Source organism: Anarhichas minor, unplaced genomic scaffold, assembly GCF_050575085.1.
Source record: "Anarhichas minor isolate MPS153535 unplaced genomic scaffold, ASM5057508v1 ptg000082l, whole genome shotgun sequence".
Classification (NCBI taxonomy): Eukaryota; Metazoa; Chordata; class Actinopteri; order Perciformes; family Anarhichadidae; genus Anarhichas; species Anarhichas minor.
In genome coordinates, this window is record NW_027466528.1 from 539,849 (window position 1) to 611,500 (window position 71,652).

The 71,652-nt window shown below is 43.6% G+C and overlaps 4 protein-coding genes across 4 annotated transcripts; 2 read left to right on the plus strand and 2 right to left on the minus strand.

The window, feature by feature from the left end:
- Positions 1-2,161: 2,161 nt before the first annotated feature.
- On the minus strand, positions 2,162-7,799 carry gprc5c (G protein-coupled receptor, class C, group 5, member C). Its single transcript, XM_076081623.1, has 4 exons — positions 6,812-7,799; positions 3,730-3,830; positions 2,741-2,875; positions 2,162-2,194 (listed from the first exon to the last, which is right to left on the minus strand). Exons 1-4 carry the CDS (start codon positions 7,797-7,799, stop codon positions 2,162-2,164), a joined length of 1,257 nt encoding a protein of 418 aa, XP_075937738.1.
- An 8,186-nt stretch (positions 7,800-15,985) lies between these two features.
- On the minus strand, positions 15,986-18,505 carry gpr142 (G protein-coupled receptor 142). Its single transcript, XM_076081622.1, has 2 exons — positions 18,355-18,505; positions 15,986-16,944 (listed from the first exon to the last, which is right to left on the minus strand). The coding sequence occupies exons 1-2, from the start codon at positions 18,491-18,493 to the stop codon at positions 15,986-15,988; spliced, it is 1,098 nt and encodes a 365-aa protein (XP_075937737.1). The 5' UTR covers positions 18,494-18,505.
- Positions 18,506-31,031: 12,526 nt separating this feature from the next.
- On the plus strand, positions 31,032-35,253 carry btbd17a (BTB (POZ) domain containing 17a). Its single transcript, XM_076081587.1, has 3 exons — positions 31,032-31,134; positions 32,818-33,112; positions 34,179-35,253. The coding sequence occupies exons 1-3, from the start codon at positions 31,032-31,034 to the stop codon at positions 35,251-35,253; spliced, it is 1,473 nt and encodes a 490-aa protein (XP_075937702.1).
- Positions 35,254-36,823: 1,570 nt separating this feature from the next.
- Positions 36,824-56,658, plus strand: map2k6 (mitogen-activated protein kinase kinase 6). Its single transcript, XM_076081627.1, has 12 exons — positions 36,824-37,200; positions 47,525-47,588; positions 48,243-48,291; positions 50,063-50,176; positions 50,488-50,607; positions 51,508-51,624; positions 51,712-51,763; positions 53,606-53,733; positions 54,051-54,128; positions 55,224-55,363; positions 55,943-55,988; positions 56,540-56,658. Exons 1-12 carry the CDS (start codon positions 37,110-37,112, stop codon positions 56,615-56,617), a joined length of 1,077 nt encoding a protein of 358 aa, XP_075937742.1. The 5' UTR covers positions 36,824-37,109; the 3' UTR covers positions 56,618-56,658.
- Positions 56,659-71,652: the final 14,994 nt, after the last annotated feature.

Consider the following 71,652-nt stretch of genomic DNA (forward strand, 5'->3'; position numbering starts at 1 on the left):
TTCTTATAGTTTATCCTAAGCAGAGACGTTGCTCTGCGTTAATCCCCTCAGTGTTGGACGCTCTGTGATTGAAAGAGATGCTGAAGATAGCTCGGCATCGTAGGAAACAGATAACTGAAACCATGATGGATTATTTGCGTCTCCTCTGATGACTTTGATGAATTCAGCCATCTGATGTCAGTGAGCCCGGATCGATAAATGTGTTGACGAACATGATTGAATTGCGTGTTCCTGCTGTTATTTAATCTCACCAAACACTGGACCTCCAACTTGTATTTGAAGACAGTCACGATGTGTGTGCAATAAATATAACCGTCTGCAGCTTTATTCAAAGAGATCAAGTGTGAATGTGGTAAATAGTTAAATACATGTCAGAGTGAGTATCAACAGTCAGACTCTTGTTCGTCTGCAGCAGGACGTGCATGGCCATCTTTTGCATGTTTCATAAATGCATCTTTCTCCCATAGAATACAGGACACTTCCTGTTACACCCTCTGGCTGCCCTCATCCCCTCACAAGAACATGAAACATCAATAAGAAAACGCACTATTCACAACATGACAAGTGGATATTTATTCACTGTATTTTAAAGACGTGTCACACAGCGGCTCCACATGAAGTCAAAGGCATCATAAACAGCTGAAGCTGTGAGATCGTTTCTCTTCAAGGGTTTCTCTCATTTGTCTTTCTAACAGTGAGAACATGACACGTTTGTTCTCTCTCGACAATTAAACCAAATGTTGTGTCTACTGTTTCCTGTTTTCTTTCGTTAGAACATATCTTCAGTGTCATAGCAGTTTGTGAAATAGTCCCGAAATGTAATCTATTGGTTTGTGTTCATGGACACAAATTGCCTGTTTTTGTTTTTTTTCGAAAATAATGGCAATGGAACATCAATTAGGAGCCGTGTTCTTGATGGACACACAAATGAAATGCATCAACGTGACGAAGCAACAGTCAGAGCAAGTGACCTACTTTATAATATCCAAAAAGACGACTATCAGGTGGATGATTTGTTTGCAGAAACGTAAACATGCCAACATCTGTCCCTGGCGAGTGGGCTGAGAGAGAAAGGGATCTGAGGAGCAGCAGGGCGCCACCAGGACTGGGCTGATCATCCCGGTCTGGGTTCTCAGGGCTGGAGGGTCTGATGATCCAAGACCATGTTTCCAACAGCACCAGAAGATTCATTCTAGAACGATCCCTGTCTGCACAATGCATGATGGGACTTAGCTTTGAGTAACCAAAGATTGCTCACTCATAAATCTCAGTGTACATTCTGACAACACACTCTAAGACTGCAGAGTGAAGAGTTCATGGTTTCGTGCAAATCCCTTGAGTGTTTTGTCAACATTGAACTACAACTCCCATGAGGCTTTGACGGCGCTTTTCTGGAGCTAAAATGAAAAAGCTTCTCTAATGTTGCTGTCAGTGAACATAGTAGATACATATTTATTTAATATATATATATAATATGGACACAACCTTCTGTGAGAACATATATTGAGCGTTATAAACTGGTGAAAATAATTCATCTCTATTTGCGTGATTGTTTCATTAGAAATAAGATTAAATCATCAAATAGCACACAGTGGTGCTATAAATAGTATTAAATATACATATTCATACAATGCCTTCATGCAGTGTACAACCGTTGACACATTAACAACATATTTACATCAATCCAACACCAGCTGCTCCATTTTATGTGTGACCTTTGTGGTTATTCACAATATTCACAATCCTAAGTGAGTCAATAAAGTTCCACCGGTGCTGCAGGTTTGTTTGTGGTGTGTTTCGGGGGATGGGGGGATGGGGGGGTGCACTGTGTGGATATCATATATTTGTGGCGTCAGCAGCGTCACTCTTCATCTGTGTGATTTGGGTCCAGCAGAGAGTTCACAGTCCGGCGACCGAAGCAGAAAGTCTTTGTTCTGACGTCCAAATGAAGCTTTACACTGTCTGACACCCGGCCGGCACAGACGGAGCCAGTCAATAGAAGGTTTGTTTTCCATCAGTAGGGGGGGGGGGGCCCACTGTTTTAGCTCCACATGTCTGTTCCTCTTAGAACCAGCTTAGACGACCAGCAAACACACAGTCAGCGAGAGCAAACGAAAAGACTAGAAGTTAATGTGACGAGGTGTTGAGAGCGTCAGCGTGTTCACCACTGGGACATCCTATGAAGACCGTTCCCCTGCAGAAGAAGAGAGACGGTTGATCAAACAGCAGTTAATGAGACTTTACATGATAACAGTTTACACTAGAGGGGGGGCTCTGACAGCAGCTTTGATTCACAGTCACAGCAGATTCAAATCTGTAGGCGAACAAGGACGTGTTTGTAACTTCGTAACAATCCAACTGACTACAGGCAGCCTCTTCAGAAACACCTTTAAAGGCTCGAGGGGAGCGTTTCATACTCAAGATCTGACATTTAGAAGAGACATGTTAAGTACAAAGAAATATGGAAAAGAATAAGACTAGAAAGAGACAAATCATGTCAAATCAAACCCTGTCTCACCAACATTTCTTCTCCACTGAAGAGATGGAAGAAGAGAGTGAACTGAGTCCAGACGAGGTGAAACACCAGAGAGCTCCAGCAGGTAAGAAAGAAGAAAAAAAAAACAGACAAAGAAGTGATTCATGGTCAACCTGTAGAAGAAGTTGCCATGGATACAGCAGGAGCCGAGAGGTTGGGGGGGACAGAAGGAGTCGAGGAGCGAGGAGCGAGGAGGCGACCTACGCTGTTCCCGTTGGTCTGAGTGTGAGCGGCGGCGCCGGCCTCGGCGTGTGTCGACGGCGTGCTGCTCCCGCTGTTGGCTGCTGAGTGGGTGGACGCTCTGGGGATGATGATGTCGTAGGAGACCTCCGGAGGGTGCTGCACATCGGCCCCATGACACAAACATCCAATAAATGAGGGGGGGGGGGGGCTCTTTGGAGAGACCTCCACAAACCGTTTACCAGAACTTAAGAACCTCAGAGTCCAAAAACGTGATCTATCTTTGCCCCCTTTTTGCTCACGTGCATGTCCATGATTTGTCTCTTTGCTCCATTTGAAATCACTCCTCAAAGCTTCTTTTAATTCCAATGCTTTTTAAAAAATGGTTTATTTAGTTTTCACTCATATTTTTTACTGTTTTGTCTGCTTGTTTTAATACGTTTTATTGTTCATATTCACATTTGTAAATGTATTCGCTGCTTTGCTAATTGATTTGTCTCTTATTCACATATCTTTTATTACTTCGCTCTACTTTTGAAAAATGCTAATAAATAAAGTTAATTTAATTTATTATTATTATTATTATATTTATAGCGCTCCATGTACACTGCTTCATCATATTCAAAAAGCTTGACAGATCGTCCTTTATTGTATTGTTTTTAACGGACTGGTATCGGATCACTACTCGGTATTGGGAAGGAAAAAAATGAATTGGAACATCTCCAACTATTAAGACAATTAAAACTATAATTTATCATATAATAGATGTCAAAATATAATCTGGTTCTGACCAACATCCTTTTATCTTGTTTTCATTCAAAACAGCACATATAATGCCTGAACCCTGTTCACACAGTTAACCTTCACTGTCACATTTGTTTTGACTGTTTCTTCAAACTGTTCTTTATTTCAATAATCATTTTCCCACCTCCGGACATAAGAGAGTGAACCAGCTCTGTGTATACGCTGTCTATGCCACATTCAAATGTGTGTCTCTGTGAACAAATACTCACGTTTGCCACTGCTTTGCTGATGAGAGCCAGCTCAGTGGGCTGGTAGACGGACCCACGCAGCTGCCCGGTGTAGCCGCTGTACGGAGACACCGGTTTGGACGCTGTGATGGACAGACGGGGACAACACACGTTATTCATTCGTCCCCCTCAACAAGCCTCAGCTTTGATTCACAACAGTCACAGCTGATTACAACCTATAGGCGACCAAGGACGTGTCAAAATAAAATCCCTTAGTTAAACCAAAAAGATGTAGTTTCCATAATATCTGCACAGTTCCAGGAAACAAACCAGCAACACAAAACTGCTAGAGACTAACTCTAACTGACTCTCACGGGCTGGACTTCCTCACTGAAAGGCAGGGGAGCACCACGACTAAAGACACAAGGGACTAATTAACTAATGCGACGAAAGCACACAAAATACAGGAAGTAAAACCAAACATGACACATGGGGAGGGAAACAGGAGACAGGAGAATCAAATCACACAATGTGACCGTGGTCATATTTATTATAATATATAGAATAAATATAATAGATAAAGGGTTCGTTGTGTAAGGAATAGTGGTACAGCATTGATGAGAAAAAAACTGAAAAATGATGGAAATATCCATGTGTATTCTTGCTCTGTTTAAGACAAATATGGCTAAATATGGCTTAGTGTGGTTAGCTTTTTTCACTTGTCACTTTTACAAATGTAGTTGCATTTGATATGATAAAGTGCTAACTGTGCTACAAACAGCAACAAACTGCCTACCAGGCGAAAAAGTCCAGTTCTGAAGAGTGAAGTCAAAGCTTCATGTCTTAAAGCTGCATTCTCTCTAATGTCCACCAGGGGGAGACTCCTCTGGTTGTATAGAAGTCTATGAGAAGATGACTCTACTTCTCTCTTGATCATAAGCCCTCTGAGGGACATCTTTAGGGCCTCGTTCCGTATCTGTACACAACAATCCCTCAAGATACTTAATCAGCAGAATAAACACCCAGAGGAATGGATGTGAGAGACGACTTCGTCGCTCTTGTTGAAGCTCCCGACGTCAAATATTTTCCTCTTGGATGAAACTGTCGCCACGCCTCAGTTGCTGTGGAGACGATGCAAACACAAGGCGTGATGCTTCTGGTGGGAATCAAGAGTGGGAGTGTTGGTGATAGGGACGCTCATTAACAGGAATGATTCAGACGACACGCTGCCTCTGAATAACTCACTGAAACTCTGACGGTCCTACATGTAGTCACACATGCAGAGAGAAGAAGTGAACTATCTGTGGGAGTCAATGATGAAGGATGAAGTCAACATGTTGCTGCACCAGATTTGAGAGTTGTGACATCACACAACAGCTGTGCGTACAGCATTTAGCATTTAGCATTGAATTCAAATGATAATAATCTTAACAAACAAATCTCGAGCTTTGGGGAGTTTGCTTTCAGATTGCATGTTGGAGAATATAAGAACTGGGAGGAAGAAGGGAGGAAAAAAAGAAGAAATAAAAAACAAAGGATGGAAAGAAAGAGAAAGACAATGAAACTCTTGTTTTAAATGAATCTAAACTCTTTAGATGATACGAATGAATCCTAAAACACAGAAATGAGTCAGAATATGTTCACTTCCTGTTCCCTCGTCTCTAAGTCAATGTGTTTCTTACATGTGTTTTTGGTTAGATGTTAGCTTTTCACTTTACACTTCAAACATCATAAAAGTGGAGTTCATTAGTGAAGATTATCTTGATGAACAATACCTGTAAGAATCATTAACGTTTAGAGATTATTTTCTGCAATAATCCAAAATCCAATCGAACTGGACCAGTGTGACACTAACTTCCTGTTGGACTACAGAAATACGTCCTCGCTGCATCTCTCTGTGTCTTCAAGTCATTTGAATGAGTGAAAAAGTGAAGATTGTTCTGCACATCGTCCACATTTATCTCATGTTGAACATCGAAGCTGAATCTTTAAACAAACTCTTCTAGTGTTCCATAAACGTGGCCGGGTACAAAGTGTGATTTCCTTTCTCAAACGTTGCAGAGAAAAAGCTTCAAACGTTCTCCCAGAATGTAAACACTTGAATACAAACAGTTATGTTCCACCGCGGTGACTCGAGCTGACAGACTGGTGAAAGAACTCTCTGTAACCCTCGAGGACATTAGCAGCCACACAACACCGTCCACCTCACTGTCTGTGATTAACCTGAGAGGAGACAGACTCAGTGTTCAGACTCAGTGTTCTTTTTACCGCATCAGATCAGGACTCAGACGAGAGCGTCTCGGGTTCTGTGGGATCATCACATCGATGCAAATCAGCCTTTTGAGGATTCTGCAGGGTAATCGCTCTGTTTTCAGGTTTGTGAGGGCTTTGAACTCAGTGTTCATCGGTGCAAGGTCACTGTGTGTTCTGTGATGAGCACATTGTAACACAATGTCACTGCAGCGACAGAAGACGACACGTACGTTTCAACGTTCTTAGACGAATCAGAAATATGATGCAATATGTCATTTTAAGGAACTTCCAGTGATAGTGAAGTGTAGTCGGGGAGGAGATTGTGTGAAACTGTGCAAAGTGAATGTTTGTGACCTCCACCGAGTCGTTACCTCACAAACTACACAAACTATCTGTTGACCAGGCACATATTTGCTTTACAGGGAATGAAAGGACCTGACAACGCTTTGCATAAGACCAGAGTGATGTCATACCTGAGAGAATACAAAGTTAAAATCATTAACATTTACAAACAGCAGCCCAAATAAACCCGTCACGATAACCACTTATGTTGGGTGATATATTGTTCCTGAAGTAATTGCGATAATCAATGTTATTGCCCTTTTATGCCACTGATATAATGATAATATAATGATAACGATAATATAATAGCACAATAATGCAAGTACACCCTTTCAAAAAGCGGTGAGCTCTCAATTCTTCTTGATATTATTGAAAGGTGAAAAAAACATTTAAAAAATATCCTAAATGAATCAAACATGAATGAAATAAAACCACACAACCGAAACAATGAATGAAATGGAGGCCTGAGCTCTGTTAACAAAAACTGCACTTTAAAACAGATTAAAAGGTGAAATAAGCAGCTACACACCTTGTTTGGGCTCGTCCATAGAGAACGCCTTATTTTCCATGAACATGTTCTGGGAGGTCTGCTCCTTCAGGATCGTCTCGTAGCCGACTCCTCGGTTCGGGTACAGGTCTTCCCCGAAGCTCTGCGGGATCTCGTCATCGCCGCTCAAGGTGCAGATGTCAGGGATCGTGTAGAGGACGAGGAAGGCCCACGCGTTCGCCACCAAGGCGATGGACAAGGTGGGGTCGTCCCACGTGGGCCCCCCTCTCCTCTCGTTCCCGTAGACGTACATGACGATCCACGCCACCCAAATACCCACAGAGACCACGCTGGTCAGAAGGATGAAGGCGCCATCCTTCTTCCACTGGTTGTGTTTGCCCGCCATGATGGCGAGACTCGCCACCACCACGGCCAGGATCAGGGTCATCACGTAGATCAGCGCCATGACGAAGTCCTCGTTGGCGACGTTGCAAGGCGTGGCCGTGGCTCTGCCGGTTTCGGCCGTGGCGTTGAGCGGCCCCCACGGGTGGCGCACCACCGTGATGATCAGCCACTCGGTGTTGATGACCACCTCCACCAGCCACAGACCCGCCGCCGCCAGACACAAGACCCAAGCCCGGGGCCCGCTGTTCTGCCGGGCGAGGACGTTCAGCCTCACGCACTGCACCAGGAGGCAGGCGAAGCAGCCGCCGAACAGCACGCCGAAGAGGAACCTCCGCGAGGCGCACGTGGAGAAGTCCTTTCCCACGATGAAGGCGAAGGTCAGGCAGAAGAGACCGGCGGTGAAGACCAGGAAGCAGGCGTGGAGCGCCACCGAGCTCTTGCGGTTCTTGTCCTGCGTGAAGGGCACGCTGGCCAGCAGCGAGATGAAAAGCACAAAGGAGAAGACGATGCCGGCCGCCGCGAAGGCCTCCAGCACGATGCCCCACGCGGCGTTAAGGTCACACAGGTTGTAATAGAGGGAGTCCAGGTTCGGGCCGCAACCCTGAGGGGTGCCGTTAGTAGCCATGGTGTCTGGGAGAGACCAGAGCTCAGTTTGGACGAGTTGTTCTGGGATCCTGACGGCACCTGTATAGACGGAGGAACAGTGACAGTCTGAGAACCTTTGGATGTGGACAGGTCTTAACAAAGACTTAAATACGTCACCAGTGCTGCATTACGATACTGTTGTCTACACCCAATAAAGCAAATATTACACTTATGTGAGTCAGTACACACACAGAAACACGTGGTATTCAAACCTTCATCATGATGTGTACACGGAGAATGACTTGACTGTTGACTGAGCTGGAAAGAGTCAGAAAAGCTCAGAGACCTCAGCAGCCACCTAAAATATCAGAGGAATGTCAAACTATGGACTCTTCCCAACTCTGACGTTAATCATTAATGGAATCGGTTGACAAATATTGCTTCTGTACATTGTGATTACAACAGAATCGATGTGGTGAAAGTGCATTAACCCTAAAGTAGAGTGAGTCTCTGGGCCAAATCGATGGGAGTGTGGTGGCGGACGTTCGGTCTTTCTAACTTCCTGTGACTCAAAATCTTTTCCGGAACAAAGAAATCCACCTTTTCTGGTTCTACGTGAGTTGGTTTTTCCCTTTGGTTTTGTGGCTGTACTGTCGTTCCCTCCGTAGATTATAATTCACTGCTAATATGTTTGTTTTCATTCGGGGCGTGACCTCCAATCACGCACGCAGTTATCGGTGTTCATCTCTAGAGTTCAGGTCTTCCAAACAAAGTTATTTCCTCATCTGTTTCCATGGAAAGCTCAAGGACCAAATGTTTTATGGCATGTTTGCAATTTCTGCAAGCTGAAGGTAGGAACACACACACAAAAAAACACGACAGCAGTTTGGCTCTCCAAATATCTCACAAGCTTCATGTAGACGACCTAATGAACTAAAGACTTTGATGTCAAACTGAGGAATTTCCTTAAAAGAGATAAAACCTCTGATTCCTCGACTACTTTAGGCCCTGAACTAAACCAAGTTCTCACTCCCAGGCGTCAAATACAGACGTTTGGCCTTTAGTGTCTGTATGAGTCGCACCGGGCTTCATATGTAAATCCATCATTGTTCGACTCTCAGAGTGACGGACGTAGTGATTAAAGAGCGAGAAGTAAAACAGAGGACTTTCACTCGGGGGGCCTGACGACATTATGTCGAGTGACGCCGTGTCACATGACGCTGCTAGAGAACTTATTTAAAACCAGACCAGGATGCTTTTCTAAGTGGTTTTGTGACGGATAAACGCAGGCAGGTACTTCACATTTTCAAAACTATGTTGGACAATAAATTGTCCCAGAAATAATTGCAATAATCAATGTTATTGCAATTTTATGCCACTGATATAATGATCACATAATAGCATATTAATGCGATTACACCCTTTCAAAAAGCAGTGAACTTTTAATTCTTCATGATATTCAGACATTATAATTGAAAAGAAATATCTTGAATAAATAAAACATAAATAAAATAAAACCACACAAACCAAAACAATGAATAAAATGGACTCAAGGCCATTTTTACCCCCTCATGTTAACACTGTTAGCGCTGTTAGCGCTGTTAGCACCGTCAGCTGCAAAACACAATTAGCTTTTTCACCGCTAAATATTTACGTTCTTTGTGAAAGTACGCAAGACAAAAACAACAGCTCGACAAAATGAATCATCCCAAGAAAACAAACAAACATGTAAACAGAATCTCAACAAAACAAAATATGAAAATGTTTTTGACGAAGATTACCAACCCTGCCTTTAATATAGCTGCTGTGGAGCTTTCAATCACGTCACATGGTTTTCATCAGCATGGCTTGTAAAAATGAGAAACACAAACCGGCTGAAAAGATCACGTGATGTGATGGAAAGCTCGTCAACAGTTACTATAATGGAACCTGAGAAACGTGTTTGTGTTCATGCATGTGTTTGTTGTTCTGATCGGTACTTAAACGCAACATGGTAACGGAGGATATAGAGACGTCACGGCTCATTTCTGCCCTTTAGGGTCTTCTAGAACACTTAAGACCCGCTGAGCATGTTGTCGTTATCAATAATAAATCACACAGGTGCATCTCCTGCACATCTGACTGCAGATCTATGGTGATGCATTTATTTCACCAACAAATAATGCTTCTACTTGCACTCACCAGATAAACATCCATATGAAGTATTTCATGTATCTAAACCTTTAAGAACAGATTCACACACACTTCAGGATGCGTTCAGGGACATAAATGAACATTATAAACACTTTAACCTGCACACAAAAAGTGCTTAAATATCCAGAATAACATCCTTTGACATCGGACACTTCCGACACAAATAGCTTTAAGAGTATAGAGCGCACTGAAAGTAGCCCGTTTGTCCAATAATGAACAGCAATGTTCATGTGAACACATCTCTAGATGTTGAATGTCTGAACGACATAATTCACACAACATGATGGTAAATCTGATGCTTTACTACCTGAATGCTTGTTGATCTTCTTCACCTGCTCCACACAGTTGACGGTAAATCATCCGGAGTTAAAAATAAAAAAATAAAGTCACACAAAAAGTTTCCACTCTTCGATGAAGCTCGTGCAAAAAGTCACCAGACGGAAGTTTCACAGTTCACTGATTCAAGAGAAAGTTTTAAGAATCCTTCACGAGCGTTTTTACAACGATCGACTGCTGCGATGGTCTCCCTCTCTCTCTCTCTCTCTCTCTCTCCCTCTCTCTCCCTCTCTCTCTCTCCCTCTCTCTCTCTCTCTCTCTCTCTCTCTCTCTCTCTCTCTCTCTCTGTCTCTCTCTGTGTGTGTCTCTCTCTCTCTCCCTCTCTCTCTCTCTCTCTCTGTCTCTCTCTGTCTCTCTCTCTCTGTCTCTCTCTGTGTGTCTCTCTCTCTCTTTCTCTCTCTCTCTCTCTGTCTCTCTCTGTGTGTCTCTCTCTCTCTGTCTCTCTCTGTGTGTCTCTCTCTCTCTCTGTCTGTCTCTCTCTGTCTCTCTCTCTGTCTGTCTCTCTCTCTCTCTCTCTCTCTCTCTCTCTCTCTCTCTCTCTCTCTCTGTCTCGCTCTCTCTCGCTCTCTCTCTGTCTCTCTCTGTGTCTCTCTCTGTGTGTCTCTCTCGCTCTCTGTCTGTCTCTCTCTCTCTCTCTGTCTCTCTCTCTCGCTCTCTCTCTGTCTCGCTCTCTGTCAGAGGAGAGTTAGTGGTGTGTAGCGACATCTGGTGGTGAAAGATGTATTTAATCCTGCAGCAGTTTGGGAGGTTTAGTCCCATGGAGGAGGCTCATTAAATAATACAATACAACATTTAACTCATAGAAATCATCATCAAGCTTCCCCAGCTGATGACTGACATTAAGACAATTATTGTTTTGTATTCAAAGTGTTCTGGAATTGCATCTTTAAATATGCAAATGAGGCATTATCTGGTGGTAACTTTTGGAGAATTTAGAAATAAGTCGTGTTATGGAAGAAAAATAGACCAAAATCTCAAAAATGTGCATGAAAAAAAAGTTTGTTATTGTTTGTAGAGTTCTTTCTCTTGACTTCTCCAGAAGTGATGCTACTTCACATGTAGGTGGCGCTGTAGCAATGAGTTATAAATGTAAGCTCTTCTACCACTGAGCCTCTGGAGGGTTAAGGTTAGACTTTAAATGAACCTTAATAACCATGACTGCCGATTGAAATAGAAGCAGCTTCCTGTTTCAGAGTCAAAGTTCTCCTTTCACGTGAAGCTGTGGGGAAGTTTGAACCACTTCATTCTAACTATTTCACATATACATAAAATCAATCATTTTTTTCATCTCTGTTTAAATAGTTATCGTTACAAAATGTACCAAAACACTGGCAATGAGGAAGATCTTGGGAAGACAACAATGAGAATAAATATGAAGCAAAACTTAAATCATACCCTCTAAACTCAAAATAAATGTGGTTTTCATTGAATGATTGAATGGAAAATTCTGATATAGAATATTAATATATATGTGATACTGTGAGACGGTGTGAAATGAACCTTAAAGCTACTTGAGGGGGAAAAGGGGAAAACTGGATTTTAAGGAGTTAAATGTTGGTTTAAGTCAGAGACCGTGATACAAAATCCTAATATTTAAAGACAGGAGTGAGGACGTTGGTCTTGTTCTTTAGAGATCAGGCTTTAAGTGAAAGTACAAGTGAAGATGTCAGTATTTGAGGTTGTTGGTCAATGATTAAAGGACCGGTCCGCCCAGTTCCTTTTTGCTTGTTGACTTGTTGCTCAAGAGCTGATTATTCCTGCTTCATTTCCCTGATCTCTACAAGCGTCCCTTCTCTTTTCAGCTCCACATGTCTCTCACTGATGGCAGTGACGGTTTTTATTCTCCTTGTGGCCGTCAGATTGGTGGTTAAGCCTGAGAGGTCTGGTTCCAGATATAGATCAGTGTCTGCAGTCTGTCCTTGACCTCGTCCCACATTATGTCACATGGAGGTCTTTAAGGCGGTTTTCTTATTGACCCGTTCACCGTCTCCTTGAACCAAAAACCCCAGAGAGACATCATAGATGATCTGTAGCAGAGCGTCCTTCATCCCGCATCTGAGGGGACCGACGGCAACCTCCGGTTCTAAAGAGTGGATCCAAAGCTTCATGTGTTTAAGCTGCATTCTCTCCAGTGTCCACCAGGGGGCGACTCCTCTGGTTGTATAGAAGTCTATGAGAAAATGACTCTACTTCTCTCTTGATTTATTACCTCAGTAAACATTGTAAACATGAGTTTATGGTCTCAATCTCTAGTTTCAAGTCTTCTTCAATACAGCATGATGTTCATTTGGTAAGTTATGGTCCATTTAGAGTCAAACAGACCATAAAGCAGGGGATGCTTTAGGGCGGGGCTATAAACAACAGAGACGTAAACAACATGGCGAAGGCCAAAATCAAAGATGTCGATGGTGAAATCATTGAACTCAAGGCTTCAAAAAATCATCCATGAGTGATGTCTCGATGACGATGTCCGGTTCTTACAGTCTGTGGGACCGACTCATTACTGGCTGACCATAATATTAATATATACATATTTGTTACAGTCTCATGCAGTATTACACCTCTCCATCCTTCACCTGATACTGAGCCTCTCCTCTGTGACTGCACAGAATGAAACAAACCGCGCCGATCCTTGTTTTAAACATTTATTTCCTCCCCACATAAAACTCTTCTCAGTGCTTCCAGACGGGATCATTCTGCTTTACAATCACAGAAATAATGTAAACAATGCATGTAAAGTCACCTCAACAACAACAACAACAACAGGCAACTCTGTCTCCTACAAACTTACGTCCCCATAAAACTAAACTGCACTCGCACTTACTGTATGTTGTGAGGGGAAGAATGTTTTCTCCAGGATTACAGTTTACAGCAACGGGCAGCACATGCAGGAGAACAAGACTTTCAACGTTCATCATATTCAGATTCACTGAAGCAGAGAAACTAAATGATTTGGCTGTAAAAATTAAACTGAACAGATGTTTTTCACATGAAATATTAGGATGCACATGTGAGCCGTGAGTGAGTGATGCTTTGTCCAGGATGTGTTTTAAGTCCGCCTTTAACTGTCCGTAAAGTACACGTCTCCAGTATTTAGACAGATACATCTGATAGGATACACTGGTCACTCTGTGAGGTGCTTTGTCGTTTCATCGGGGCACCTGCTGAGCAGCACAACCGGCTGTTTGAACAGGAACAAAGGACAGGTGGCAGACAGACAGGGGACGTTTGTCCTCACCCTTCTCCTGGTCCCCTCCTCCCCCTTCTTCTTTAATCAAAGCCTGCTCTTACATCTTCGCTTCACATTACTGTTTATTCAGTGCCCCCCACCTTCTTAACCGGCGTAAGGTCGCCGCCACTACACGCTCTCTTAAGCCCCCCTCTGTTGTTGTCAGGCAGCGGGAGACTTCTTCAAAGAAATGGTTTGTATCTACCGTCTACGTCCGGACTCTCACAACTCAATGTGGGACGACACGAGGACACGAACACTGTGTCTCTCACTGTTACAGTAAACACAATGAGGACTGTGGAGGGACGAGAGCAGGCATGTGGGAACCAGAATGGGTGGTCAGAGGAGATATTTATGTATATATACATATATGTATATACCGTATATATGTACAGTACTTGAGAGTGCATTGCTGAGTGAAGCATTAAAACATGTGTGTGATGATACAGGAAGTTAAAGCGTTGAAGTTTTGTAATGAATGATGCTGCAGTATTTTATATACTTGAGCGGTCCTCAGAAAACAATGAACTAGAAAACAAGCTTGTGAACAAACAGCCATGAAATCTCACTTTGTTCATAAAGTTGTAACATGTTAGCAAACAACTGACAAAGAGCAACATTAGCGTTCATCAGGAGATGTGTCTGAGTCCGTCTGATGAATCTGAATCTCCTTCTAGCTCTGGTTTTGGTCTCCACCGACTCTTGAGAACAAAGATCTGGCTGTTTGGTGCTGGCCAGGTAGTGAACTACGGCTTTATCCAAAGCAGTAGCCAGAAAAACATGTTAGCATTGCACATTCCTGCAAACCACTGAACCCAAAATATGTTTCACAAATACATTTCATATCAGCCTCATATCACGCTAGCAGAAACGTGCACCGCTACGTGGTAATGTAAAGTCTGCGTTTACTTCTGGTTTCAAACTTGGACACAAACAGCGGTCTGCTGGTGAAAGTCCTGTTTCTTTGTACTCGTTGCTCCGACCAAAAGCAAAAACCTCGACATTAATCATAATTGTGGTTTGCAGAAACATACAATGACTGAGCTGGTTTTACAACTTTAAAATTGTGGGAGTGAAATGTTTCCATGTATCCAAATAATACTTGCAAGTGTCACCCAGGAAGGCTTCAAGGAATCTGGCTATACAGATAAAAAACGGACGAATCCTATAATTTACAACAAATGGACTCCACAGTGTGTGGATATATGAATATTTGTTAGAGAGTTATGATCAGTTCCTGCACTAAACTAGCCTTCAATGTGGCTGCACCGTTAATGTCGTGGCTTCTTTCAGGCGACAGACAAAAGATCATTCTTCAACATCTACTCAGACTCCATTAGAGACCTGGTGACCGTAGGAACAAATGAACAAGTGACAGCTCACTGTTCCAGGAGGGCATGAATTAAACATATCCATATCCACAAGTGATTTATGCTAATTAGCTGTTAGAAGTGCAGAGCTGTTATTTCTTTCACAACAAAGATACAACAAGTGAAATGTTACTTAAACATTCCTGTTGTAGCAAATGGAAATGTACCAGCTATCGGTGCTCGTGTTCGTATACATGCATGAGAGTGTGTATCCTCTGTGTGTGTGTGTGTGTGTGTGTTTGTGCAGACCATCAGGCTAATCTGAGGTTTGATTTGCCAGAGCTGAGGCCATGCTGGTGATGTAGCGGAGGGGCTGTTTGAAGAGCAGGGTCTCCTCTCCTGCCGTTTAAACAGCGAGCTTTCATATGAGGCGCCATCCAGTTGCATTTCATGAAGAATGAACAGACGTCTTAGCAGCTGGCGTTTTTCTGTGCCTGAGAGCGCGACGTAGAGACGGAGTGCGTTTTTTTTTTTTTTTTTTGCTCTATTGGCAATGCTCAGCAGGGCGGATCGTCTTTTTTGGGGGCATTCTGCGTCTTTACACAACGGCACAAATAGCAGCCAGTTCATATTTAAACTTTCATCTTTGCTGCTTCCAGAGTGGATGTCGTAGCCGTGTGATTGGATAGATAAACTGAACGACATGGTAAAAGTGGGACTGGGTGGATGAATTGATTACACTCAGTGTTGCTGCGCGCACATGATCAGTTTCCTTCCTCCCATTCTTCTCCTAATCATGGATCTAACTAGCCACAGAGAAAACGGGCTGTTATTCTTTCCTAATTTCTCGTAACAACACGAAACATATTTTGTCACATTGCTACCAAATATGGAAAATAAAACTTGTAATTTGTCATATTCTCTTGAAGAAAAATAAATAAGCTGTCAGGATTATCTGATGTACATGGACAAACAACAGCCGGTGACATATTCTAATACAAAAACATACTTCTCGGAGGCCCTTTGAGAAGGCCTCAGGGCTGACTGGCAGCTGTCCACGGTCGTAGCTGGAATGCAGCGAGCCTCTCTGGGGGTCAGAAGTGCTCCGGGACCGTGGGATGATGGGTGTTTTGGATTAAGAGGAAGGGGGTCGCGGGGTCACGAGGGCTTTCTGGCCCTGCGAGGTGACAAGGGGGTGGAGTCCCGCTGCAAGCGCTTGTTGTTCCCACTGTACAGAGAGGAGATGGAGGCGTTGGTGGGGGCCTGCGAGTGAGGCAGAGTACGTCCAGGGTACAGCGGGCCCCCCCTGAGCAGCAACACGTCCCGCACGGCACCACAGAACGGCTTGCTGACGAAGCAGTAGAGGAAGAAGTTAACGGCCGTGTTGAGCATGGCCAGCATGTTGGACAGGTCGTAGGCCAGGTGGACGCGCCAGTCCCGGTGGACCGAGGACACGTACAGGTGGTAGATGACCACCACGGTCCTGGGCGCCCACAGCACGGAGAACACGGAGGTGATGGCCAGCAGCATGGCCGTGGTTTTCCCAAGTCCGCGAGGAGGCGCCGACTTTGGCCCACGTTCCTCCTCGCAGCGCTGCTGCCTCTGCCTCGCCTTCAGCGTGTGGATTATCAGAGAGTTCAGCACCAGGAAGATGCTGCAGGGCAGGAAGTAGATGATAGTCACATGCGTCCAGACGAGGACGGTGTCCAGGGCCGTGGGCGGGTGGCTGTTCCTCCACATGTCCGACCACCAGAAGAAGGGCACGCCGGACACCAGGGACAATGCCAGGACCGCCGCAATGATCCTCCTGGTGCGTGCGGGGTAGCTGATCTGGCGGTGGAGGAGCGGGTGGCACAGCGCCACGTAGCGGTCCACGGTGAGGGGCACGGTGGACCAGATGGAGGCGTGGTTGGCGGCGAACTCGGCGGCACTGACGGAGTGCAGCAGGAGCTCGGGGACGTCGCGGTGAAAGACAGCCGTCTCCAGCAGGAAGCCGACGAAGATGATGAAGAGCTGGGAGAGAATATCTGAGCAGGTCACCGCCAACAGGTAGTAGTACAGAGCCTTCTTGGTGCGGGACGCCAGCCGGGACAAAGCCACGGCCGTCAGGATGTTCACTGAAATCATATAAAGAAGAAGATTAGATCATATTATCTGCTATTTATGAGATCTAAAGCAGTTGATCACTTTAATAGGACTATCTATATCCTGACACATGTGAAAGAAATATGTGAATAAATCAGTGTCATCTGCCTAAAATAAAACAACCAATCAGAGCCCAGGATTCTTTAAAGCAGCTGTCAATCACTTCTTGTGTAAGATGAGAACCTTCTCTCTGCTCAGTGGGCGGGGCTTCGTTCTGGCTCCACTGTTCCCAACATGGCAGCACAACTCATTTCAGCTTCTGGGAGCCGACACCGTGACCACGCTGCTGGAGAACCAGGCCGTATATCTTTTGGTCTCGTTGAAGGGAAGGGGGGCGCGGGAGAACCAGAACCAGGACTGAGCAGACCGTCAGACCCTGAGAGGTTCTCTAAAGGGACTCTCGTGCTCAGAGACAATACCACCTTTGTCCACAGGGACACATTTTAAATTGTGTTAAAATGTAGGTAGCTTGTGTTGTTTAGTTTTTTTGCTTCGAAGGAACTGCAAATCTAAGGAGCTTTTGTGACATTAATTATGGATTTCTATAGCATGATACCTTTTTATAGGGAAGAACAAATCAATAAAAGTCAGGTACTGGTTGTTTTATGGATTAAGTAATCCTACCTTGCATTTGTAAAATGCATTCACAGCAGTTTAAGTTACAAACCATTGATTTGATTTGTCTCCTTGCCACACATCTCGTACAGTAGTTTAGGACCCCTCTGTTGACTCTGGCCTCTTCCATTTATTTTCCTTTGGGTACGATGACGTGATGCAGCTGAACGCTCTGGTGACACGTCCGCTTGTTTGGGACACCGCTCTGTCTAAATCCCCGCTGGATCAATACCAAATCACCGCCATCGATTTGTAGACAAAGCGCGGTAATGAGAACAATGCGGAGGTGAACACTGTCCATCAAAGAAGACAGTTATTTCCACTTTCTGAATTATTGATGCATTTTGATGCAGATCAAGGGCTCGATGGATGGATTGATAATCAGACTCTCAAAACAAAGTGATGACCAGATGATTCGATTATTGTAACCTGTGAAAGGAGCCATCAGACCGGAGTCATGTGCTACAACAGTGCTGCTGGTCCTCTAACTCACGAGTGTATTGATTTCTTCTGTCCCCTGCAGTTTCCACTTCTGTTATAAATAGATATCAATACAAACTGTGCTGTGACTGAGATTCAGTGCAAATACAACTAATAAAATCACGTAGTGCATCAGTTAATATTCTAACCCTAAAATGACAGTTCACCTAAATTACAAGTTTACTCACGTAAGAGATACTGTCGAGTGTTTCACGTCATTATTTAATTAAAGCCAAACTGTCTGCAAAGGTGCACATGTCTCACTACGAGACATCGTGACAGCGTACCTGGTACTCCCACACAAAGCAGAATACTGTAGTAGATGACTGGGATGAAGCCCAGGACACATTTGGACCTCTGCAGCTCCTCAGGTTTCAGGCCCAGCTCCTGGTAGCCAGACGCTGTCACATTGGACCAGTCGATCATGACCTTGGTGCTTCCCCTGGGAAATAAGGAGGGACAGAGAAACATTTATGAGACTCAGAGTTAGTGTTTTAATTATAGACATCAAGAAAACAAAGGGAGAACTGTCATGATCTAGTTTCCTAATTGTCAATGAATCCCATGAAAAGACCAAAACCAGCACCAAATGTATCCACTAACAAGTGTTGTGAGTGATATCTGTTCTATCTCTGAGCCACAGAGCGCCATTAAAAACCCACCAAGGAGCCTCACAGTTGCTCCTTCATCCCCATGAACACAGGCAGTGTCATTTATTCTGACTCAATCACACAAATGTGCTATTTCCTCCGTACTACAGTGACCATCTGTTTTAGGAAATTACTGATGAAACTATATATTTGTGATGTTTTTCAAGATTTACGTTGTCGGAAGGTATTAGAAGGCGGACTGGATTTGCTCCGTAATACTAAACCCGAAGATACAGTATTATAGAAATGACTATAATATCATGATAGTGTTTAACACAGAGAAGAAGATTCTCACATTGGAGAAGCTGCATCAAGATAACATTTTAGCTTGAAAATGTTTTTTTGTTGAGGGATGAATTATTAAGTAATCGTTAATAATAAATCCGGTGGATCTCTGGGATGCGCCACGTCTTTAGATGAAGTTAAATTTACTTAAATGAACTACAAATTCATCGTTTCAGTGACAGGGGACAGACCTGATATAAGAAATGTATCGATATATAAAGATGCAGACTGTCTTGATTTGACGATATCAAGGATCAACACCTTTGCAGATGACGAGCCGCTTTATGTTGCCGTGAGTGAGGAAAGTCGTGTTTGTTTAAGAGAGCTGTTTTTTTCACAGAGATAAAACTGTGGAAAACAACAAGTCGGTTTGGACTCAGTCAATTAAACCGCAGCTCCACAACAACAGATGGGCAGACAGCGACGACCCCGTCACCCTCCACCCTCCCCCGAGTCATTATCGTCCCGTCTCCTCCTCTAACCTTTTCACCTGGGATCCATCCATCCTGTTTTTCTCTGTCTGTCTTGCCTCTGCCTACTCTCCTAATTTACTTTACTCATCCGTGAAGCCGTTTTTGCACTGCGTTATCTCTGGAGCTCTCAGTGACAAACCATTTGTGTGATGCTTAACCAACGTAAACACCATCGTGGAGCCACGATCGACCCAATCTGGGAAACTGACCTCATGATGGGACTTCTAACAGTTGGTCATGTTTAATCACTGCGATTGTAAAGTACTGTTTATGTGCCAAATCCCTGCATGCGCATTATATGACTGGAGTATTTTATGACTCTTGGCAGGAATGCGATCATAAAGTTGAGAAATATCTGAGGGCTTGGCTGCTTTAATTCACCTTAGCACAATAAACTAGCAGAAGAGCACGGATCGAAAAGCACTCATCGAGGTCAACGGTGTAATTCAGTATGTGGTTGTGCAGACACGGGAGCGGTCAGAATGATAGAAACCCCTCATGTCTTTATTTAAACTTAGCTGGAATCATATTTACTTCTAAAGGGGATTCTGGCTTTTAAACCGTGGATGATATACATGAAGTTAAGTGAGATCAGAAAGGATGATGCGTTGTGGTCGTCTCACGGTAGAGTTGGCAGACAGGAGTGTGAGATTTTCACATTTCATCCAGCTACTTCTATAATTGGCTCGTTGATTGACGTCACCGGTCACTTGAAGGTCTTCGCTGTTTCGCTGGTCTTAAATGTCTGGTCTTCAGCCTCATTGGTCCGCTCGATAAAATTACTAAAAGGAACTTTTAACTGGTTATGAGGATCATGTAGTCCTGATCCTCTATTAGACCTCCATCAGTAAACAGACCATCAGAGAGAAGATGGTCTGTTTCTATAGAGTTATTCTTGATGCTCGTCATCGGAGCCACCGGGTCGGATTCTGGTGAAACCAGATGAACTCATGCAGCTTCACCAGAAACTCCTTCAGCTCAGACTCCAGCAGAGACCGGTCCACCGCGGACAGACCCAGATCCTCCAGCAGAGACCGGTCTGCAGCGGACAGACCCAGATCCTCCAGCAGAGACCGGTCCACCGTGGACAGACCCATATCCGGAGCTCCGGAGGGAGGAGAGCTCAGCTCCCGGCAGCAGCAGCAGCATCTCCTCCTCCTCCTCCTCCAGGAGCAGAGCTTCTCCTCTCTGGGAGCAAACACTGACACCACGCTGCTGGAGACCCAGGACGTATTGCTGGACCCGCTGGAGGGAAGAGAGGCACGGGAGAACCAGAACCAGGACTGAGAGGAGCAGACTGTCAGACCCTGCTGCAGTAAAATGAGAAGTTTTCTAAAGAGACTCTGGTGCTCAGACACTACCACACTTTAGTCCACAGGGACCAACAGAACCAAAAAAAAATGATAGTTCATATCTTTAAAATCAAGTCAATCTGAATGTTGGATTTATACGTTATTGTACCACATGTGTGCATTTAGTTTTGAGACATCAGACAGATTGTAGTCAGACAAACGCCTCCATATGTTGGTATTAACATTAACAGAATATCACTCTTTCATTCCTGTCCTGTCTGTGATTGAATCTGTTTTTTTACGTCTCTGATCTCAGCTGTGACGTGTTGTGATAAGAAGTCTTCATCACAACACTTCACGTGCAGGGTTTTAAATCCAGACCATAAAAATGACACGTCCTCAGTCTTTGGAGGAAATGTGAGCTCAGAAATAACTCACTTAGATTTTGGTTGCTTTGTTCGTCTATGAAACACTCTCATATTTCACTCTTTGTTATGTAACAACATCCCACGTGCTGAGATAGAATGTCCTATTCAGTATTAATAGGAGCTCCACTGCTGCAGGAGGTGTAGTGTAGACGCACATTCATCCTACAGTGTTTTCCACAGTATGTGTTGCATCAACATCTTCAGTCTAAACTCATTACATGTGTACATTTATGGTTCCACACATTAACTATTGTTAATTAGACAGAGCTGCTTATCATGAACCAACCAACATATTACTCATGAACTCACATGCAAAGTAGAAACTAAGATGCTGCGACTGCATCCACAAGTTTACAAAAACAAAGATGGTTAACGGTCAAATAAGTGCATTTATGGAATAGTTTGGTAAAGAAGTACAAGTGTGTAATAAAATGATTAACAAACATAAAACTGAGGTTCAAACTAGTGTGTTTAGGAATTTGTTTTTGGTTGTATGTATTTCATTTTCACCGTTTACATTCATGAGAATTGTATGTTTGATGGAAAGTTGAATGTAAAAAGGAACGGTGCAATAAGAGGTCCGCCGATATCTTTTCAGTTTCTATAAACTTGCTTTGGTTTGTCAATTTTTTGTCAAACTTATTATTCTTTTTTTATCTTATGTATAAGTACTGTTAAAAAATGTCTGTCTTGGCAGCTGAACATTTTTTTAAAGTATTCTCAGTTAATTCGTTTTTTGTTCACTGTTCACTGTTTCCTGAAGTGCACGAGGAGTTCATCAAATTGCTTGTTTGTCTGAACAATCCAAAGACTGAAGTAAAGCAGCAAATATTCACATTTGAGAGGCTGGAATTAGTGAATTATTGGCAAATTACTTTCAACAATTTATCGACTATGCAAGTTTAAAAAGGGAAATCAATATAAAAACACAGTTTGATGCAAACTAAATGTCCACTGCTGCACGTATGTTCTCTAAAACAGGGTGAAATGGCTTCAAGGGGTGACAGTTCTGCTTCTTTCGGACACCCGATCTGTTTCCTCGCAAGCCTCCTCTCAGTAAAAAAGAAAAAGACGATCGTTGTTAATGAGAAGAAGGCACAAGGGAACAGTAATCACACTGACCGATCAATATCCCAGCAGCCACTTCTTTCACGCCGGCAGAGGTCCTCTTTAATCCCGAGAGTGCGAGATGAAATGTTGAAGCTTGGAGAGTTCTACTTGCTCTCCATCACGCTTTATTCTCTGGGAAGTTTCCCGTGCCGACTAATCGTCGTGTCCGGTCCCTCGGGTGCTACAGATTCTGTTCTCGCTTCAGATGCGTTTGATTTAAATCCGCTCTCAGACCGTTTCAGTCTTCGTGCTCGAGGGAAATGAGGTGCATTGACGTGACAACAGAATCGTTTGATCACACTGCTTCCGTTTCAACGTCAGCATCCTCCTCTATAAAAAACAGCTGAGCGACATGTCTGTGCAGATCAGAGGCCGAGGCGTGTTTCTGGTTACGACTCTTCCCAGGGTCGAGATGCAGCTGGAGGCTCCGCGGGGCGTTCAGTGCCCGGGAAGCTGAGCTGAACTCTATCTGTGCTCCACTGAGTCCTCTTAATAATTCATCATGAGACTGAGCACCTGAAACAACACTGCTGGGAGATAAAGAGCGCTGCTAGCACAACTGTACATCAAAACCCGTTTCTCATGAGAGCGAGGACGAAGAGCTGCTTCAGGTTTTGTCTTTTGATGAATCTTAACGCGAAAAAAACGATGAACACAAGAATCAGACCCTCAAAGAAAACTCTCCGACACGTCTAATGAACGACGCTCTACGTAACCCTCTATTGTTAGTTTTGGACGCGTCAGGGACGACGTGACAAGCTTTGTTTAAACTCGCGATGTAGCACGAGACTCCGCAAATAGCTCGCAGGCTACGAGCACTAAATAAGGTGTGTTCGTTACATTATTCTCCAGAACACCAGAGGACGTACAAACAAACTTGAAACTTGAACTTGGCAGACTAACAACTCACGTCACTGACGAGTCAAGTAACTAACGACACGGACAAATCAAGTCACAAAATGTCAACGTTTACTTTGAGTTTTGCGCGGGACACAATCGGTCTCCTGGACGTTCGTCCTGTGTCTGAAAAGTCCCACATTGGAGTCGGTAGAACGCCCGGTGAGTCGCTATCAGACGGCGAGGGGCATCGACCAACTGTCTGTATTTGACGAGTTGAGAGCGATGAAGAAGTTTCTTCATCATGCAGATCGTGATGCCGTTAAAAGTTCGTCGTTAAGAAAGACTCCAGGAGTGCATCTTGGAAGGAATTGATTCTTTCTTAGAAGATTCAGGGGAAGTGAAATAACAAGAAAACACGTCAAGTTCAAGACGCTGTGATTATGAAACAACTGTAAGTGAGACACTCCAGTCTCACTCCCTGCTTGCCAAAATAACTTTTATAATAGGACTGCAGTCAATGATGTGTAACAGCACTGATTGCACAACAAACAGAAACATTTCATCTTTTTACAACAGAGCAGCTGAGACACTCGACAGTGAACGCAAAGAGTTTTCTTCGGCTTTGTTTGCCCTTGTATGGTCGGTCTCAGTCTTACCTTTAAATCCAGTTCTCACGTCGACCCTCCACCTGGTTCACAGCCGGTCCTCTTCTCCGTCGTTCCCCCCGATGCTCCTACAGAGTCCCCGACATCGCTGCTGGACACCCAATGAGGAGACGTGGAGGAGGACAGAGAGGGGGAGGAGGAGGAGGAGGAGAAGTGGATCCATGCAGCCGGTTCATCACTGCAGCGAGTGAGCAGAGGACGAGAGGGAGAGATGGGGCAGAGGGGAGTGACGATGTGGAAAGGGTGAGGAAGGAGGGAGAGAGAGGGAGGGATTGATCTGTGGAGGGAAAGAGGTGAATGAGGGAGGAAAGACACAAGGAAGAGAGGGCAAGATAAACTGAGACAAAATAAATATTCACAAAGCAGACTAACGCTGTGAATAAGTTCCATATTATACCTTTAACTATATGCACAAGTATTAATTATTATAGTGTAGTTCCACTTAGAATACAAGAAGTCCATGTACTCTACTGCATTGAAGTCATTTAGTGCTTAATCAAAACGGCATTCCTGCTTTCTGCATGTCAAGTTACGCCATGTAGTTCACACTGTCTGCAATTTAAACGTATACGCGTGATTATACTACGTTCAGAGCAACTGACACACTATAAAATGTGAGGAAAACTACCTATATGATATCTAAGGTAAACAAACAGGACTTTCAACCAGGAGACCAGTGTTCATGTCCCAAATTGTTCTTTTTTTTACGTGATGTTTGTGACGTGTTCTCTGTACTTATGTTACGTTACTTATTTTAATCCCAATGATGTTTTACTTTAACCTAACTAAGTAGGTTTGCTGCCTGAACATAACTGCGGCAGTTTCACGGTAACAACATGGTGTAAAAAGACAAAAATGCGTTATCATGACAAGCAGAATGTCCTTAAAATGTCTATTTATAGCCCTTCCTATGAGAGCAGGTTGGGTAATGATAAAACCTGAAAGTCACAGGAAGTTGAAAGAGTCTTCAGAATAGTTGTTGAGGCATTGATGGTCAGCGGAAAAGTCTTCTTTGACTTTGAACCATGAAATGTCTGAACCATTAGGTGTTGAGATATTTCACTGGACAGATGAAATGACCACGATGCATCCTCTGGAGGCTCATGGATGTCTGCAACAAATGTAATGGTAGTATCTCATTCTCCACACCGCTAGCATGGCTAATAGTAAACATAATGTAAACTCTCCACATGCACGCTACAAAATCAATGCTTGATTTTTGAGTCTGTTGTTAATGCACACTATTGTCCCACAATGCAATACACAGAGAAAAGCTAGGAGCTGCTCGCAGCTGACAATCAAAATAAATAGCATTCAAAATTAAAGTCCTTTGGAAAAAAAACATAGTTTGATTTGCAACGGCTTTCTAAAGTTGCAGTTTCACAACACCATATTTATCATGGAATTGGAACACATTGTTGGTGTGTGCTGAGGTCTGCATCGACTTCATTGAGGTCTCACGGGGATTAAACACACACAGACACACACACGAAAACACACACACACTTGTTTTTGTCACTTAGGACAAGGGACGTAACTAACTTCAACCACAAAAATAAACTTACCTTGTGGGGACCACAAAGAGCGTGTCCCCAAATGTGACGGTGTGAACAGATGTCCTTACAACGTCATAAATACAATCACACACACACACACACACACACACACACACACACACACACACACACACACACACACACACATACACAAACTAACAACAGACAGTAAACAAAGACAAACATCACTCAGCAGCAGCAGAAGCTTCCTAATTTCATGCATGTATTCTTAACAGCAGTTGAAATTAACACAATTACAAGCGAGAGATGGAGTGAGATCCGACAAATCTGTCTTTAATTTATCTAAACCTCATCAAACGAGCAGATTGTTGACGATAGCAAAGCTCCAAAGCAAACAGCGCGTCATAGGGAGCAGATTTGAAGAACTAATTCATCCATCAGTTCAGTTCTGCTGAGAAAACCACTCACTTCCTGCAGCTGCATATCATTTCATGTGTTTATTAGACGTACGGGGTCACACCTCTGACCCCTGCAGGGGTACAGTCGGGCAAATAACGAACCCCGGCAGCCAGCGATCATGCAAAGACGTGACTCGCTATCGACCGGACCTGTTAGATTAGATGAAGATGACGCAGAGGGAGTAAACAAGCATCAGGCTTCATCAGTTGAGCATCAGGGTTCTGATGCAGCGGTTAATATTCATCACCACGGTCAACAGAAATCAAAGTTTCCTTTTATGGACGGGAGACATCTTCGAAAAACTGTCACTGAGTCCAATAAAGATAATAATAATATATAGTACCTTAACATCAGCTGCATTCTTTAAAGAGTCACTGCACACTTAAACCTGTTTGTAAGAGCCAATTATTCACATGTTTATTTATTATTTAAGTTTGTATCTTGTTTCGTTTTCGTATGAATATATGTAAATATTGTTGTTTGCCATTTTCTTGCCATAAAGGGCTAAACATTTTGTGATTTACGACAGGAAAAAGAAGTCTGCTTAGGTTTGGATCGTGTTTATCGTGTTTTGATAATCAACGTTTGTGTTGGAACGTCAGGTCGGTAGTGGAGCAGCAGGATGTAACCTGCTGTCACGTTGTAATGGATCTCTCATAAACCATCGTTCAAGTTTTCTCTGGAGTTATGCGTGGACTTGGGGTTGAAGTTACACTTTAAACTACTGATGCCCTTTATTTTGAAAGGGTCTAAGACGATGTCTCTCAACCTGCAGAGGAGCAGGTTGAGAGACATCGTCTTAAACTCATGTTCCTGACAAACGTTTTGAAAGTCGCCCAAAAACGGAAATGATCTGATTAAACCTGAAATATTTACTGTACTTCAGTACATGTTAGTTGCTTCCCACCTCTGATTACATATTCAGGATTTACACTAAGAGGTCGAATATATAACGACCTGCATGCATAACTCACAGAGCCAATTTCACGCCTTCAGAGTCGATCGGTTTACTCTCATTTATAGTCCGTACGTTCAGCTCGTCCTTCACTAACAGCTGCCACTGAGAAACAAATCTTCCTGTGCAGCTGGAGGAAGAAGAAACAGAAAAGAGAAAGAGGAAGAGTTAATGGAGCCGCTGCAGTGAGATAAACTGATGCTGAGGAAGGTCAGCTCAGTCTGGACGCCTGCCATAACCTCAGCTCTCCAAACTGTCCCTCTGGGCAGCTGTGAAGCAATGAGACTCTCTGAGGCCGAAACATGAGCAGCTCTCCAGACCAACACCGTCACTTTATCTCCACTCCAGACAAACACGCATCAGGACCTCGTGCTCCGTCTGTGGAGGGCTGAAAAATATTAATTTTTGATTCATGGATTTTGTTCGTCAGTGTGACTGTAAATACACGTATTTATATTTTTATCGTAGGTTTACTTGTATTTTCTGTATTCTGTAGCCAGAGTTCAAACTGTTTCTAATGCATGTGACAATATACTTTAAATAGAACGCAGATTGGTTGCAACCAGGTGCAAACCTTTGGTTCTGATAAGGGAAGCCGATGCAGAAGTATCTTTAACCTGCATTCTCTCTAGTGTCCACCAGGGGGCGACTCCTCTGGTTGTATAGAAGTCTATGAGAAAATGACTCTACTTCTCTCTTGATTTATTACCTCAGTAAACATTGTAAACATGAGTTTATGGTCTCAATCTCTAGTTTCAAGTCTTCTTCAATACAGCATGATGTTCATTTAGTACATTATGGTCCATTTAGAGTCAAACAGACCATAAAGCAGGGGATGCTTTAGGGCGGGGCTACACGGTGATTGACAGGTCTCTACCAGAGACGTATATGGCGTCTCTACGTCACTCCTCCTCAGTCCAGATATGGTCACTTCCTGTTCACTGGTTGCAAAAACCAAGATGGCGACGACCAAAACACAGAACTTGAGGCTTCGAAACATCAGTCCACAAACCAACAGACGACGTCAGGACGACGACGCCCACTTCTTATAGAGAGTTTGTGGTTGCAAGTTGCACTCGGGGTGATTGCAGATTTAGTGAAATATCTTCTGGTCATCTTGGTGACCAGAAGATTTCTGTGTTATTTGTTCAAATCATACCTAAGCAGTGACTCTATCTGGAACACATTCTGCATCATTCACTCATTGAAGATCTGCATTTGATTTATTTTAGTAAAACAAACAAGCGGCTACGTGATTACCTCAGCCAGTCAGTTCTGCTGCAGCCGTGTGAAAGAAGGAAGCCTCAGCATTCAGTCTGTGTGATCATCGGTCAGCAATCAATCCACTGCCACAGGAAACAGTCTCATGAACACTGAGGCTGAAGCTGTCTGGATGTGGGAGCGTCACATTATGGGTAGAAATGCTCCTGACTCTGCGTCTTTTAACCTTCATGAGTCGAGAGATAAAATATCTTGTCGAAGCAAAACGATGTAACCTTTTGTCTCACTTATTATTATTTTTATTATTTTAAATAAATAAATGAAAATAACATTAAATATTGTAAACATTTTTAACACGTTTCTTTGGACAACTATGTTGAGGCACTTATTGGGTGGCAGCCTAAATCTTTGCTCTGACGTTTTTTTATGTGTTTTTATGGTTTTCATTTTTTTCTTGTTCATTCATTTGTGCTGGTAAATTTCCTTATTGATATAATAAACCTATATCCACAACAAATACACATATTTTCACATATCAACACATAATTCTGAACAACCACCATCACGTTCTCTTACAAAATCAACTCATTAATCTTCATTTTCCTGCTGATTACCTTTTATTCTTTTCTTTCTTTTTTATTTTCTTCTCATTTGTGAAGTCAACATTTTATGTTTGTTTTTATTTGGCACTAAAATGCCAATAAAGATGTTTTTAAAGAGAGAAAACTTTAAGTGCAGCAGGTTTCATGTGTTTGTATCTGTAATGAGGCCGATGTGAGTAACTGACTAATGCAGCTGGTCTGCCCTCTAGTGGACACGAGGTGTAAATACATTTTGTATCTGCAGTTAGTGGTTGTTGAACACGTTGACTGAAGCCTCTCTCTCTCTCTGCAGATCAGAATCTGGTGCATCTCAAAGACTTGAGATCGACTTGAGATGATATTTCCTGTTTGTTGAGTTTTATTTATATTTAATCTGTAACTGGTTTGTTGTCTCCTCCAGATCCCCCTCAAAAAGAGATCTCAGGGGACTTCCTTGTTAAATAAAGGTTAAAGGTGTAATATACAGCATTCAGAGCATTAATATCAGGCGGCAACCTCCAGTTCTGAAGAGTGAAGCCAATGCTTCATGTGTTAAAGCTGCATTCTCTCTAGTGTCCACCAGGGGGCGACTCCTCTGGTTGTATAGAAGTCTATGAGAAAATGACTCTACTTCTCTCTTGATTTATTACCTCAGTAAACATTGTAAACATGAGTTTATGGTCTCAATCTCTAGTTTCAAGTCTTCTTCAATACAGCATGATGTTCATTTAGTACATGATGCAATGTTCGGGCCGTAACCGCCAACTGCGGCGTCCACGCTCGCCGAGGTACTGCTCACCTGATCTGTTTGGGTCCTTTGTCCTGACCAATGGGATATCCTGACCGTGCTGGAGGTCGATCCCGTACCTTAACCAATCGTCTCTGCCTCAACCTGTTAGGAAGAGCGGTGGGATTCATAACTCCGCCCGGCTCAGCCGTCTCCATGTTGAGAGGCAATAGAAACGTTCCCATTCATCGTATCAGGCTCGCGTTGTGATAGTTTCATGTAGGCCACAGTGAGCGAGGCAGAGAGAGAGCACATTATCCAATTTCTGTTCATCAGATATGATCTGTTGTGAACGCAGCCTCGCTCCACAGAAGCACCACGCCCTTTAGGCCTGACCTGCTTTACCGAGGCGTCTCTGAAGCGGCTGCACTCGGTGTGATCAGCCCCTAAAGCACCTTAAAATAGATAGAGGATGCTGTCAGTTACATACAATGTGCATGTTTATTTGTGAACAAATATATTGAAACATAATTAAAAAGTTCTCTGAATCTGCTCTTTTGTTTTACAGAATATGATTTTACAGGAAAAAACATTTCCAGAAGAGTTAAATGTTCAGACGAAGGCTTAATAATAAAAGATATTTTTTATCTATAGCAAGTTCTATATTTAATCTTTTTGGGCTTTATCTATAGTCATAATAATGGGCCAAAATTATGTGAAATTGCATAGTTGGTGTAGAGACGTGTCTCGGTGTGATCAGCCCCTAAAGGTCCTTTAAATAAATAAAGCTCACTCTCTAGTTGTAAATATACTGTTTGGGTTTTTTCAAGCTAAACATGAAGTGTTAAGTCAACAGAAAGACAAAAGGGAACCAAACATTGTATTTGTGCACATTGACTGACCTGCTGGCTGACGTCCAGACTCAAAGACCTCTTTCTGTCCAGAGTCACACCAGCAGAGAAGAACTCATTCTGTGAGATCACCATCGACTCCGACACACAAACGATCCGGCTCACAGAGCCGAGGTCAACGGCACCGACACGGCACCACAAACACCAGATCATCACCGTCAAACACACACACATCAAAGTCTCGCTCACTTCTCTCTTCGAACAGAGTGTTTAGTTTGTGATTAAACACATTTTCTAAAAAAAAAGTCATGAGGATTTTAATCAAAATCAGCCAGAGAGGGGTATTGATTGTATAACGTACTGCCCCCTAATGAAGCGTGCTGTCGCCTGAAGCTGTGAACAAATTGCTCGTGTTGCTCGTGTCACGCACATGCTCTGGATCGGGTGAACCCACTGACACAGATAGCTGCTGCACGTGGAGTCTGAATACCGGCGGGTCATCGTCGAGCTCCAGTGTTTTGCAGATGTCCCCGATCCCGAAGGCCTTAAACCTGTGACGAAGACGGATCAGTTCTCACCTCCAGACCTGCAGTTAGATCAAATGTCCCCCGGTCCTCAGCTGTCTGAGGGTCCCCCGCTGCCTCCTCGTCCAATCAATATCATGCAGCAAGCGTTAATACCCAAGGATAGGAAAGTTAGAATCAAAGAGGCAGCCATGGAAACAAACCCAGGCCTGATTCCACCCACTGATCGATGAGGTTCTGAGTGTGTGTGTGTGTGTGTGGGGCCGGATGTGGCGAGGAGGACCCCTGTCCCACATTCAGACACAGATCCCCCTCGTCCTGCCAACAGAGAGGACAGAAGTCCAGACAGACAGCGGTGAGGACGGACGGAGGACGACTGAGAGAAGATGGTGAAACAAGTTGTTCAAATCCACGTTGGGATGCTGGTTCTGGTTCTGGTTCTGGTACTGGCTCTGCTCCGGGGATCAGCTGCTGCTGCTGCTGCTGCAGGTGAGTTAGTGTTCGGGGCTCAGACATCATTACATGAATAAGGATGTCTGATCGAGTTGTGCTTCATTTTAATGTCCTGGAACTCACTGAGTGGACTTTGTTTGATGATTCTGAGTTTTAAGGTCAGAGTTGTAACAGCGATGTTGTCACTTATTTATAAAACCTTCTTGTTCTCTTTGTTCATTGTTTTTGTTGTATTTGTGAACAAATATAATGAAACATGATGGAAACGTTTCTGAATCTCCACTTTTGATTTACAGAATATGATTTTACAGAGAAAACATTTCCAGAACTAAATGTTCAGACGAAGAGATCTGTGAAAATAATAAAAAAAACATGTATCTGAACTATAACAACTAATGTCTTTAAGCTCTACTCAAGCTTTATTTATAGTAATAATTATGGTCCAAGATGATGTGACATTACATGGTTTTAAATATCTCGTGTCTTTTATTCACTGAAGAAATTCAGAATGTAATAATGAATGATGATATCGGCCGACACAGACGCCAACATGTGAAGGAGGCTCTGCTAGTCTCCTAAAAATGACATTCCTGCACAGAGTAACTGTATTGTTTGTCATTTACATTTCAAAGGGAGCGTATTTTCTCCTGGATTACATTTTACGTGTTTTTGATGTAGTAAATAAGGGAGCGGGTCTGGGAGGATGGGTGGATCAAACATGGGACTTGCACCCAGGAGACCGCTGTCTGTGTCTGGTGTGAAACTTTATTTTAACCCAACACATGATATTTTAGTAAACCAGTGTTGTATCCTAAACCTAAACGTCATTGAGGATGCGACCTGTCAAAACACTGTAACATTGATATATATATCTATGTAGAAATGTTGATATGAAACGTATCAGTGGTTTGCAGACATTGCAATTTATTATGCCCATTATATCAACAGCTAACAGAACCAAAATGGGTATTTTCAATATATTTGTTACATTTTAAGCCCTCCTCCTAACCCAGATGCTTTGTGCACAGGCCCTATGGTGCTTATTGGTGAAACCCATCACTTCCTATGTTTACTATGGCAGAAATATAACAACTTAATACTCAAAATATTTAAACTTTTCTCTGACTGACTCCTGAATCCCTCCTGCTATGTGAACAACTGTGTCTTCAGTCTGTGATCTAAAGGGAACATCACCGCTGAGTTTGTGTCGTGTTGGAAAGGAAGTGCCAGAAAGAGGAACCGCACTGCTAACGCTAACACGAATCCCAGCTCAGAGTCGAGGGGCGAGTATAGGTGGAGGAGGTGGAGGAGGGGTGGTGTGCTACAACCGCCTCAGCTGAGACAAAGCTTTAATTAAACGTGACCCACAATCTCTCATCATCCAGACAGAGACAGCAGCTGGACGGATCAATGGCGTGGAATTGGATGCTGCCCTACTATCGGGCCCGGTATCATGTAATCTCTTGGTTTTGTGTACATGGACACAAATTCTCCGTTTTTTTTCCGTGTCCCTCAGTACGAAATAAATGCCAATGAAAAGTCAATTAGGAGCCTTTTTCGTGGGGGACACACAAATTAAATGCATCCATGTGACGAAGCAACAGTCCGAACAACTGTTGGTTTTGTTGCCTGAACCTAACTTACTTTAACTTTTTTATCATGCTTTTAAGTATTCTTCTTTTCTTATAACTCAGCATATTTCCCCTCCTCCTCCACCAGGCTCGCTGAAAGTCGACACATCCCAGGACGGTAGTGGCGGCGGCGGGGACACCATCAGCCACTCCCTGACTGTGGTGCAGCGCCTGGAGGCCCTGCTGCTGCAGGGGAACGGCAGCGACGTGTTGCTGAGGGTGGAGACGCCCAGCGCCGATGAGGTGAAGGTGATCCAGGCTCACTCGCTGGTGCTCTCCCTGCAGAGCCCCGTGTTTGAGGAGATCCTGCTGAGCCGCAACGGCAGCACGCTGGTCCTGAAGGAGAGCTCCGACTGTGCCGCTGTGTTCGACAAGTTCATCAGGTGGGAGCGCAATGTTCATCTCCATGTGACACTTCAACCCTCAGTTGTGGTTGAGTTGTCATGCCCTCTAGAGGGAGGGACTCTGCTACTGCAGCCCTACATCTGAGACAAGCAATCAATGAGTCCAACGCGAAACAAACCGACCAATCGGTGAACCGCTGTGCTCGATAACAGCTCCTGTAGTGTAGCAGTAAGACACTGAGGAGCCTGTGCTGCCACAGCAATCAATAACAAAATCTATTTCTATCTCAAATGCCAATGAGGTTGATTAAAACCTGAGCGACAGTAAACCTGCCATCTGCCAGACGGAGGAAATCTTTGTTCATATTAAACTGGAACTTTTCACGGAACGCCAAAATAAAAAAAAGCGTTTTCAACCTTTGTAAGAAGCTGCTTTGAGGTTACTGAAAGGAACAGTGTGTAGCATGTATTAATCGTGAACGAGTAGGTAGGAGGGGCCAACTTTGAATGTTTTGTTTATAAACCACAACCGACAAATTCTACTCATTCTGCCTTTAAGACAATGACTGAATTCAGTCTAAGAGACACAATTTCTTAAAGCTGCACCAATCAATATTCTCAACAACAAATAAAACGGCAACTGTAGTTTTAAAGGGATCGTAACAAACTCACAGCTGTATGAAACAGCTGTAGAAAGTTCTTCAGCCTCTTTTAGCTCATTGTTTTGGTTTTACAGCACATTAACTGTCTGGTTCAGTGTCCAAAAGCAGCAGGCAGTTGTTTTTTGCTGGACTAACTGGTGAACATAGTGGAGCATTTAGCACCCAAAAGTTGTTGGTGGAGAACAAAACAGAGCTGAAAGAGAGAGAATACTGAACTTGAATAGCCAACTGTTTGCTAACATGTTAGCCATAAAAGCTATAACATGTCAAGTTATAACATGATTTTTTTCTGCCAAGTGCCCAAAAAATGAAGGTGAATAGTGAATGTTGATGTGTGTAAAACATTTTTTGAGAAGCTGTTTTAGGCTAAATGGTCACTTTCTGTATTTGTGTTGTGCTTCAAATGCTCCTTCATTAAACCTCAACTTCCTCTCTCCGAGCAGGTATCTGTATTGTGGAGAGATTTCTCTGCGTCTGGACCAGGCCACACCTTTACACAAGCTGGCCGCTAAGTACCAAGTAATGGGCCTCCAGCAGGGGATCACCCAGTACATGACCCAGAATCTGGCGCGGGACTCTTCCTCGGGCCACGTGGCGGGCTGGTATGAGTACGCCCTGCAGGCCGGGGACGCGACCCTGCGGGACAGCTGTCTTCAGTTCATGGCCTGGAACCTGTCGTCGGTGCTGCAGAGCGGAGAGTGGGCGACCATCAGCAGCCAGCTGCTCATGTCGCTGCTGCAGCGCTCGGACCTCATCCTGCAGAGCGAGATGGAGCTCTTCGCGGCGCTGGAGGCCTGGATTATCCAGAACGAGCCAGACGGCCTGACGGCGGAGAACGCGTTGAGATCCGTGCGTTACGCCATGATGCCGCCCCGGGAGCTCTTCCGCCTGCAGACCCACTCAACGGTCCTGGCTCGCTATCAGGAGTCGGTGCGCGACCTGCTGTACATGTCCTACCAGTTTCACTCCGCGTCGCCGATGCACATGGCCAAATTCTTCGACGTGAACTGCAGCCTCTTCATGCCGAGGAACTACCTGTCGGCGCTGTGGGGGTCGCCCTGGATCATCAGCAACCCCTCCAGAGACGACCGCAGCACCAGCTTCCAGACCCAGCTGGGGCCCAGCGGCCACGACTCCAGCAAGCGGGTGACTTGGAACGCCATGTTCTCGCCACGCTGGCTGCCCATCGGCATGAGGCCGATGTACACGGAGGCGGGCGCCATGCAGCCGACGCGTGTAGAGGGAGGGCGCCCTCGCATCATTATCACGCCGGCCACGTCCAGCGCGGATTTCGCCGGGGTGAACTTCCAGAAGACGGTGCTCGTGATGGCTCAGCAGCAGGGGAAGGTGGTGGTGAAGCACGTCTACAACTTCCACCAGAGCACGGAGGAAAGCGGGGATTTCTTAGCCGAGGCCGACCTGTACCGCCGGACGTCCGAGTACCTCATCGACAGCTCCCTCTTCCTCCATATTGTGGTGAAGCCGCTGTACCAAACCCTCATAACCATTAAGAACTGACCCTCCACCCTCCCCTTACCGAACACAATCCAACCTTGAGAAGCCACATCTCACTCATATCACATCACGGGGACCTGGATCTGAATCCTCCTCGTGCGTGATGTTTGGATCATCTGTCTCGTCTCATGTATCTGCTGTTTTCATTGGGCAACTAACAATCCCAAAACCCGTGACTATCTGAGAGCATTGTGTACCATCATGGTGAAACATGTGTCTTAAAGGGTTAGTCTGGTGCTATTCTATATTTTTCTTAATGTCAACAAACCCGATGAAAAAGACCAATAGAATCGTGCCGGAAATCCGTCCGCGCCATTTTCCAACAAGTTTTATTGAATTCTGCCGTTTCCATGCAGCTTTCTAAAGTGATACTTCATAATGCACACGGGTGACATGTTCCTTCATCACCACGAACACACACACTGTAGTTTATTTTGACTCAAATCTCACACACACAGTCCTGCTGCCACAAATGTGGATTCATCCGCCGCTGAAAATAGTCCCCTTCCATTTGAGTAATGCATGTTTAAAAACTACATTGCCCAGCTGTTTAAAGAAATTACTGAGCATTTTGTTTAAATAAAACTATATCTTTCGGTTGTTTTTAAAAGATTTCAGCAGGAACCAATGTTCTTTGAGCTCAGAGCCACAGACTGTTGGTTTTGGTCTTTTCATCAATTTTGTTGAAAATAAGAAAAACAAAGAACATCGCCGGTCTCATCCTTTATGCTTGAGGTTCTTTTCCTTCGTTTTCTTTGTATTGTTTTAAAATATTGGTGCTATATGACCCCGTTTACAATCAAGGGGTCACATTTGTCTTTCATCAGCCAGTGAGCACTGATTTGGTGATTCGCAGGTCAAAGAACATAGATGTCGAGATTAAAACTGTTGTTTCAGCAGCATTTTACTGGCTGTACATCAACATGTTGTTTGGACTTACAAAGTGAAATAAAGTCATCAAATCAGTTCTTACTGGAAACCAAATGTTCATCCTGCTGAACTCCAGGTCTGTCATAATGTATTTACAAAACCTCTCTTAACTTCTGTAGATGTCCGACTACCTTTTCATTAGTTAATGTATGTGCTTAAAGTCATTACTTAGATCCACTGTTGCATTAATCACTGTTACCTGATAACGATTTTTAATAAAAGTTTGAAAGTTAACTGAAACTTGTGATTTCATGTTTTCATCACCTCACAAATAAAACAGGTTTTATTCAAGTTGTAATTACACAGCTCAAAGGTGCAACACGTGACTCTGTACAGGTGAGGAACAACGAAAATCACAATATAATCAGTTCATTAAAGCATTAACATGAAACCAGCAAACAGTAGAAGTAATTCAAATGAGCTAAACATGCTGCTCACACATTCATGCATCAGTAATAATATTCCAATATATTTTAGTAAATTAACTACTTTTATTATTGACATTTTAAGACCATTCAGTCGACACAAAATCAAGTGCGCGACCTGCACACATTAGCGCCTGTTAAAACAAAACCTGAAGATAAATCCGCCGCCGTAAACGCCGTAGACTACCTTTCCCATGACCCTTTGCGCGCCGAGCAGGAAGAACGTTCTCTCGCTAGGGGCTCACACTGATCCAAGTTAGGAGCGTTCAGCTGCCAGCCTTGGCCCATCATGTAACTGCTGCGGAGAATTCTTTGCAGTGCATTTGCAGAATTACCTCTTTGCCCCGACGCCCGCGGGGGCCGTGCATCCGTCACCGCGCGCCCTGCACCGAGCCGCACGCTCCGGACGCAGAAAGGCTCCAAGTGCATGAAGACCGAGGCTCGTAATTTTTGTGCATCTTTTGTTTGCAAAAGCGAGCCGCTCGAAGCTCCAGTGCGAGGGCGATGGAGGGAGGGAGCGAGAAAGAAGGCAAAGTCTTTTGTGCTTCCCCTCCCCCTCATCAAAGCAAAGGGGAAATGTCTCAGCCGAAGGGAGGTAAGAATATGAAACCGATCCGTGCACAAACTACCGACATGCAATCTCTGCTGCACGGTCTGCAACACGCACCCGCTGCAGCCGGTGCATTTTAAAGTTACATGGTTTAGAAGGGGGTCAGTTGCATTTCCTGTTTCACATCTTCCCCTTTGCACAGTTCCTGGTAAGACGATGCTGCGTGTGCTCGCCCCTGTTGACGTTATTAGCGGCGCTCAGGCAGGGATGTCGAGCACAGGGGCGCCTTTAATAGTCACGAGATAGTCCCTCTTTCTAATGAACTCTGCACGAGTTGGTGCACGGCTCGTGCACGTCGCTCAAGGTAAATGATGAAATAGACGTGTGCGTGGTTCTGGTTGCAGGAGGTGCATCCGGGATTGTGACAGCCTGCAGCTGCCAGGGGTCAACTCTTGAGTGTTTATTGGGTGTTGATTTGCTTCTGCTTATGGGGCAGAAAATGAAAATCTAATAATAGAATTTGTTTATGAGCATTTAAGTGGTGGTGCGTTCAGGAACAGGCTTTAGTCTGTCAGCTGCTGCTTCTGTCCAGGCCCCTGGATGTGTGTCAGACTCCTGATGTCCAGCCTGTTTCTCCTCAGCGTGCATACAAAAAGCGTGCATGTCACACTTTGACCCCGAACTTTACCAGCAGCAGCAGCAGCAGCAGCTCTGAGCGTGTGGAGCAGCGTCCTGCAGCTCTGAAGGCTCCTCACTGAATGCAGCTTTTTCAGGACAAAAACAAGCAGCCAGCTGCAGTAAAGAAAGCAGCTCAGGCGCCTTTTTTCTTTTTTTCCTCCCCTTACTGTGTGTTTTCCAAGAAGTCCAAAGTGAGGCTGGTTTATTGCACAACATGCTGAACACACACACACACACACACACACACACATACACACACACACACACACACGCACACACACAGGTAGCAGAGAGAGAGCCCCCGATGGTCGGAGCCTCACAGTGTTTCTGCCCACACAGAGGAACTGTCTTGTTGCAGCCAGTTCATGATGAATAATGCACAGACATTTATTTTGTATTTTTTAGTCTGTGTGTAGATGAATGAGTCGGTTCGGGACTTTCCTGCAGAGCAGAAGTAGGTTTCTGTTGTCATTCATTGATGATGTGCAGTGCAGGAAGCACACACACACACACACACACACACACACACACACTCATCTAGAGCTGAGGCCGACAGCAGATTCATTGATTTTTCACCTCCATAAAGTTTTTTGTTTCCCTCGACTCGGCAAACTAGAACAAAAATGGACTTGTGTCCGTCAGCTGAACGCTGAGTGATGAAGAAGTGAATTATTAATCAGAGCTGCAAAGATTCGTTTATTACAGAACGACATCTTACAACTGTTGTTATAATCAATTAGTTCATTCTCCAGTTCCTGCTATGTCATAATAGATTTGATATTTTATTTTGTATTGTTTTGGACTGACTGATGACATCACCTTTGTTCCTGCTTCTCCACTTTGAGGATCAGCTGCCATCTTTTCACTTTTACATGATTGTGAACTGAAACTCTTCACATCGTCGGACAAAAGGAGCTGTTTTATAAATGATTGATTTAGTTAATTGATTAGAAAAATAATTGTTATTTGCAGCTCCAGACAATATTGATTTTTTCTCATAACTGCTGAAGGAAATGAAGTTACAGTAACCAGCATGTCGTTGTTACAGTTTAAGTCAACTTTGAACATATGAGAACTAACACGTAATATCATTTGAATGAATTATTAAAACTCAACCCAAGTAACCTGATCCCAAGCTGTCGTTACTTTAAGGAAGTAAACAGCGTTGTTTTTACGTTGTTTTTACGTTGTTTTCACGTTGTTTTTACGTTGTTTTCACGTTGTTTTTACGTTGTTTTCTTTGCTGTCGTGTTGTTGAAATCTAAACGTTCCCACACTTTACCTCTCGGGTGGTTTGTTGTTCTGGTTCAGCTTCGATCGCTGGTTTCCTCCTTTTAGTGTTAGCCAACAGAACAACACTCTAGTTTTACTGATCAATTAGTTGTCGACTATTAAATGAATCGGCTACTTTGATCATCCATAAATGGGTTTCGTCATTTTAATTTCCATCTTCTTAAACGTGACTATTTCCTGGTTTCTTTCCTCCTCTGGGACGGTAAACTGAACATCTTTAAGTTGTGGACAAAACAAGTCATTTGAGGCTTTTGGAAACATTGATGAACATTTTTATTGGTGATTTTTGTAAATGCTTTTTTCTGCAACCAATGAATGGAAGTGACAGTATTTGGAATGCGTGATGTAGAGACTCTAAATGGACCATAATGTACTAAATGAACATCATGCTGTATTGAAGAAGACTTGAAACTAGAGATTGAGACCATAAACTCATGTTTACAATGTTTACTGAGGTAATAAATCAAGAGAGAAGTAGAGTCATTTTCTCATAGACTTCTATACAACCAGAGGAGTCGCCCCCTGGTGGACACTAGAGAGAATGCAGCTTTAACACATGAAGCTTTGGCTTCACTCGTCAGAACCGGAGGTTGCCGCCTGTAAACCGGATTATAAATCTGATAAACATCATTTTGATCCTGCGTGTAAAGAACACACTGTTCTTGGTACCGAACTGTTACCTGCAGCTCCGCAGACATGAAAGTGTTGTGTAACTTACAACCGCTGAAGGAAATGAGTACAAATCTGCGAAGCTAAAATAAGCGCGGTGTCCTTGTGTTTTCTTGAAATCATGCCAGACTGAGTGAAGTCTCTTCTCTCTGCTGCAGGTTTCCTTCTCCTCTCACATCATTGCGCTCAGATGCATGTTAGGTTTTGGGTCTCTAACGCTGCTCTGTGTGTCCTGGACAGTCTTTGTCCTCGTCGTTGTGCGCTCTGCTCTTTATCTGGTCCTCGTGTCCCCCTGCAGCCCCGGCCGGCCCTCGCTCCCCTGCAGATAAACGGAGGCTGCACTCGCACTACATTTGCTGCTTCGACGGGGCCGATTGTTGGTCCAGTTCCAGGCCTGTAGCTGCTTAGTTTTTTCTGCAATAACAGTGGAAATGTTCAGAGCGTTGTTCACATGATCCACTTACTGTACTTCTCTTTTTCTGAGGGGGGGGGGGGTGTGACTGAGTAAGCATGCATGCATTCACTCTGCAGCTACTTCTCTGACAGCTAGCAACAATATTTAGGACATTTCAAACCTGTGCACAGAGGTTTATGACGCATGTATGAGATGCTTTTGCAGAAAAGTTAAGATCGTGGTCGAGGTCGTGATGGCAGCAGGTTCGCTGCTGAAATGGGGTGGGGTGGGGGGGCTGCTGCACCGTAGAACAGTCTGTCACTTCTATGCAGTGGATGCACAATAATGTTCCACACCTGTATGTATGCTGCTTATTCTTTTTTCAAAGCACTCCTATTTTCAGCTTGTGTTGAATAAAACAAATCATCAGCACGTCAGCCGTGAAGAGAAAGTGTGTGTGTGTGTGTGTGTGCGTGTGCGTGTGTGTGTTCAGAAAGAACAGTTGCGTTAAAACCCAGTGGAATGTTTTAGATTTGCATTAGTGACTCCTCTCTTTATACATTTTTCAACAAATGTTTGATTTATTAAAAGTCAGAAAATAGTAAAAAAAGATTTGTTTTGCATTTTACTTGATATAAGCCTTGAACAATTAATAAATAAACAATCGACCAAACCATTAACATGCTGCCGTCATCCATAGTGACCGTGAAATAATTAGCTATAAATTATAAAATTGTGCTTTATCATTAAAGAGTGCGTTTCGACAGCTGGAGGCCAGTTATAAGATAAGATGGAACTTCTTGTGCCAGAGTTTCATTCAAGATTAAAACAGAATAAAATTGAATAAATATACAAACATGTATGAACAATAGAATAACAGTAATACAATAGTATTGAAGAAGACTTGAAACTAGAGATTGAGACCATAAACTCATGTTTACAATGTTTACTGAGGTAATAAATCAAGAGAGAAGTAGAGTCATTTTCTCATAGACTTCTATACAACCAGAGGAGTCGCCCCCTGGTGGACACTAGAGAGAATGCAGCTTTAACACATGAAGCTTTAACTTCACTTAATAAAGAACCGGAGGTTGTCGATCAAATCATTCTTCATAGACAGTTGTGGTTACGGACTCTCTCACTACTCTCATATCTTGAATGCAATTCATGAACCATGAAAGAGACAAAACGCACAATAAGCAAAGTTAAAGTTGATTTGACCGCCATCATGGTATAGTGAACATCTCATGTCCTCGCCATCGTGGTCACCGCCTCGAGTTGATCCGAGTGCACAGGAAGTGCAATGCGAGCCGCTGACGACATGATCCCCAAAGCAGCATCCGACAGCTGTAACCTAATGGAGCGGCCATCTTTGGAGGTGTAGAGTATCTCTCACACTGCCAGAGCGAGCCGGGAGTTATTTTCAAACCCCCCCCCCCCCCCCCCCCCCCCCTGTCCTGTGTTGATCTCCGTGTTGTCTCTTCCTGTCCTTCCTTGCATCTGTGATTGATCCGTCTTCCTCCGGCTCTGTGGAATTCCATTCAGGGAATTCTTGGGATTGTTGGAATTCCAGAGAGAGAGTGTGTGTGTGTGTGTGTGTGTGTGTGTGTGTGTGTGTGTGTGTGTGTGTGTGTGTGTGTGTGTGTGTGTGTGTGTGTGTGTGTGTGTGTGTGTGTGTGTGTGTGTGTGTGTGTGTGTGTGTGTGTGTGTGTGTGTGTGTGTGTGTGTGTGTGTGTGTGTGTGTGTGTGTGTGTGTGTGTGTGTGTGAGTGAGTGAGTGAGTGAGTGAGTGTGTGTGTGTGTGTGTGTGAGTGAGTGAGTGAGTGAGTGAGTGAGTGAGTGAGTGAGTGAGTGAGTGAGTGAGTGAGTGAGTGAGTGAGTGAGTGAGTGAGTGAGTGAGTGAGTGAGTGAGTGAGAGAGCAGCAGGCGCCATGTGATCCAGGGCTTGTTATCACGCAGGCTGGCCATCATCTGCCCTCTCACACACACACACGTCTCTGTTTCTGCACCACCCGGCCAACCTTCCCTGTCAGCATTATTTCTCTGCACGGCGAGGCCGATGCGTGCTGGTTTTTCCGGGTGTGGCGGACGCGGGTAGCGCAGACACCCGTCTCCCGTGGCCTCGCTCTGGCATCGCTCCGCACATGTGGAGCTCATGTGCTGGCGAGTCGCTGGGACTGATGTGTGCCGCTGCTTTTAATGAACCCACTCCGCCTGACGCGCGCTGAGCTCGGCAGGAATAAAAGGAAGGAATTGTGTGTTTGAGTTATGCAACAACATGTGGAGAGCGGGATATTTTTAGGTTGATCACTGCGTCTCCTTGTCAGCCTTCAAGTACACACACTGTTTAAGTTCAGCTGGAAGTGACTCACATTTAGTTTTCAGTCACGATTTTGATTTCCAGCGAAGATAATCGTCACAGAACGATTATTGTGCCGCATTGTGTTTCACGATGATGCTGTCTTGATGTCTTGTGCTACAAACAGAGCACCTCTTTCAATCAGAGGGATTGTTATTATCTGTACACTCATATCTCATATCTCACTTTATTGCATTAATATAAGATCTGTGAAGAAGCAATTCAAGTACTAAAAGCATTATAAAGAAGCACAGTTGAATATCCTGTATTTGGCTGCAAAATATTTATCTAAATGTAGATTTTTAAAGCATCTAAAAGTGACATCAGACATCAGTGATGTTTATCAGTGAACTATTTGTCTCAGTCACGTGATCGCACCAAGTTAGACAAAATCCGAGGTGCCCGACCAAACGCTGGCTTCACTACTGCGAGTTTAAACTGAGCTTTAGTGCTCGAGGGGTTAAAAACAACCCGTCTCGTGCTTTGTGGGTTCAACTGTTTTGCTGTGTCGTCACCATTCATATCCATCCAACCAATGTGTTTATGATGAAACAGTTTACAAGATCACAAAGTTCATCAGATTGATGCGTTGCACTTTAAAACATTTTCTTTCTAAACACGCGATGTTTCCAAAGTCAACGAATTATCATGTTTATATATATATTATATTATATTATATATATTCACTGCTTGTCAGATGTAGATATTGAACATGTTAGAAACATGACGCAGGTCTTCAGGTCAGACTAAAGTGTACCAGCTGCAACACAACAACTATTCTCCTCCCAATGTTCTTGATTAATCTATATTGTCATGAATGCAAATATTTCCATTTAAGAAGAAGAAGAAATCCGTTTACCTAAATAATCACGGAACCGATCAATAATAAATTGCTATTTTTCCTTTAAATCAAAGATCTGAATTCGTTGTAAATCAAAGCGGAGCGCGTTCTCCTTCCAGCCGCACAGATTACATAATCCACTGCCCCCCCCCCCCACACACACACACACCTCCTCTCTTCTTCTCTCGTCTCTTTCTGTCCTTTCTTCAGCAGCAGGTTTCTCCAGCATTGAATCCACTTCTATCCGTTGAGGCTTGCCGTGAGTCTGGTTTGTGCAGCTGTCTCTGCTGCATCACCACAGCAACATGCACACCTGCAGCACCGCGCATCGTTCGCCTGTGTGTCTGTATCAAAGTGGACTGAATGTTCATGTTGAGGTTTGGACCGACGGCTGCAGAAGAAGAGAAGGCGCTGCTGTGGCTCCGTCTCAGTCCCACAGTGACGCTTTTGTTCCGACATTGTGTTTGCGGTCAATCCTCTGACAGACTTCCACGTAGAGTCAATGCAGAGAATGCATCGATCGTGTGATGACTTCTGCTGAAGAGGCTGCTTGTTGGTCAACAGGTCATGAGTCAGAGTCCAGTGAAGGTCTAGAGGACGGCCAGAGTGAGTCAAGAGGAACGGATTAGTTTTGGGTGTGTATGTGGATCCATTGGTGCGGAGCCTGAATCACGCTCTCAACACGTTCCTTTTAGGTCATTTTGTGGACGTCTTAATAAATGTTTAAGTGACGTTGATCCACGTCTTCCTCCAGAACCAGTGAGTTGAGCTCAGACTGCACCAGCTTCAATACGCCAACTGATGTAGAGAATCAGGTCACATCTCCCTCATGAAGAGAGACTTCAGAGATGTTCTCTCTCATATCAAACATCACAACACTAGCTTATAGAATAGTAACTACAGGATATTATTAAGATTATTGTCACATGGAGCAACCACGGACTGTTTATAAGAAGAGGACGTAGTCATCATGACGTCTCTCGTTGGTTTGTGGACTTTATGAAGCTTTGAGTTCGGCGAAATTCGCCATCTTGACTTTTCATAACCAGTGAACAGGAAGTGACCATATCTGGACTGAGGAGCAGTGACGTAGAGACGCCGTATACGTCTCTGGTAGAGACCTGTCAATCACCGTGTAGCCCCGCCCTAAAGCATCCCCTGCTTTATGGTCTGTTTGACTCTAAATGGACCATAATGTACTAAATGAACATCATGCTGTATTGAAGAAGACTTGAAACTAGAGATTGAGACCATAAACTCATGTTTACAATGTTTACTGAGGTAATAAATCAAGAGAGAAGTAGAGTCATTTTCTCATAGACTTCTATACAACCCGATTTCAACTCCTGAATATGAAACGTGTTTAAAAGACGAGCAGCTTTTAGTATAAAGGTATAAATACTCTTCTTCCTTTATATTAATACCTTCAGGACTTCTCATCACAGACACAGAAGCTGTGTGGACAATACATTTTTTTTATCATATATAATAATAACAATATAAAACAAATAACAATAAAAGAAGAGAACAAAAAGATGTGTTTGAGTAATACTGAGTTGTCGGGTCAACAGAAGAATCCTGTTGGCTTGTTGTCGAGGGAAAGATGGTGATGCAGCGGTGTCATCTCTCACCTCCATTAAGCACCAGCAGCCAATCAGCATGATTCCAGTTTACTGATGCAGATTAAAAATAATCGTTCTAGCATTAAAAGAAACACTCTGAGGAAGTGTGTGTGTGTGTGTGTGTGTGTGTGTGTTAGCAGAGAGAGTTGGTTTCCAGTTCCTATTGTTGTCTGTGTGAATGCGTGTAGGAGGGGCTCAGACGGACATTTTTAGTGCAACAAAGCTGCTTTGCAAAGTGCAGCGAGCTGGAGGCAGCGAGAGGTCACCGGTCGAAGGCCGCATAGCACAGCAGAGTCACGCCCTGCACTGTTTGAACGAAGCAGGACACTCTCTGTGTGTGTGTGTGTGTGTGTGTGTGTGTGTGTGTGTGTGTGTGTGTGTGTGTGTGTGTGTGTGTGTGTGTGTGTGTGTGTGTGTGTGTGTGTGTGTGTGTGTGTGTGTGTGTGTGTGTGTGTGTGTGAGATATGCCTTCAGGGCAGCTTTTCGACTGACAGATCCTCACAAGACAGCAACGTGGGAATTTCCAGTTATTCCTCTGGAGCCGTCGACACACCTTCAGTTTTACTCTGTGACATCAGAAGGGCGGCGGTCTTAAATATGGCCCTTAAAGCTTTGGTGCGTCAGCTGCTCAGAGCGTCACACACACACACACACATCAGGGGGAAGATCCAACATGGCTGCCCCTCCTTTGTCAGAACAGATCCTAACCTGCGGTTTTACTGCAACAGCTGACTGGCTCGTAGCAGCTCAACCCAGTCTGAGGAGGTCTGAGCCAGATGCTGTGTGGAGACGAGGCAAACACACACACACACACACACACACACACACACTGAGTCACACCCTTAGCAACCTGTGACGTCCTGTTATCAAGGCGCCCGGCCATTAATCCGCCAGTGCAGCACCTCCAGATGAAGCGAGCACACCTGAGCTGCCAGACCTCCTCCTCCTCCTCGTCTTCTTCGTCCTGCTCTCAGCACCTGTTCTGTGCAGTTAGGATCTGGAGTCGCTCGCTGCGTCCAAGCGTAAGTCAGCGATGAGGCCGCTCGCTGTACCAACATGAAACGTAGGAATCGTAGCCTGGACGTAACGCACGGGAAGCTCTCTGTGTTCGACGCCGGCTGCAGGAAGTTTGAGTCACTCTGTGGGAGTTCTTTAAGTGTCTGTAATCTCTGGACAGAAGCAGCGAGTCATCAGCGCTCTGACATTGAACCTGCAGATACGTGTCACTCAGCACAAGCGTGCCTCGTAGAACAACTAGAATCTGAACGTCAGTAAGGCTCTAACAGAGGTTTCCTTGACTCCGTACATAGATTTGATTTTGTGGTTGAGCTGCAGCAGCTCGTCTGAATAGAGTCGACAGAATGTTCTCATGGTGAGGTTTGCTGCTGCAGAGAGAGAGAGAGGTTGAGCAGGACGATCCACTGAGCTCTCATCCCGAGAGCTATGTTAAGAAGTTAAGTATGCTTTCATCTGGCGGTGTGCTCGGCCGTCCTCTCTGGAGTCTCATCAGTCGGCTTTCTGCTTCACTTCACTCTCACAGAGGTCTTGTAGGGATACTGGGCCGTTAGACACAGAAGAGATGCATTCTGGGATTAAAGCAAAACATTTGAATCAAACTGTTTTTATGATTTCCTTTTCCCAAATGTTTCCTGCATTTCAGAAAATGGACTCTTTGCAATTATATTGTTTGGTCGTTTGAAGAGGTTTAACTGTGATGAGCATTTTTCACTCTTTAACATTTTACTGATCCGTCAATAATGAAAACAATCATTAGTTGCAGCCAACGTTTTGGGCATGTTTGTATCAAGTAACTTAAAGCTGCTACCAGGAACTTTAACTTAGTGTTGGTTATGTCGCCCCCCTGTGGAATAAAGTGGTAGTGTTTCTGAACACCAGACTCCCCTCTCAGTCCTGGTTCTGGTTCTCCTGGGCCTCCTTTCCCTCCAGCGGGCGCTGAGCTCAGAGGTGGACAATTTCAATAATCGATTGATCGTCTTTAATTAGGCAAAAATAATTCACTGCTTCCAGTTTCTTAAATGTAAAGATTTGCTTCTTTTTATCTGTGTGTGTGTGTGTGTGTGTGTGTGTGTGTGTGTGTGTGTGTGTGTGTGTGTGTGTGTGTGTGTGTGTGTGTGTGTGTGTGTGTGTGTGTGTGTGTGTGTGTGTGTGTGTGTGTGCGCGTGCGTGCGTGTGTGTGTGTGTGTGTGAATGTCTGTGAGTTTTGAGCTGTTGGTTTGAAGATCATAATCGGTTTATGGTTAAGTACGTTACACATACAAGGAATGCGGCTTGATGATTGATGCGTAACAATATACAAAGTGCAATTTACATCTTTGGATGTAAACTATTAATTAAAAATCAATGAAGTGTTTTTGAAGTTTACAGTTTCACGAAACATGATATCGCGACACCCCCTAGGTCTGACACAAAGACCTTTACACGAACGGTAACACACGTCACATGGTCACATGGTTTCTGTCGAGGTTTTTCTAATGATGTGTTTTGTGTTTCCAGGTAAGAGGAAGCCGGTGCTCAAGCTCCCCAGGGAGGTGTTTGAGCAGCCTCCTCCCGCCGCAGTGTAAGGCTCTTTACTACGTCATGTTTACAGCTTCATCACATCCACGGCTCTGTGTTCATCGTCCCACACCGTTATTAACACGAACATGTTTACTGATCATCTAAGACCCTGCAGTCAACAGGAGGACGTTGAGTGATGCTCATATTATCTTTTCTCATGACGAGTGCATCAGCGTGTTCTGGGTATTGTAACTCAAACACAACCGTGAATGCAAAAGTATTCGTTTCCTCACATCACTCCTCTGACATTTGCATCGTTTCAACACAATAAGACCTTATTAGTTACATGTTGTTCCTCCATGAACATCGTGTCCTCGCTCTTGTTATCGTGAAGCTCAAACTGATTCTGAGCGAAACGTTCAGAACGTCTTTCAGTGACTCATCGTCATTTAAAACCTGCAGCAGCTTCATCTCACTCTGTGCACATGTGAGCTTTCATTGCATTCACGTTGTGGAATTATTTTTTATTTCATTTATCTTTTCAATTTTATTTAATTTCTTAATTTTAATGAATTTTTTTTTCAAATTGAGTAATTTAATGACTTCCTAATTTATTCGATTTTTATCTCTTCAATGCATTTTTCTGACGTGTATTTTCTGCTTCACTGTGTTTCATCAGTTTATCAGTAATAAAATGTCTTTCTGTGTGTTTCAGACCTCCCAGAGATCTGGATTCAAAAGCTTGTGTGACCATCGGAGAGAAGGTAATCTCATATCTGCACCTTTCCTAATCCCCTTCAGGGAGTCCTCACTCCTCTTACCTTGGACTCCTACATGAGTCCTCACTCCTCTTACCTTGGACTCCTACATGAGTCCTCACTCCTCTTACCTTGGACTCCTACATGAGTCCTCACTCCTCTTACCTTGGACTCCTACTTGAGTCCTCACTCCTCTTACCTTGGACTCCCACATGAGTCCTCACTCCTCTTACCTTGGACTCCTACATGAGTCCTCACTCCTCTTACCTTGGACTCCTACATGAGTCCTCACTCCTCTTACCTTGGACTCCTACTTGAGTCCTCACTCCTCTTACCTTGGACTCCCACATGAGTCCTCACTCCTCTTACCTTGGACTCCTACATGAGTCCTCACTCCTCTTACCTTGGACTCCTACATGAGTCCTCACTCCTCTTACCTTGGACTCCTACATGAGTCCTCACTCCTCTTACCTTGGACTCCTACATGAGTCCTCACTCCTCTTACCTTGGACTCCTACATGAGTCCTCACTCCTCTTACCTTGTACTCCTACATGACTCCTCACTCCTCTTACCTTGTACTCTTACATGAGTCCTCACTCCTCTTACCTTGGACTCCCACATGAGTCCTCACTCCTCTTACCTTGGACTCCTACATGAGTCCTCACTCCTCTTACCTTGGACTCCTACATGAGTCCTCACTCCTCTTACCTTGGACTCCCACATGAGTCCTCACTCCTCTTACCTTGGACTCCTACATGAGTCCTCACTCCTCTTACCTTGGACTCCCACATGAGTCCTCACTCCTCTTACCTTGGACTCCTACATGAGTCCTCACTCCTCTTACCTTGGACTCCTACATGAGTCCTCACTCCTCTTACCTTGGACTCCCACATGAGTCCTCACTCCTCTTACCTTGGACTCCCACATGAGTCCTCACTCCTCTTACCTTGGACTCCTACATGAGTCCTCACTCCTCTTACCTTGTACTCCTACATGACTCCTCACTCCTCTTACCTTGGACTCCTACATGAGTCCTCACTCCTCTTACCTTGTACTCTTACATGAGTCCTCACTCCTCTTACCTTGGACTCCTACATGAGTCCTCACTCCTCTTACCTTGGACTCCTACATGAGTCCTCACTCCTCTTACCTTGGACTCCTACATGAGTCCTCACTCCTCTTACCTTGGACTCCTACATGACTCCTCACTCCTCTTACCTTGGACTCCTACATGAGTCCTCACTCCTCTTACCTTGGACTCCTACATGGCTCCTCTCTCGGCTCAGTAGAGCGTCCGGTAGCTGTAAAGAACGGCCCGGTGAACATTACAGCCGAGGTGAGCTCTTGTGACTGTGGGGAGACTGGAATGCCTTTTATCGCCCACCGGGCCGTAACATTATTTATTTTAAACTCATCAAATAAGTGGAATTTTCCGTTGGCTCAGGTTCCTGCTTTGTGTGTGCTGGAGTTGTCCAGAAGTCGAACTGATTTATTGTGTTTGTCCGAGTGAATAAAAGACGTTTAGTGATCCAGACTTCAGAGCTTCTTTACGTTCTGTAAACGAGGTTTTTATTCTTTTGGTTTCTCACAATTCCGTTCAAAATCCGTTCTCCTTCAGTACATAGAGTTGATCGTTCTCTCTCTGCCTACCTCAGTCCACTGCGCGCTAATAAAGGCGGATCAAATGTTTTCATTAATTTAGAAGAAGTGACATCAACTGAATGCAGTAATGTAAACACACACTTAACTGTTGTTCCCTCATCATGTCCGGAGCAGAACTTCGAGGTGAAGGCCGATGACCTGGAGCAGATCTGCGAGCTCGGCCGAGGAGCGTACGGCGTCGTGGACAAGATGAGGCACGTGCCCAGCGGCCTGATCATGGCGGTGAAGGTGAGTGACGTTCCCTTAGCTAGCTGGCTAATTCCACCATGCTACAGTCACAGAACATAAAGCAGCACCACACGAATGTTGAATAGGTTTCAACCAGTAGCGGACGGTCACTATGTATATTTATAGCAATATGTAAAATTCAACTACTACATATACAACATACACTTATTGGTGTTCAGCTGAACAAAGGGGTTCGGGGGTTTAGTTCCTCTTTAAACAGCAGCGACATACACAAAGAGAGAGAACGTGCATGGAGACGAACACAAAGGCATTAACACCAATGTACTGTACTTCTGTTGGTCCTCCCTCAGCGGATCCGGGCTACAGTGAACACTCAGGAGCAGAAGAGGCTGCTCATGGACCTGGACATCTCCATGAGGACAGTGGACTGTTTCTACACCGTCACCTTCTACGGAGCGCTGTTCAGAGAGGTAACGCGCTGTAGAGACGCACAAGTATGAGTCGACTAGAGCCTGAACCACAGCGCTGTGTATCAAACCACGATGCTCTTTAGTGTTTGGGCTTAAATGTGTCTGTGGCAACAAGTATCACCACTGTCGAGTACCAAAAGATAGCCTTGAACGTCTGCTTTCATTCATAGTCTTGTTTACTTCCTCTTTGCTTGGAAAAGGTTCATGATGAATTTAAGAACAAGTATTTAGAAGCTTTGCTTCTTTTATTAACAGAATAAATTAGTTTTGTTCGGAAAATGTTCTTATTTCTCAAAGACAAATACTGTCGTTTGTATTAGTATAAAAAAATGTTAGAACCCTGAATACTGGATTTTTGTTGATAAAGATAATCATTAAAAATCTTATAGCACTATATCAACCAATATGATCATTAAAAAAACAAGACATAATAAAACGTACTGTGACACAGATATGTGTGAAGTCATTATAATACACTATGATCCTTCCAGTGAGTGATGTGTTATAACACCGTAGTCATTATGAAATGGTTTTAATGTGTGATGATTGTTTTAGAATTATGAATCTTTATTAGTGCTTACACCTATAATTATACAGATCTATAAGCAGATTGTAATGCGTTTTAAGTATGTTTATAATGCCTCATAGAACAACGGTATCTGTGATGAACCGGTATCTGACAGTGAGTCCGGATCTCCACAGAAACCTCCAGAGTGTATTAATGACGAACACCTGTGGAGACTGTCGGACGCAGACAACTTCCTGTTCAGGATTTCCTCATTTTCACTCTAAACACTGTAAAAAACAATCTGTTGCTTCCCGTCCGTCTGTCTGGAATGCGTCCTGCTGGTTGGTGTTTTTTTTTTTGTCTCTTTCCAAATGTGTCTCGTCTGTTTCCAGGGCGACGTCTGGATCTGCATGGAGCTGATGGACACGTCCCTCGACAAGTTCTACAAACAGGTGATCGAGAAGGGCCTGACGATCCCTGAGGACATCCTGGGAAAGATCGCCGTCTCGGTGGGTTCGCTTAAAAACTCTCACGTTAGCTTAATGACGCGTATTTGTTACGCAACTCTCTAATGAACGGGCTTCTTGTTGTTACAGATAGTAAAAGCTTTGGAGCATCTGCACAGCAATCTGCAAGTCATCCACAGAGGTAAGAGTCTGAGTGGGAACCCGTTAACCCTCTCAGAGACCGTGTCAATATCCACGGAGGTAAGAGTCTGAGTGGGAACCCGTTAACCCTCTCAGAGACCGTGTCAATATCCACGGAGGTAAGAGTCTGAGTGGGAACCCGTTAACCCTCTCAGAGACCGTGTCAATATCCACGGAGGTAAGAGTCTGAGTGGGAACCCGTTAACCCTCTCAGAGACCGTGTCATTATCCACGGAGGTAAGAGTCTGAGTGGGAACCCGTTAACCCTCTCAGAGACCGTGTCATTATCCACGGAGGTAAGAGTCTGAGTGGGAACCCGTTAACCCTCTCAGAGACCGTGTCATTATCCACGGAGGTAAGAGTCTGAGTGGGAACCCGTTAACCCTCTCAGAGACCGTGTCATTATCCACGGAGGTAAGAGTCTGAGTGGGAACCCGTTAACCCTCTCAGAGACCGTGTCAATATCCACGGAGGTAAGAGTCTGAGTGGGAACCCGTTAACCCTCTCAGAGACCGTGTCATTATCCACGGAGGTAAGAGTCTGAGTGGGAACCCGTTAACCCTCTCAGAGACCGTGTCAATATCCACGGAGGTAAGAGTCTGAGTGGGAACCCGTTAACCCTCTCAGAGACCGTGTCATTATCCACGGAGGTAAGAGTCTGAGTGGGAACCCGTTAACCCTCTCAGAGACCGTGTCAATATCCACGGAGGTAAGACTCTGAGTGGGAACCCGTTAACGTGTCAATATCCACTTCTGTGATGCATCGTCTCTCGGCTGCTTTCTGCTCTCATCAGAGGACCACACCGGCGTTTCAGCCCATTAGCTCAGAGTCACACTGCTGTTTGTTTAAATGTTAAACCTATTTTTCTTCTGACCTTTCAGGCAGCCATTGATTTCCATTCATTTCCGTATGACATTACAAGTCTAACAGCAGACTCTTGGAGCTAGCATGAGTCATTTAATCCATTACAGTGAGTGAACATCAAGTCGAAGTTACGTTATGTGATCTCCGTTAAAAGCTGCGTTTATCGATACGATTGTATGAAGGACGGATTAAATCCCTCTCAGCGGTGAACTCACAGATGATTATCTCTCAGATCCTTGTTTTCGGTTTCGGTTCACTCTCTGCGCTTTAATCGTGACAAACATCAGACAGACAGTCAGAGACGAGCTGGTGAACGTAGTGCAGCGTTCAGAAGCTAAAGAGACTATTTTCATTCACATATGTTGAGGTGAGAAGCTCAAGGGACCCCTGTGAATATGGCCATGCTGGTTTGAATTTTGAGCGTCCTTCCCGACAAGCTAGCACCACATGGTTGGTACCGATGGATTCATTCAGACGTCTAGTTTCATAGCGAACCAATGCCTCTAGTTTCAAGCTCGAGGCCTATAAGCTTGTGAGAGACGGTGATAGAGGCGTCCCAGAGAAGTTTAAGAGGGAACATTGACATTTAAAGTTTGGGTTTCACACAACTCAAGCATGTTTCAAGAGCCTGCCCATTGATCTCCATACCATGCAGAAATAAATGGAAAGATAGAAAAAACACTTCCAGACTGTACAGCCTTATTTGAATAGTCGGCAAAGATCAACTTGACATTATCTGTAGCCGAGTAGCTTTAACTTGTAAGCACACGGTTACAGTTGCAGTTTATAATTATGGTCCTTTAAGAGTTGATGCTTCCTGTGTGGCTCGTGTTGCGTCACTTCTTCATGAAAGATTATAAGTGACAGAAGTAAGAGTCACACAGTCTGTGTTCACCAGAGACCACAGAGAGCTGCTGCTGTTCTGTGAGGAACCACTAAAGCTGCTGCTCGTCGTGTCGTCTTTCTCTCCGGTTGTAGACGTGAAGCCGTCCAACGTGCTGATCAACACCCAGGGTCAGGTGAAGATGTGCGACTTCGGCATCAGCGGCTACCTGGTCGACTCCGTGGCTAAAACCATGGACGCCGGCTGCAAACCCTACATGGCGGTAAGCAGGAAAACAAGTGAAGCTTCATTTTAAAGCAAGTGGCCATGTGAAAGGAGTCGCTTATAGTGATGAACCAGCAGAGGATGATCAGCTGAGTCTTTATAGTGAGTTCAGCTCATTAATCTGTCCGGCTTCACTTGTCTGGCTCTTATTATCATCCACACATTTAATGAACCCGGTTACATGTTACATGGAGAGGTGTGTGTGTGTGTGTGTGTGTGTGTGAGAACAAAGAGTTTATGATGATACAGAGGAGTGCAGGTCGTCCTCAACAACCGCTGCCGTTAGTGACGTCCTCCTTCCTTGTGTCCCTTCAGCCGGAGAGGATCAACCCCGAGACGAACCAGAAAGGCTACAACATCAAATCTGACATCTGGAGTTTAGGAATCACGATGGTAAATCAGCTTAATGTCTTTTTATTCATCATGTCAGTGGGTTTTAATATCTTTGTCTCATTATTACAGAAGTACGTGAGGGGTGAAAACCATTCATAATGAAAGTCTCGTTCTATGAGGCACGGCTCTCGTCGGATCACTGTCGTGTCTAGACGTTGTTATTATGAGTCGTTAAATATTCAGAGCTTTCTCATTTGCAAGTTTCCAACTTGCAAATGAGACATCCCATCGTCCCATCGTAGGACGCCGGCTCATCCTCCTCTGCTTCTTGTTCAGGCTTTTAAAGACGAGCAGCGAATGTTCCAGCAAACGAGTGTTTCTAAATGATGGAGGTGAAAAAAGAAAGAACAGTTTCATTATGAATTCTTAAGTCTTAGCTCTGAGAGATCAGCACAAAGTGAGCAATCAGTGCGAGGAATCAAACACACTTCGGTGATTTTGGAGCCTCTGTTCCTCCTCGAGGAGCTCGGAGCCACCGGGACGCCGAATACTGAAATAGCTGCAAAGTGAGGCAGCTCAGGAGAATACGTGTCTAATATCTGATGCATCATTAGATATGTTGGAGTCCCTGAGTGGGTTTACATGCAGACTGATGAATTACATTAACGTAAACATATCCTGAACAATACGCCGGCTGAAGAAGCTCAACGAAATCAGCACATTCATGGAAAAACATTAAGAGAATAAATATGAATATTTCTGAGGACGCTGAAAACTGATGAAAGTACGAGTTAAGTTAGTGTGTTCCTCCAACACCAAGACAGACAGCTTTAAATGATTAATCTGTTAATTCATTGTGTTTAATTAAGTCTTTAAAATGTCAGTAAAATAGTGAAAAACACTCTCAAAGGTATTTAAGATATTTATATTAAATCCTCTCGTTGGAGAAGCTGTAAAAAACAAAAGAATAATCAATTATAGAAACCGTTAAATGAATTAAATAAGAATTAAATTAGTCGTAATAAATATTGGAAGATGATCGGTAATGCAAAGAATAAAAGCACAAATTGAAACGTCGTCTCGTCCGTCACTGCTGGACGTGATGGTGATGAATCACCACCTTAGTTTTAATGTTCTCGGCGACGTCTCTTTCAGATCGAGCTCGCCATCCTGCGCTTCCCGTACGACTCGTGGGGAACGCCGTTCCAGCAGCTGAAGCAGGTGGTGGAAGAACCGTCGCCACAACTTCCTGCCGACCAGTTCTCCCCCGACTTCGTGGACTTCTGCTCTCTGTGGTGAGCGTGTTTATTTTTTCTTAATTAGCCAGGAAACACTCAGTTCCACATTTTAAATTCTTCTCTCTAACATTCAAGGCTGAGCTCTTCGCTCTTTAAATAAGTAGTTGTTGTTGTTGTTCTGACAGCTGAAGCTCACTGTGACGCTTTATTCTGAAAAACATTTAAAATAGTTTAAAAACGAGCCGTCGTTCACGAGTCCAAGTTGATGCTTTGGTCCGACCGACAGCTCAAAACTCAAAGATGTTCAGTTTGACGAACTAAAACTTGCTGAACCGGCTTCATCCAAAGTTCCCATTTCTGTTCTAGAAATGTGTGAAAATTAGCACATATTTGATAACATAATGCCTCATTTGCATATTTAAACATAACATTTCAGAAAACTTGTAATACAATAAATAATTGACTTAGATTGAGTACATAGTGAAATCTATTTTGACCCTTTTCACCTGAGAGTAAAAACTAATTTGTATGTTTTGAGATCACAGTTAGTCTGAAGGCTGAGATCAGTGCTGATGTGTCTGTGATGAGCTGCATCTGTTGTGAATTAATGATTTTTTTGTTTTTTTGCTTCTGCAGCTTAAAGAAAGTTTCCAAAGAGCGGCCGACCTACACAGAACTCATGGTGAGTGTTCCATCGATGGAGCTCCTGTAACACCGTTAGTCAGACACCAGAGGGCGCACTGACACCAGCGTGTGAACGTCCTCTCCTCTCATAGAACACGAGCTAGACGAGCTGAGATGCTGCAGAAATCATTCAAGGATGATTTATTGTCATTATGCAACACAGGGATGCACAACTAAACTCAGCTGTAGCTCGTCTGTAACACAACAAACTCATGACAAACAAAACCAAACCAGTCGGACATTCCTGGAGAGCATTGTTTGTGTTTGGAGTCCTGCTCTCTGTCCGCCCGTCAAGTGCAGCTTGATCCTGGACCACCATGGATCCAGGTCTCTGTGAGGATGTGGGCTAAACAGTCACCGACCTCCCGCTGCTGTCAGACAGCCAGGATGCATGCTGGGCAGTGGAGTAGCCTCGGGTCCTAGCTGGGTTAGCTTAGCTTCCATCTCTCCTCTCTGGGAGTCAAAGTGATATTGGACAGATGTTATGTAATGTTATCTAACGTCGTGTTTGTGTAATCTGACTAAATGAATGTCGTCTTCCTTCCTCAGCAACATCCTTTCTTCACGTCCCACGAGGCCAAAGAAACCGACGTGGCCAGCTTTGTGAAGGTCATCTTGGGGGACTGAGTCGCCTCACCTGCAAGGGGGGGGGGGGGGGGGGGGGGGGGGGTCATCGAGAATAGAAAATACAACAAACAAAAAGCATCAATCGCAGCCTCCTTCTGCCCCCATCCCACCACCTGTTCTCTCATCTGAAATGGAGGGGGGGGGGGGGCTTCACACGTAGTCTGGAATCCTTAAATCTTTGGTTCGATTATCCCGCCTTCTACTCCAACGATAGTCAGCGAGTCGACCGCGTGGACCTCAGGTCGTCGTGGTCAAACTCAAGTTTTTCTTCTTTTCTTTTTGCTGAAAAAAAGCAGGAGTGAAAAGATGCAGATTATATATATATATATATATATATATATATATATATATATATATATATATATATATATATATATATATATATATATATATATATATATATATATATATATATATATATATATATATATATATATATATATATATATATATATATATATATATATATATATATAATAAAAAGATGAATGATGTAATCTATGTGTAATCTAAATGTTTGTATACTCAAAGTGCATCGGTTTATTAATTGACTGCATGTACAGAATTTATCTCAGACGAGTTGGAGACCTGCAGGCTCCGAGTCACAAATGCCGAACTGCACTTCAACTGCTTTCGCTTGATTACAGCAGGGGTCGACTACACGTTTTGGGGTGTGTGTGTGTGTGTGTGTGTGTGTGTGTGTGTGTGTGTGTGTGTGTGTGTGTGTGTGTGTGTGTGTGTGTGTGTGTGTGTGTGTGTGTGTGTGTGTGTGTGTGTGTGTGTGTGTGTGTGTGTGTGTGTGTGTGTGTGTGTGTGTGTGTGTGTGTGTGTGTGTGTGTGTGTGTTTGCAGGGCTGCAGGATTTTGGATTAATTTGAGATTCTTGCGCTCACAGTTGAGATAATGATTTTCTCTCACTGTTTAGAGATGTTAGAGATGTTTCCTCTGCAGTCCCATCGAGTCACTGAGAGCTCCTCAGTCAAAGCGATGCTTCTCTTATTTATGTGTTTTTGCAGCCAGAAGGCCGACTCCTCGCTACCTTCACGGGGGGAATAGAGCAGCCCTGCTGGACGGTGTGTGTGTGTGTGTGTGTGTGTGTGGGGACACTGTGGTCAGTTGTGGGAGAACATCTTCTCCTTGTTGTCTGTACTGAGCCAATCACAACCCTCCCCACTCCATGTTCAACATGAAAAGAACTGAATATTATTACTATTATTATTAATATTATATTAATTATTGTTGTTTTTATTTAGATCCAGCCCCCCCCCCCCCCCCAGACTTATTTACTGCAGTTTCTCTTTATTTATTACAACTGCTGTCCTCTGACCACTTGATCCATCAGAGACTTATTTTTGGCTCAAACACGTAAATGCTTTTAAAAGTGTAACTTGCCTTCTATGTGCCTCTCATATGTTGTAGTGAGGATAGTGATGAGGATGCAGGGATCTCTCCCATCACATCAGTCCCCCCCCCCCCCCCCCCTCACACCTGCCGCATCACGATTCCACTTCCTGTTTGTGTATCTCGTTGTGGGCGGAGCTTAGTATTCTTGCGCTCGGCTCTTTTTCTCACCGCGGTTTGTGACGGGAAGCCGACAAAGAGCTCAGCTGACACCGCTTTGGTTTTTAAGGAAGTACTATAATGACAAAATGGGAAACTTGAAATACTGTTTAGTGGCAGAATATTGTGACAGTTGGAATCAGCAACATCATCTTCTTGTCTCTCCACATGTTGTTATTACGTCATCACTTTATGTTTTCTGCTTTTTTTGTTTCCGGCTTCGTTCGTCAGCGTTGAAGCTGTTTGTTTGTTGCTTAAAGGCTCAATCTGTGATTTTTAAAGGAGACAGAAGATGAAATTAAAGGACTTCTTGTTAACATTTGATCCCCCACTGATAACCCACTGAATATAAACATGTAAAATACATGTATGAATAAATAAATAAAATAATTCAGGTACCTTAAAAAACACATGGCGCCCTGCACTCCAACAGTGTTCAAAATAACTGGGTTTAAAGGGCCAGTGTGTTTCAGGGGATCTATTGGCAGAAATGAAATATATTATACACACTGGCCCTTTAATAACAAAAGAGTGTTCCAGTGGAAACACCAGACAACAGCTACATTTAAAGCTGCTTTCATTGATATTTTCATTTTATTATTTGGCCACTTGGGAGCAGCAGAACATTTATAAAATAGTCCAGAATTCTCTCTTTCAGCTCTGTTTTTGGCTGCTCCAGCTGCTAAATGCTCCGCTATGTTCACCAGCTAGTCGTAACTGTTCGTCTGCCGTTTGGTGCTGAACAGGTCGTGTGATGTAGTTGGAATATGAGAACTCGGTTGATGAGAGCGGTGAGAATGAACCAAAGCAAACGGCTAAAAGATGCTAAAACGCTAAAAACGGAGTCACTAAATGTAACCTGTCATTTGATCCTTTATCAATATGAATATATTGATGAGTGCAGCTTTAAGTTTTATGATTGTTTTCTTGCGTAAACAGCAGGAATTTAAAATTTTTAGTTATTATCGTCATTCATGCAACTATGTGGAGAACTTAAAGATGTTTACTGTAGACAAAGTCTTCAAACACAGTAAATGTAGTTATACACAATCATATGCAAAAATATGATATAATGATCCACATAACGATTACAGATTGGGCCTTTAACAAACTACATCAGGTTCTACTGTCTGGGGTTCAGTTCCTTCTTAAGCAGGTTTCATTTCCTGTTAATAATAATATTCAGTTTTTGCTGTGTTGCCGCCATTCACAAACTCTTTTGTCCCGAGTTCAGTTCGGCTCAGTCGTTGGAGTTTCCTGTAGCAGATGTAACTTTCCTTTCACCCGTCACACTATAACCTGTGGTCCCTCCAGCTCACCGTCCACCAGCTGATAAAGCTCTTTGCTAACAAGACAAATACAAAAACATCTGGCTCGTCACCTGTCTCCCTCCTCCATTAACTCCTCCCACCACGGTCTCCAGACCTTTAACGTGCATCTCATTATCAGCGTGTGCAGCTGTCCCGCTGCGTGACGAGCGTCACTCTGACGTCCCACCGGTAGAAACCTGCTGGTTCATCACCTGCAGCGGTTTCCAGGTGTGTGCGACGTGTGTGCAGGTCTTTAAAGTGCCTGACGAGGCTTTTCTCTCACATTTAAACCCTGTCTTGGTCCTCCGGTCTCTCTCCGGGACGCTGCATGTTGCTGTGATGTTTTGGACTGAGGAGCCATATCACATCATCACATAGTGTGATGCTGTAAGAAACGTATCTTTTATCATGAAAGGCAGTGGTCTAGATGGGCATTGCATCACTTTTCAGCGAGGTGTTGTGTTGTCAGGCCGGTGGAAACGTTTCGGTGGTTACTTCTTTTCTTTAATATGTTCCTTCATCTCTCTTCAAGCTCGGCGCCGGAATTTGTGGCCGAGATGACAAAGAAAGCGGCGGGAAGACGAAAGGCGTAAATGCCGACCCGAGTATCGTGTTTCCATCGCTGCAGAGTCAGTACCAACTATTATTTGAGAACTTACAGCATCCACCTGTTAATCATGGGATCAAATGAGTTCATGGTTTCCTGAAGTACTTCAGTGCTGCTTTGTCAGATTGTAACTAATATCTGATGTTCGTCGTCCCAAAGCTGCTCTCAGAACCTTCTGACTCCACACTGTTCACCTCCTCTGGACAGCCGGCTCATATTCTGGTTTTAATGTAAAGAGTCCAATCACCCATCACATGGTGGTCTCTCTGGGGGGGACGGGGGGGGATGAAGCCGGTCAGTCGTCGCCCATCAAGAAAAATGTCTTTTTTTAGTTCCATGTCAGGCTTTGTGTGTTTTCTCTCTCTGAGCATTCGTACATGTCGCCTCACTTGTGGGAATTCCCATCTGCGAGTCTATTTGTGTCTCGTGTTCACCTGCTGAGTAAGCCCTCTGTCACTGGGGGGGGGGGGGGGGGGGCAGGACGTCCGAGTGGAGACTATCCACTCAGAATTTGATGCTCGGAAATTCAGCGCAACCTCCATCCTTTAAAATGTGTCACAGACGATTTAGAAATCTGAGAAAAGCCTGTGTGTGTGTGTGTGTGCGTGTGTGTGTGTAACGCTTCCAGCACCTTTTAGCCAGATTAAATGGAGTGTAAATGTGTTGTTGGCGTGCTGAGGTTTTCTTGAACGCTTCTTGTTTCACCACCAACGCTTCGAGCTGTCGAGCGTCCTCGAGGTGGAACCCGTCGATCTTCGACCTGACTTGTGGACTTTGGTGTCTCTGTGCTGCAGGTGGTGAACTGCTGGTACACTCAGCTCGATGTGACTGCTGATGTTGCAGTGTTGTGTTCTTTAATCCGGAATGGGCTGTTTGTTTTTTGTTGTTTTTCAGAATAAGACGCATCCAGAGATGCTACTGTACGGTGGTGTGGGGGGGGGCATGGAAAGTGAAGTTCTCAGTATATTTACACATCTCTAAAGCCTCTGCTAAAGACTGATGACTGTTCATTTAGAGCTCAATGAATTTCTATAAATATTTTAGATTGCTCAAACTGATTATGTGCAATTGTAACGATGGAAATTCAATAAAAAGAAAAGAGGTATTTTTACACATTAATGTCCTTCGTGTGTTCTGTTGTCTGTTTGTCTTTTATTTCTAAAAAGAAAGATGCTTTAAATGAACGCTGAGGCACCGTGTCTCCCCCTAGTGGGGCTGTGAGTTATGACATGCAATGAATGTTGGCATTAAAGGGATCGTGTCTGCTTAGCTTCTCTTTGGGGTGCGCTTAAACCTGCATTCTCTCTAGTGTCCACCAGGGGGCGACTCCTCTGGTTGTATAGAAGTCTATGAGAAAATGACTCTACTTCTCTCTTGATTTATTACCTCAGTAAACATTGTAAACATGAGTTTATGGTCTCAATCTCTAGTTTCAAGTCTTCTTCAATACAGCATGATGTTCATTTAGAGTCAAACAGACCATAAAGCAGGGGATGCTTTAGGGCGGGGCTTGTTCAAATAATCAGAACCTCACACGTTTTTCTGTAGTTGTTGAGACACGTCAGGGATCACTGGTCAGCTCAACATTTTTACACATAAAAGCACAAATAACAGCAAAAGACACAAAAACATAAACCTAACCGATGATCAGTGTCGATCAGTAACAGGATAACTACGTTCTAGGTGTCCTATCTTTGTATTGTCCTCGTGCAGCTCTGAAGGCGTTCCTCAGGGCCGAGAACTGGACCCGCTGAACTTCCGCGCTCGTACAGTCGGAGGATATCGCGTGCAGAAAAAGACACAGAATCTTCTTTACAGACGAGAGAGAGAGAGAGGCTAAGAAAAACCAAACAAACCCCAGAAAACTACTCCTCCACTCCCTGACACTGGTTCCTCACACACCGGCTGCTCTGACACGCGGCGCGTTTTGACGCACTTCCCTGAAGTCGATTCTTCGGCTCTGACTTTTAAGTCTGGATATTTTTAGTCTTCCTTCCTGTCACGACCATCTCTCAGACTTCAGGGAGCAAAGTTCAGTTTAGAAACCCGCCGTCCCGCCTTCTTAGAAAGTAAAACATCATAAAACATTTTAAAAACACATTTGTGTTTGTTGTTTACGAGGACCGGAGGTTTGTCCGTCGGCCTATGAACCCGACCCGATGTGTAGATCAGACCGCCTGTCAGTGTCAGGTGTCACTGGAAAACAACTGGCTGCTCTTTTATGCTCCAACAATGTGTTTTCTTCTTGATCCTCCTCCCTCACCTTCACCTCTCTGAGAGCGGAGGGAGATTCTGTTTACTGCGTCTCTGTTACACAACACATTAAAGGGCCAGTCGGTCCGTTTCTGTGACCATTTAAAAGACAGGAATATTCACAGGTGTCACCTCCAAGTCACACATGGAAGAACCAGCATGTTGTGTTTGAACTGGTCTCTAACTTCTTAAAAAACATTGTAAATGTAACAAAAACTCAAATATCAGCATCAGAAAAAACAACTAGAGAAATAAATGTGTGCTTATTGATCTTAATTCAATTGAATTGTACTCTGACATCGAAAAGCATTTTAAGAGTCTGATAAATAAAAATAAAAAATGAAAAAAGTGACTTTACTAATTTGGGAATTTTTGTATTATTTTAAGAAATAAAAATAGAAAAGTGACTTAAATAATTATTTTTTATTGATATTTGAAAAACAAAATGATTATTTTATTAATTTATTATTGAATTAGTTTTAATTATATAAAGAAATGGTGACTATCAATTAATCAGGCTTACAATATTTTTAAAAATGAATTGAAAAAGTGTCGTTCAGGTAAGAATCATGCATTAGAAAATGCAGAATGACACATTTGGGGCTGACCTTTGTCAACATTAAGAGTTTTATTAACACATGAATCAGATTACATCATAGCAAACAGGTGAGCAAGACAAACTTAAATATAAGAAGGAAATAGCAAGTGATATTTATGAAAAACAATTATGACAAAAGAAAAAGAAGAGCCTCTTGTTCACGTTTATATATTCTTGCTGTATATATTCTTGTGCCACCATGTCGACGTCGCTGCTGCTGCGCCCGGTTTGAGTTTCAGAATAGAAGCGAGCGGTTTCCCAAACTGACAGCTGATGATCTCATGGAAACTCTTCTGAGCAGCTCACTTAAAGAACTGGAGAATAATTTATAATGAAATGCAGCCCTGAGCTTTTCCAGAGGGGGGGGGGGGGGGGGGGGGGGGTTATGTTCATTAAACCTTCGACTTTAACCAAAAGCAGCCATTACATCCTGTCATGTCCAGAGACAGAATTTATTTGATGTTGTTGTACACAAATAAAAAGAGCGCCTGCAGACATGAGGGGCCTGAATACACACTTTACCTCCGGAGCCCCTCAGCTACTAAAAGTCAAGAAACAAAACTGACTCTACAGGTGAATAGCGGAAAAAAGATATCTTCAAACAGCCATAAAAATAATAAGAAATAATCCATTTCCTCCATGTTTTTATTAATAAATGTATAAATGAGTGTGTGAGTGATGAGTGAACAAACCCCTCGGTGTGAACCTTCAGCACACAGAGAGGAATGAAAGAGTGAAGTTTGGTGAATGTAAGAGCTGCTGAAGTGGAGATTTATCATCAGAGTCTGAGAACAAACTCATTGAGAGGAAACGTCCTTTAAAGAGACGTTTAGTTACATTACAGACATTTAGAGACTCTACAGGTGAACACATGAACTCACAGATATCACCATGAAACTTCACCACTTCATCACTCACATTAAGACGTGTATTTATTGTATTACAAGTGTTCTGAAAAGGGGCTAAGTGGGGAGGGAGCGAGGGCGGGGCTTGGCTGCAGGAGGGCGTGGAGGAGATGACGGGGGGGGGGGGGGGGGGGGGTTTGCTGGTGCACCTGCGTTAGAGTTGCTTCTTGGAAAATGAGATGAAAACAGGATCTACAAGTCGAACAACATCCTGTGACCCCCACCCCTCCTCGCCCCCGTCCCAGAAGTGTTTATTCTGTTTTTCCATCTCTCTGTATAGAAAGTGGGAGAGGCAGATGAATCAATCAGTTTCCTATTCATTCATCTTTTTATTCAAATGTTGGCCGTGGGAACGAGAGCTCACCAGATGTGTAGACAAACGTAAAGATAATAACTGTCTCGCCTCTGATTCCTTTTATTAATCTTAAAATATCACAATGACTGTGACTAAGACGTGAGCAGTAACTCTGCTCCCTCTGGGGGAAGTTTCAAAGAGAGGGAATTCCCAAAATCACGTTCAGCAGCTCCCAAACTTCCTGCTACGGTTATTCCTTCCTTTATCACATATTGTTGTGTGTAAACATCATGATGATTAAGCACACACATTGAAAATAAAACATGTTACGTGCATGAAGGCATGTCTTTATGTTTTCCTACGAATGAAGACCATAAAACATCTTACAACCAAAGAAATACATTCACATAAAATAAGACAAACCAATGCAACAGAAAAACAGAAATGACGCAGCACATTTTCACAGAATATTTAACTTCTCATCATGTTACTTTCTTTATATTCACTTCCAAAAATGAGACCAGACTTCATAGAAATCGCTGATTTAAACCGTATGAAATTAATTCCCTGCCCAGGGTTATTAATATCTGCTTTAGAGCAAATAAAAGCAGGACCTTGTCTCTGGGGAGATGCATCTTGCATAAGAAAGCATTGCTTTACTCGACACGTCTGACCGCTGACCTCAGAGGAAGTGACCGCCAAAGAGGAAGTGAACACACGTCCCGTTTGTGAGCGCGGCCGAGGGGAAGAAGAAGTGTTAAAGTTATTAGCCGAGTGGGAGCGGTGCAGTCAGGGAGCATCCTGTGCACAACAAATACTTCCTGCTCCTGATCTCCAGCGCCGCAAAAAAACAACTGGGAGGGAGGGTTGGGGAGCATGGAGGGGAAACCGAGAAGCCCTCCTGACATGTGAACCTGCCCACTAAAGAACACAGGTGGAAACTATACGGTGGCCTCCCAGAAGGCCGCCTCTCTATCTATACAGCGGGCTCCTATAGAGGTCCTCCAACTCCTCAATGGAAAATTCATGTTTTTCATTTTAGCAGGCACATTCCTGCACACACACACACACACACACACACGATGGGGCCCCTCCTGACGTGCAGCACGGATAGCTCCCTAAACTGAAGAGAACATCAGATTACTGCACAATATGAAGTTATTATATAAAACCAAAGCCTGTTCCTGGCTCGACAGTGATCTGATGAGGCTCATAAAAATCGTAATAATAAGCGTTGGATGTTTTCACACACCTCCGTGCACCTCTCTGCGGCTGAGAATTGTCATCAGTTTTGCTTGATAGTTCGTTTTTTGGCTTAGTAGCTGTATTTTTCATGGTTTTGCAAAAAAAAAAAAAAAAAAAGCTCTGTGTGCAATGCTGGCATTGTTTCTGTTTCTGCGAACCACGGATACGTTTGATTTCTACATTTTTGCATTCGGTCTGAGCAAGTGACATAGTACATCAAGCAACCGTTACATGGCGAAAGTTACTTGGTATAATAAGGACCAAGGGTGAGTGGGAAAGGTGGTGGAAAGGCCTGACAACAAACACAGGACTTTCACCCAGGAGAGATGAAGACGTTACGCTTGTTACTTAACATTGTTACGTAACTTTACGTAAGAAAGTCAGTTAAGGGCGGTTATTTATTTACGGCAGTTACGTTGTTTGTAATGTTATTTTAGGTCACATTGTCACTTTGTTACGTTAGGTTGTTACGTTAGGTTGTTACGTGACGTTGTTACGCGACGTTGTTACGCGACGTTGTTACGCGACGTTGTTACGTGACTTTGTTACGTTGTTACGTTGTTAAGTTAAGTTTGTTGGTATTATCTTTTTGTTGCCTAAACCTAACCAATGGTTAACATTAATCACGTATCCTTGTCCGTTTCTGCGAGGGTGATTGGAGGTGTCCCGTGTGAAACCAAAAGTAAACGTTGACTTCACCTACATAACCTTACATCACTTTCACCTTACATAACGTAACGTAAGAAAGTCCGCTAAGAGCAGTTGTTATTTATTCACGCTAGTTACATCACATTGTGACGTTAAATTGTGAAGTTTTTCATCAAACCATAACCAAGACGTTTTGTTGCCTAAAGCTAACTAGTCGTTCCACGTTAACCACATAACATTCTGCATTTCTGCAAGCGAGATAAGAGGCTGATATGAAACAAACTTATTTGGATCATAAACGTCGATCTTCAATGTTCCGTGGTTTGTAGAAACATACAATGCATTTCTTCTGGCGACTGGGTTGGCTTCTTACAGTAACGTGTTGGAAGTTTTTAAGAGCAGCTCTCAAGTGATCTTTCAACCAGAGACAATTCATAGTGCTTTACATAAGGTGAAGAAATGCATTATCAAAAAATCAAAACAATTAAAATAGAATGAAATGAGATGAAGATGAGAAATGTACAAGCAGCCACTAACCATAGAAATAGGGATTGACTTATAGGAATTTCACTGAAATGGAAACAAAAACTAAATTCATGGGAAAAATTCTGCTGCTTGCAGACAAACGTCAGTGAAAACAGATAAAAAAGAGAATTCAGTTCACTGACTGAACAAGTGCTTGACAAGAGACTGAAGACCAATATAATGTGGGGTTTGTGATGCAACATCAAGCCAAAAGTCACAAGAAAGCAGCAGCTGCAAAAACACTTCACGTTTGTGTTTAACAAGGAAATGACCTTAAGAATGATTCGTTTGTTGTGTCGAGCACCTCAGTGAGTAAGAACAGACGGAAAATGTATTAAAATGTATTATGTCCCTCTTCGCTCTCTCTCTCTCTGCCATCAATGTGTTTGATAAAATGAAAATCTTACACAGATAATCCAACGATGTAGTATTGAAAGAAAGATTTTATAAAAGAATGCAGAGGTAACAGAGATATCCTGACTTCAAGCTCCAAAAAACGCTGGATCCTACATTTCCCATAATGCAACAGAGAAGCAGTTTCCCCCCCCCCCCCTTTTTTTTTTTTTTTTTATTATTTCATTTAATTTCATTTTATTTATTATTTCAGTCATTTTTAAGCATAGATCCCAAATTATTGTTTCTGGCTCCAGCTTCTCACATGTGAGGATTTACTGCAAAAAATAAAATAAAATAAAAAATTTACATTACATAATGCATAATTTGCATATTAAAACATAACATTTCAGAAAACTTGTAATACAAAATACTATTCCCTTAATGCCAGTAATGAACTGGTGATGTTTCATGGTGATATCTATGAGTAAATTGTTTTACCCTATTCACCTGTAGTGTCTTCAAAATGTCATACATCGAACGCACCCTCCTTGTTTTGGCCCGCTGACGTCACGCCGCACGCAGCAGAGATGTTTTTCGGTTTTATGGAGGAATTCATCGCGTTTGGAGCCACTTTCACAGCCACTGTGTCCGTCTGCTGCTGCTCTTTATCGGCCTCGGATGGGGAGTGTTACCCGGATGTTGCTGTGGAACTCTTCACTTAGCTTCAACAAGGTAAGGATTAGCTTCTTTATGCTAACATGTGTGTGATGACATCCGGGTTCTGATCACTGTTTACTTATCAATAATCTGTGGGCCTGATTGATGACGTGTCTGGATGATCATTTCTGCTCTGTTTGCATTTTTACTGTTAATATTATGAATTAATTTTGCTTTTTTTTTGGGCTGCACAATAATTATGATTTATTTATTTATTATTATTATAATGCTTTTGCTCTCCTAGTGTTTAAATATGAATACTACAATATTATTGAACTATTGTGTATATTGTGGGCTGAAAAGGTTTTTCGGTTTAAAAAAAATAATTTAATTTAGTTGTTTTCCTGCTGATTCACTGTAAACTTTCCTCATCTGATGCCGTTTATTGGCTGGATGTCAACATGTCTGCTGCCTTGCAAAGCTCATTTTTTTTTACAATAATTGTCCAGTAATATTCTTCATGTGGAAACTCAACATGGCTTCTGTGACTCATAAGTTGTATTTACATATTTACATCTTAAAATGTGACTTGATGTGACAGCGTGGTGGTTTGCTTGTCTTCATATCAGGATGATTTAACATGAAACTGAAACGTATCTGCAACACTAATGCAACAGATTGCATTGTTAAAATCACAATAATGTGTGTTTATGGTTTTCATATCTCCGGGTCTGGATCAATCCGTCCCAGTGGTCTTGTGGTCTCTCTGGTCTGAGGACAGTAGATTCCATAAATGTGGGTTTTTGATTGTAGTTTTGTGGGGAAATGTTTTGTGTGACGACGTAAAACATTTTTTTTGACTTAAATTTACTAATTTTTTAGGCCAAAACATTTTTGGTGAAGCTTTTTAAGTTCTGGACCCTCATCCTGGTTGCAGCCACAGAGACTATTTAAACTAGATTATTGTTTTTAAGCATGCAAGATTTAAAAAACAGGATCATAAAAGGATCATTTGAGCTCTGAATGTTCTGGTCGACTCATTCTTTGAATGATGCAGTTCACTGGTTTGTTTAGAGTCTGTCGTCTTTTACTTTTATGCTGCGTTCACACAACATTTAAAGACAAACGTAGTCTTTGATCATTTCACTATTAGACCTAAAATTTCAGGACATTTGATTAATGTTGTGATAATACCATTTACCAATAATAATGATGATATTTCTGGACACAATAATTGAAGCATGAAACTTTGATACCGGCAGCACAACCCTGGTGACAGCGTAGATACACATGGTTCCACACACGTTTCCTGCCTGTTCTGTATTAGAATACAACAGATATTTTAAAGCTGCTGAACATTCTCCATCAGTGTTGACCTTCACACAGATGCGGAGCAGCGAAGTGTTACCAACTCGATGCCGTCCAGAACCCTCAGCTCTGCGAGGTGTTAGAGGCTCAGGGAGCTCAGGGTGAACTATTCATCACGATGCTGCCGCGCCTCGTTTTAAACAAGAAACTCTACCCGGTAACAACAAGGCACCTCCGAGCTCAAAGCGACAACGCGGAGAGGTCACGCTGAGCGACCTGTGTGGAGGCTCCGCGGTGTCTGTGCAGGAAGAAAGTCCTCAATAAAACTCCTCGGGCTTTAACATGTAAACAGCATATGGAGTGACCGACTTAGAGAGCTGTCACGTGCACACGTCCACTACACGGGTATCACATATAGGCTGCTTCATATAGAAGCATGAAGGCATGGGACACCCAACCAACACGGGGACCACCAGCTGTTTATGTTGTCGGCTTCAGGTTCTATATGCACGGGTTTGAAATCAAATAAATAATAGTGAGAAATATAGGGTGTAAGACAGAACAGGGCTCAACACAAACTATTAAAAGTCATCAGCTTTTGGTGGCCACTTTTACTCGCCTTATATTTTGTGTATAGATACATTACATTACTACATTATTTGTAGTTTGTGTTCAATCTGTTTCAGAATTTGAATCTGAAGTGTTATCAGTTAACTTGTGTTCCCTCAATTAAACTCCTAGCAGCTGCTGTCATGTTCGACACAGGTCCCTCAGGAATACATCCAGAAGGTCAGGCCATTAGATATCATTTACTGGGAAAAGACGTTGAGTTCTTGCTGTTGCTTTGCTGTTGAATGAGGAGGAGGGGAAAAAAATCATAACTTTAAAACCACCAATATCAACCTTTCGCCTGACTTTCCGACCACATCTACCGGCATCAAAACAGGAACTTAGTTGTAAAGTAGTAAAGAGCCTCTCGCTCAAAGTGTGACATTGAGGATCGTCTGGTGCTGAAAAGTTGAGAATATTTGAACTAATTTGCACATCTAAAAGCTGCAAGAAAAATATGACAAGAGACAGGAGCACACACCAGGTGCGCAGTAACAGCGGTAAACAATGGTTTTGCGGGCGGCGCGTCTCTGGCGTCTCGGTGTGTCTTGCTGTTTGACAGTTGAATCCTTCTCCCACATGCAGCCGAAGACACCCGGGTGCACATGTTTCTGTTTTGCTGTCCCTGTTTTTTATCTGTTAAAAAGTAGTTGCCGTCACTAGCAACTAACGGCCAAAAAAACGGTTGGCCAATTTCTCAATAAGCTGGCAATTCTTACTGTTGAGCCTGGCAGTATTCATAAATTCAAGGGTCAGCAAGAGAGTGTTTCTGTAAATGTTGAAGCGTCTCATCTGCATCCCAAAGGACCTCTTTCACCACCATTGGTAGTTGCACGGTTATTTATGGTCCTGAATTTTTAAGTCACACACTATTCCCCCCCCTCAACTATTTTCTTCCCCTGTGTGCTACTTTGACCCGTCACGTTTTCAATGTTTTTCCATCTAATAAGCCCGTGAAATTCATGTTCCTTGATTGCACTGTTTCCCTTTGTTGAAGAGAAAATAGACGCGTTGGGGGTTCAATTTAGATTTAGTGAAGATCTGCTTGGAAACCAAACCCGTCTGCATCTGCTGGTGTCGGAGCATCTGTCCCGCTGTCTTTATTTCTGTCCCTGCAAATGGCAGCGAGGAGGGATGACTGATGGACGTAATCCACCATTAAGACCAGTAGATATAAGCACAGCGTGTTGAACTGAACGCTTCCAAAGACGTATTAGTAAAGGGTTAAAGAGGTCCTTGTTATTAGATGAATGGAAATGTGTCTCTCTGAATGAATGCAAAGGTTTTTAAAGTTGCACAATCCTGCATATCAGCATGTTTATCGTAACGTTTCCAATCAAACGATAGCTGCAATTTGTAACAGGAGAGGATGGAGCTGAGTACAACTTTTAATCAACCTCAATTAACTTTCATGATGTTTGATGTTTACAATGTTTACTGAGGTAATAAATCAAGAGAGAAGTAGAGTCATTTTCTCATAGACTTCTATACAACCAGAGGAGTCGCCCCCTGGTGGACACTAGAGAGAATGCAGCTTTAACACATGAAGCTTTGACTTCACTTTTCAGAACCGGAGGTCAATCCTCTGACAGACTTCCACGTAGAGTCAATGCAGAGAATGCATCGATCGTGTGATGACTTCTGCTGAAGAGGCTGCTTGTTGGTCAACAGGTCATGAGTCAGAGTCCAGTGAAGGTCTAGAGGACGGCCAGAGTGAGTCAAGAGGAACGGATTAGTTTTGGGTGTGTATGTGGATCCATTGGTGCGGAGCCTGAATCACGCTCTCAACACGTTCCTTTTAGGTCATTTTGTGGACGTTTTAAGAAATGTTTAAGTGACGTTGATCCACGTCACTTAAACATTTATTTCCTTATTCCCATCTGAGACTGTTAACGGGCACCGGTCCTTTAACGGGTGAGGTGGGAGACACACAACGGAGTAACCCAAGCCGGAGTATCTGCAGCACACGTTGTTGTTGTTTACTCGGAGCTCAAGACAGGACCGGTTTAAAAAACAAACTATTTGTGAATCCACCCTTCAAGTGGAAGGTGAAACTCAATGTTTACCTGTCAGACGGAGACAGCTGGCCGTCCTCAAACTGTACACAAAGACACGGGAGCAGAGGTCGGGAGGACCGCTATGAATGATGGGAGTCAACGGGGCTGCAGGGTGGTGAAGAG

Bases quoted from the DNA above. Each gene is read 5' to 3' on its own strand.
- gprc5c (XM_076081623.1), bottom strand. From the start codon at position 7,799: ATGGCTACTAACGGCACCCCTCAGGGTTGCGGCCCGAACCTGGACTCC. The intron at 3,831-6,811 runs GTGTGTAGCTGC...TGTCCATCACAG, and splicing joins TATGGACGAGCCCAAACAAG to CGTCCAAACCGGTGTCTCCG. The intron at 2,876-3,729 runs GTGAGTATTTGT...GCCGATGTGCAG, and splicing joins TCAGCAAAGCAGTGGCAAAC to CACCCTCCGGAGGTCTCCTA.
- btbd17a (XM_076081587.1), top strand. From the start codon at position 31,032: ATGGTGAAACAAGTTGTTCAAATCCACGTTGGGATGCTGGTTCTGGTT. The intron at 31,135-32,817 runs GTGAGTTAGTGT...CTCCTCCACCAG, and splicing joins TGCTGCTGCTGCTGCTGCAG to GCTCGCTGAAAGTCGACACA. The intron at 33,113-34,178 runs GTGGGAGCGCAA...CTCTCCGAGCAG, and splicing joins GTGTTCGACAAGTTCATCAG to GTATCTGTATTGTGGAGAGA.
- map2k6 (XM_076081627.1), top strand. From the start codon at position 37,110: ATGGAGGGAGGGAGCGAGAAAGAAGGCAAAGTCTTTTGTGCTTCCCCT. The intron at 50,177-50,487 runs GTGAGTGACGTT...GTCCTCCCTCAG, and splicing joins GCCTGATCATGGCGGTGAAG to CGGATCCGGGCTACAGTGAA. The intron at 55,989-56,539 runs GTGAGTGTTCCA...TTCCTTCCTCAG, and splicing joins CGACCTACACAGAACTCATG to CAACATCCTTTCTTCACGTC.
- gpr142 (XM_076081622.1), bottom strand. From the start codon at position 18,493: ATGATCGACTGGTCCAATGTGACAGCGTCTGGCTACCAGGAGCTGGGC. The intron at 16,945-18,354 runs GTACGCTGTCAC...ATATGATTTCAG, and splicing joins GCTTTGTGTGGGAGTACCAG to TGAACATCCTGACGGCCGTG.